The sequence below is a fragment of the Jaculus jaculus genome, chromosome 18 (assembly GCF_020740685.1).
Source record: "Jaculus jaculus isolate mJacJac1 chromosome 18, mJacJac1.mat.Y.cur, whole genome shotgun sequence".
In the NCBI taxonomy this organism is placed as follows: domain Eukaryota; kingdom Metazoa; phylum Chordata; class Mammalia; order Rodentia; family Dipodidae; genus Jaculus; species Jaculus jaculus.
In genome coordinates, this window is record NC_059119.1 from 59,442,740 (window position 1) to 59,507,966 (window position 65,227).

The 65,227-nt window shown below is 46.0% G+C and overlaps 1 protein-coding gene and 1 pseudogene across 1 annotated transcript; both read left to right on the forward strand.

The window, feature by feature from the left end:
* Positions 1 to 16,310: 16,310 nt before the first annotated feature.
* On the forward strand, positions 16,311 to 24,516 carry Lgalsl (galectin like). The gene is made up of 5 exons (XM_045137665.1): positions 16,311 to 16,380; positions 17,261 to 17,332; positions 17,459 to 17,547; positions 18,381 to 18,558; positions 21,384 to 24,516. The coding sequence occupies exons 1-5, from the start codon at positions 16,345 to 16,347 to the stop codon at positions 21,525 to 21,527; spliced, it is 519 nt and encodes a 172-aa protein (XP_044993600.1). The 5' UTR covers positions 16,311 to 16,344; the 3' UTR covers positions 21,528 to 24,516.
* Positions 24,517 to 48,174: 23,658 nt separating this feature from the next.
* Positions 48,175 to 49,007, forward strand: LOC123455817 (annotated as a pseudogene).
* The last annotated feature ends 16,220 nt before the right edge of the window (positions 49,008 to 65,227 follow it).

Genomic DNA, 65,227 nt, shown 5'->3' on the forward strand with positions numbered 1-65,227 from the left:
GCTACTTGTAACCAAATAGCTTTCACGGGCTGCAATTCAGTGACCTGGCTCCTGCATTTTTGCCAGCGTTTTAGAAAGGAAAAATGGATTTGCCCTAAGCTTGTTAGCTCAGGGGAGATTCACTACACATGGGAATAGAAAACCTATTTAGTTGGCCTAGTCATGCTAGATAAAAACTAGCTTATCTATAAATGATTAAGTATACCTTTTTTAAAATTTTGTTTGTTTTTATTTATTTATTTGAGAGCGACAGACGGAGAGAGAAAGGCAGAGAGAGAGAGAGACAGATTGGGTGTGACAGGGCCTCCAGCCACTGCAAACAAACTCCAGATGCGTGCGCCCCTTGTGCATCTGGCTAACGTGGGTCCTGGGGAATCGAGCCTCAAACCGGGGTCCTTAGGCTTCACAGGCAAGCACTTAACCGCTAAGCCATCTCTCTAGCCCAAGTATACCTTTTTAATCCAGCAATTTCAACTCTAAGTGGTCAATTCTTTTTTCACAATACTATGCTTCCTCTTTCTCCTTTTGTGAGTAAAGCTTTCTATCAAACAGTTCACTTCTAAAAACCTTTTTATTGGGCCAGATAGATGGCTTAGAGTTTAGACACTTGCCTGCGAAGCCAAAGAACCCAGGTTCGGCTCCCCAGAACCCGGGTAAGCCAGATGCACATGGTGGTACATGCAACTGGAGTTTGTTTGCAGTGGCTACAAGCCCTGGCATGCCCATTCTCTCTCTCTCTCTCTCCCTCCCTCCCTCCCTCTATTCTCCCCTCTTCTCTCCCTTTCTTTTTCTCTCAAATAAGTAAATAAATAAATGAATAAATAAAAATTTTTAACCTTTTTATTGACAACTTCCATAAACAATATACTATGTTCATAACCCCTTCCACCACCTTCCCTTTTTCTCCTCTCTAGTCCCCCCCCTCACTGAATTCCTTCTTTCCAACTAGTGACTCTTCTATCTTGATGTCATCATTTTTATTTCCTCCTGTTATACAGGTCTTGTGTAGTTAGTGTCAGCAACTGTGAGTTCTTGACTATCTGGGCCTCTTTGTGTCTGGCAGACAGCATTGTAAGCAGCCCTCCTCTTCCTTTGGCTTTTACATTCTTTCTGTCACCTCTCCTGCAAAGGCTCCTGAGCCTTGGAGGCTGTGATAGAGATGTCTTAGTGCTGGACACTCCATTGTAACTTCTCAGTGCTTTGGTGAGTTTTGAGTCTCCCCAGTGGTCACCATTACCTGAACAGAGAAGCCTCTCTAACCAAACGTGAGAGTAGCGTTAATATATGGGCATAAACATAAATATTTAGAGGATTGTTTCGGGGAGCTTAATATATCCCAGTTCATTTCTTGATAATGAATCTGACCAGCTCTTCGAAGCCATGTGTTCTGGAACCAGGGAGGCTTCAGAATGCAGTGTCCAAAGATAAAATATGAACTCCTGGGCTGGAGAGATGGCTTAGCAGTAAGGCATTTGCCTGCAAAACCAAAGGACCCAGGTTCGATTCCCCAGGACCCATGTAAACCAGATGCACAAGGGGCACATCGTCTGGAGTCCATTTGCAGTGGCTACAGGCCCTGGCGCACCCATTCTCTCTCTGCCTGTCTTCTCTCTCTCTCCTTGCAAATAAATAAATAAAAACTTTAGAAAAGTAAAAATAAATAAATATGAACTCCTGAAAGTCCAGACATAGCCACCAGTTTTGTACTCCCTAGAACACGGCTTCTTTTCACAGGGCCCACAAAGTAGGCCCAGATGGATCATGGTGGTAGAAAGATAACTCAAACTATCAAAGTCAGGGCTGGAGAGATGCCTTAGCCGTTAAGGCGTTTGCCTGCAAAGCCTAAGGACCTATGTTTGACTCTCCAGATCCCACATAAACCAGACTCACAAAGGAAAGGCAAGAACAAGGTCGCACATGCCCACTAGGTGGCGCAAGCAACTGGAGTTCAATTGCGGTGGCTGAGGTCCTGGTGCGCCAATTCTCTCTCTCCTTGTTTCTGTCTCTCTCTAGCTCTCTGTAAAATAAAATTTAAAAAAAATTTTTTTAAATCATCAAAGTCAACAGAGAGCACCAAGGACCACAAGCCTCCCCTCTCCATACCACTGCTGTGTCCCTACAGCTATACGGCACTTAATCCTGCCTCTGCCTTCAGATAGGGTCTGTTGGGGTTGGGAAAACATTCTTCAGAAGTTATGTACCTGCCCCAAATACAAACCACATACTGTAAGAAACAGCCATGTTTCTCTGAAACCACGCTGGTTTTCTTTTTCTTTTTTTTTCCCCCAAGGTAGGGTCTCACTCTAGCCCAGGCTGACCTAGAATTCACTATGTAGTCTCAGGGTGGCCTCGAACTCACGGCAATCCTCCTACCTCTGCCTTCTGAGTGCTGTGGCTAAAGGTGTGCGCCCCCATGCCTGGCCCATGCTGGCTTTCGATCACATGGCATTAGAAACACACTCCAGAGATGCCATGTCCCTTCAGGTTCTGCTTCTTGTTTTGTGTAATCAAAGAGCTTCAGTCTTTGTTCCAAGTAAGACCTGTGTTTGGTATCATGAGTTCTCCTGTAGTTGCTGCACATTATTTTTTTAAGACGTCTCCATATGTAGTTTACTTTGTGAATTATTTAGAGTATTATGTTGTGAGCTACAGGGTGAGTTTCTAAAAATGACAGTGTTTAGTGAAAGTGGGCACATGAACAAACTACACTAGAATATGCATAAGAGGCTGCAAAGGTGGCTCAGTGGGTAAAGTGTTTGACCACGTAAACACGTCAGCACCCATATCGAAAAGCTTGTATATAGTAGAACAAGCACGGGGGAGGTAGAGATAGGAGGATTCACAGGGCTTGCTGATTAGATAATCTAGCAGGATCTAGGCTCGGTGAGAGACCCGGCGGATGGCGACTGAGAAAGAACAGCATTGACCTCCATTCTCCACATGCTCACGAACCCACGAGCACATACATGCACACACAAACACGCATGTATACCTGCATGCACAAACACATGCACACACATGTAAAAAAAATCCAAACGAGAATGTGGAAAACTGTGTCATAAGGGAAGGAACTGATTAACCTAAGGGTTAATAAAGGGGCTATAATCAGTTCAGAGAGTAACAACCTTCATTCAGATCCCAGAGTAGAATCCTTTAATCCCCCTGGCTCAGAGGACATATTCGACCTGTTTACGTGTCATGTTGCCAAACCACTGACTATTTTTTGCCAAGAGTACTTACTACCAAGATTTGGTTCTAGCCTTTTGGACCATGTTTTATTTACAAAAAAAAAAATATTATTTAAAAAGCAAGAGATTAAAGCAGACTGTCTCCACTGGACTTGGAGAAGGAACTTCATTAAACTCCAGGAAAAAAAAATAATGTGAGACTAAAATCCACTGGAGTTTAAAAGACTTAAGGACAGTGACTTCTATTACATGAGCTCTGCCAGACAAAAACAGTCAAATGTGTATTCTACATGATCTGAGCAAAAGTTCCTCATCTAAGCCCGGTGTTTAGAATAAGAAGTCTAATTCCATAATAGAAGACATGATCTTTAAATGCTGTTAAAAGATTATGTTGATTTATAATTCAAAACCACAAATGAAAACATGATCTATTGCCACTGGATTTCCTCTTTTCTTCCTCTTCAGTCTAAGTCCACGCAACTCCACCCTGAGGACCAGGCCAGACACCATCATTCTCTTCATCTCCACAGCCCTCTCGTCCTTCCCAGGGTCTGTGTCTTCAGCTGCTCGTCCCCTTCCTTTTGAGATGGTCTCACTATGTAACCCAGGAAGGCCGCGAACTCACAGTTCTCCTATCTCAGCCTCCAAGTACTTGGTTACAAACTGGTACCACCAGGCCTGGCTCTTTGGCCTATTATAGAGTGCCCAGAGTTCTCCCTCACTGGCACCGGCTAGACCCTCTTCCTTCTTGACCCGCTGCTTCAGGGAGCTGCCTACTTCTGCCTCAGACACCCTTTCCTACTAAGACTTCCTTTGGGGCTGGAGAGATGGATCAGCAGTTAAAGCGCTTGCCTACAAAGCCTAAGGACCTCAGTTTGACTCCCCAGGACCCACATAAAGCCAGATGCACAAAGTGGCACATGCATCTGGAGTTTGCTTGCAGTAGCTGAAGGCCCTGGTATGCCCATCCTCTCTCTCTTGCTCTCCTCTCTCTTTGCAAATAAATTAATTATTTATTTTAAAATTTGTTTATTTTTATTTATTTATTTGAAAGTGAAAGACAGAGAAAGAGGAAGAGAGAGACAGAGAATGGGCACGCCAGGGCCTCCAGCCACTGCAAACGAACTCCAGACGTGTGCGCCCCCTTGTGCACCTGGCTAACGTGGGTCCTGGAGAATCGAGTCTTGAACCGGGGTCCTCAGGCTTCACAAGCAAGCGCTTAACCGCTAAACCATCTCTCCAGCCGAATTAATTATTTTAAAAATAAATAAATACTTCCTTTCTGTGATTGGCAGAACATAGACATGCCAGTTTTGTGCTGAATTTTAAATACTGTCTTCCACTTACTCAGTCACTCCAAACTCTAGATGGAAAACCCTTCCACGGCCAACATAACAACCCCAGCACATGACTTCCTGTCCTGGGATCCAAGCCCACTCATTGCCCCTAAAGCCTCTACCTCCTATTTTTAATTTTTTTTTTTTATGAAAGAGAAAGAGAGAACACAAGAGAGAGAATTGGCACACCAGGGCCTTAGCCACTGCAAACGAATTCCAGATGCACATGCCACCTCGTGTGTCTTAGTAAGACATTTATTACTAGTTTGCTTGCCTCCTTCCTTTCTTTTGTTTGTTTTTGGTTTTTGGTTTTTCAAGGTAGGGTCTCACGCTAGCTCAGACTGACCTGGAATTCACTATGGAGTCTCAGGGTGGCCTCGAACTCATGGCGATCTTCCTACCTCTGCCTCCCGAGTGCTGGGATTAAAGGCATGTGCCACCACTTCCAGCTGAAAGAGCTGTCTTTTGAGCAGACATGCATTGCTGTTTAAGGAAAGACTTGTTGCTCAGCTGTAGGGAGGATAGTTAGCAAACCCCTCCAGTTCTCTGTACCCCTAAAGTGGTCCCAGTTGCAGAAAGTGGCCTTGGAGTTGGAGAGATGGCTTAGTAGTTAAGGCACTTGCCTGCAAAGCCTAAGGACTCATGTTTGACTCTCCAGGTCCCACGTAAGCCAGATGCACAAGTTGACGCAAAGCATCACACACGAGCACAAGATGGTGCATGTGTCTGGAGTTTGATTGCAATGGCTGGATCCCCTGGCACCAATTCTTAATTCTCGATCTCTCTCATTAAAAAAAATAAAGCTTGGTGTGGCAGCACACGCCTTTAATCCCAGCACTCAGAGGAGGCCGAGATTGGAGGTCACCATGAGTTCGAGGCCAGCCTGAGACTGCATAGTGAATGTCAGGTCATCCTAGGTGAAACCCTACCTCGAAAAAAAAAAATAATAATAATAACAATGATAATGAAAATACGCATGCCTTTAATCCCAGCACCCAGGAGGCAGAGGTAGGAGGATCGCCATGAGTTCAAGGCCACCCTGAGACTACATAGAGAATTCCAGGTCAGCCTGAGCTAGAGTGAAACCCTACCTCAACAAAAAACAAAACAAAATAGAGGAAAGAAGGAAGGAAGGAAGGAAGGAAGGAAGGAAGGAAGGAAGGAAGGAAGGAAGGAAGGAAGGGAGGGGAAAGGAAAGGAAGGGAAGGGAAGGGAAGGGAAGGGAAGGGAAGGGAAGGGAAGGGAAGGGAAGGGAAGGGAAGGGAAGGGAAGGGAAGGGAAGGGAAGGGAAGGGAAGGGAAGGGAAGGGAAGGGAAGGGAAGGGAAGGGAAGGGAAGGGAAGGGAAGGGAAGGGAAGGGAAGGGAAGGGAAGGGAAGGGAAGGGAAGGGAAGGGAAGGGAAAGGAAAGGAAAGGAAAGGAAAGGAAAGGAAAGGAAAGGAAAGGAAAGGAAAGGAAAGGAAAGGAAAGGAAAGGAAAGGAAAGGAAAGGAAAGGAAAGGAAAGGAAAGGAAAGGAAAGGAAAGGAAAGGAGAAAGAAAAAAATACAAAAAAAAAAAAAAGGAAAAGACAGTGGCCTGGGGAGTGAGGTGCAGGGGTGGAGGGGTGTAAAGGCTGGCCATTTAGACTCTGCAGGAACCTGACAGGCAAAACTCGCCCCAAGCTCCTGACTTGGTTGGCAAAGCCTGTTCCACTTTCTCTGGCCTTCCCATCAAAGGTGTTAAGCCCTAACGAGCACCTCACACCCAAACTCTGTCTCAACTACTGCATGCAGAGAAGCCAGCCTATGGCAATATCTGTTGAGCACTTAGGACACTCACCAATCTGGGAGTGAACGCTGTACACGTGCCTGCTAAATGCAATTAGCTAAACCAGCTGACAAGGTAGCGCCCGCATCGCTCGTCGCCGTGGATGCTTCATATCAGATTCGCCCAAAGACCCTGAGCTCAGTCCAGGCAGCGTGGAGGAGGCGAGCGAGCGAGCTCCATACAGCCGCTCTGCCGCCACCACTGTGCCCCAGGACATTTCTTTTCTTCCACTCTCATCTCTCCTGTGCTTGACTTTACACACTCGGTGTTTCCTTCGTCTTACGGGTATTTTCCGTCATTTTAAATTTGGTGTCCACGAGTTCGGCTGATGTTTAGAATGAGCCTTCCCGGGATGGGATGTAGAACCCTATCGAGGAAGGCTGTTCTCTGACTGTGAACCAAGAGGGTGAATGAAGCATCAGGACCCCACAGTTTTCCCCACAGTGAGGCTGGATCTCCTCCGCACATCGGTGGCCATTTGCATGCGTCAATTCATTTGTTCACTCATTCATTCAAACAACACATCTCCACGCCCACTTCCCACAGCCATCCTGCTTTAACTTCAGGGAAACTTCACCATAAGAAAGCGGTGACACCTCATATGGTTTTTAGGGGGCTAAGGTCATGATACGAGGTACACTTCGATCTTTAATGCTTTCTCAGATTGCTTCCTCTGCTCTGCAGTATTCTCCCTGGTAGAACTCTGGATTCTTGCCACACGAGGTTCTTCCCAGTCCCCTCTGCCCGCCCTACGCCCCGGTCACACAATCACCTGGTACGGAGTGTACACGTGCCTGTTGGATACAATTAAAGAAACCGTCTGACCAGGTACTGCACTGTGCAAAGTAATAAAGAAGTGAAGAGGCACTTGAGGGAGGAGATCCGCCAAGGGCGAGGCCATCCTGAGACGACGGTGAATTAAGTCAGACTGGGCTAGAGCGAGACCCTACCTCGAAAAGCCTGAAGAAAAAAAAGTGAGGAAGGAGATAAAGAAACAATGAGCTGGGTGAGGGGCCTGGGGCTTTCACCAGGGAAGTCCTCTGAGGAAAGATGACATTGGAGCTAAGAATTCAAGGATGAGATTCCAGGAAAATGCCCAGGAAAAGCAAGTGCCAGCCCCTGGGGGGTGACTGCCCGGAGGAGCAGGGAGGCCACTTTGGCGAGAGAAGGGTCAGCAGGGCCGAGAGGCGAGGCCAAACCTGGGCAGGAACTTGGATTTTATTCTAAATTCCAAGAGTACCCCAAGTGATTTCAGGAAGCTGACAATATGCAATTTATGTTTTTATTTATATTTATTTATTTATTTGAGAGAGAGAGAATGGGCATACCAGAGCCTCCAGCCACTGCAAACAAACTCCAGTCGTATGTGCCCCCTTGTGCATCTGGCTTACGTGGGTCCTGGGGAATTGAACCGGGGGTCCTTTAGGTTTGTAGGCAAACATCTTAACTGCTAAGCCATCTCTCCAGCCCACAATTATTTATTTATTTATTTATTTATTTATTTATTTATTTATTTATTTTGGTTTTTCAAGGTAGGGTTTCACTCTAGTCCAGGCTGACCTGGAATCCACTATGTAGTCTCAGGGTGGCCTCAAACTCACAGCGATCCTCTTACCTCTGCCTCCCCACGTGCTGGGGTTAAAGGTGTGCGCCACGCCCAGCACAATTTATGTTTCTAAAAGGCCATGCTGACTAAATACATGCTATATAATGGTGAAGGGTGATGAATTACGATTTACTAACAGATGCATACACTTCCCAACTCCTGTGTGATGCTCTACCTTACCATTGCCTCATAATTACTACGGGCTTTGGGGTGAGCCTATGACTGCTTTATGAGCTTCTAGTAAAATACTAAGAATGAATGACACTGTAGATTAAAATCAGCACTGGACCCCCACCCTGAAATGTGCTGAGAAATTCTGCCCACCTAGGAATTAGGATCAGATTACATTTTGTACATGAGTGGAGGCTGCCAATAAAAAGCTTTTCAGAAAGAAACTCTGCCCATCCTATTTCCTCACCAAGCTCATTCCTCCTCGTTTCCATTTACAGCACATCATTTATAGCATCAGATAATCTATATAAATCATCTGGTGTCAGCCCTTAGTTCTAGCTTCCCTTGAATAATTATTAGCTACATGATGGCTTACAGGGGATGATACACATTTTCCTATCTGTGCCTCTATGACATCAAGCAAAAGAGAACAGACTATATAGTGGCCTCCTGAGGACCAGAACTTACCCACTCCTGCCTCCCAAGGAAGACTATATAAATGCTTGATTTTACTCTTCCAGGCTGGGTGGGAATATGCCCATCAACCCTAGCCCGCTAAAGACAAGTTGTGAAGGGAAACCCTGCCCAGGACAGAGTGCCCAGAGAGATCTCAGAGAAAGAGAAGACAGGAATCTGGAGGGACGGAAATGAAGCCGGCCAGCCAACATGTCCAAGGGAGAAGCTGAAATTTGGGGGAAACATGCCACTTTGTATAATTGTATAATTATGTGACTGGGGCATAGGGTGGGCAGAGGTGACTGGGAAGAGCCGTGTGTGGCAAGAAGCCAGATTTCTATCAAGGAGAATACTGCAGAGCAGAGGAAGCAATCTGAGGAAACATTAAAGATCTAAAGGTACCTTGTGTCATGACCTCAGGCCCCGAAAAACCACATGAAGTGTTACCATTTTCTTATGGTGAAGTTTTCCCTAATGTTAAATCGCCAGGATCATTTCAGAAGTGATGGCACATACCTTTAATCCTACCATTGGGGAGACTGAAGCAGGATTGAGGATTGGAGGCCAGCCTAGACTACTGCCTGAGAACCTGCTTCAAAACAATGTGTGTGTACACACGTACCTGTATGCACGCATGTACACATACACACACATATTTTCACAGACAGCAACTTTACTTTTTGTCCCCGAGTCACTTTCATTTATTGCTGATAACAAAAATGACAGTCAGCTTTTAAGAAAACCTGAAATTTTCCCCTTTCCTCACTCCATCCCATCTATACCTACACACACACACACACACACACACACACACACACACACACACACATCAGGCAATCTTGGAAAGTGATGCCCAACCCGAAGCCTGCTGAGTTTATAGAGTTCCAACTAATTCTCAGGTTTAGGAACAACACTGAGCCAACATTGTGAATAAATGGCATGTGATGAGCTCAATTAATGCAGACTGTCAATTAGAAATTCCATTTAATTGAATTTAAAATGCCTTCGGGTTGGGGATATAACTCGGCAGTATGAGTATGCGTTTATTAGGTACAAGGCTCTGGATTTCATCCCAGCGCCACAAAGAAAGAATAAAACTGCTTTCTTTAGGGATGAGGCGGTGACTCAGTGGCTAACAGCACTTGCTGCTTGAGTGGGAAGGCCTCTCAGTGCTGGAGACCACCAAGTTCAGCTCTCCAGGGGAAAGGCTGGACATGGCCTTGCGAGGAAACCAAATCACCAGAGCGCATTGACAGACAATTTCCATCAAGTCCAGGTTGGAGGAGAAACACTATCCCAGGAAATACACAGACGAGTGATGAGAGAAGGACACCCAGCCCATGTTCTCAGGCCCTGCTCCGAAGGGTTTTCACATCTGCACACACTCACATGTACACTACACATCACACACACACACACCACCACCACCACCACCACATATGTACTCTACACTTGCATGCACACACAGGCTCAAAAAAATGGTTTCTTTATTGCTTTGCTTCATGAATGAAATAAATTAATCCCACCTGGACAATTCAGGATTGAAACCATCGCGTACCAGATAACCCGATTCAAATAAGAAATGCGTTACCTGAGTGGGAATGGGTTGGAACTAGTCCCTAAAATCAGCATTGCCTTTTCACTTTTCTAGGCGGAGCTGTGTTCTGACTCCTTTTGAATCTTGCCACATGAAATGGCAAGATGCGGAGGGGCACTCTATAGAATGAATGCATGAGGAGGGAAGATGGCTTCCCTTTACCCTCAGGACTTCTTTGGTTGAGCTATGATATAAACTGACAGAAGGCTGACTAAGCAAAGAAAACAATATTTAATTATATACTCCTGAGAGACAGGGCTGGAGAGATGGCTTCATGGTTAAGGCACTTGTAGGCAAAGCCAAAGGACCCAGGTTCAATTCCCCAGGACCCACATAAAGCCAGATGTACAAGGTGGCGCATGTGCCTGGAATTCATCTGCAGTGGTTGGAGGACCTGGTGCACCCATTCTCTCTCTCTCCCTCTCTCTCTCTTTATATATACATACATATATATAACTGCACTCCCCAAAATAAATAAATACAATACTTTTTAAGAAACTATGAGAGTCAGATAAGCAGCAGATTAATGTGCAGTGTAGATAGCAGCCTGAGCCACAGAGAATAGGCGCTTAGGGAGCTGGGGTGGTTGAGACAAATTATGAAAGGTCAGGCCGCCAATGCATGGCAAATCAAAGTTGTACAGTTATGCAGATGTTTTTCCAGTGAAATAAGTTCTTTAGAACATTGCTCTTCCTGATATAATTTACTGAGGTCAATTTCCTAAATACATGGACATTTTCTTTTACAAGAGGATCACTTTTCACAGATGCTCTGATCTGTAGTTTCTCAGAATAACCAACTCAAAATAAAGTATATCTTGGGGGTTAGCATATTCTGTCCTCCCACAGCCGTATCATGGGATGGTGGGTCCAATGAGGAGAGCATAATTAGACCTTGGCACGAGCTCAGATGGCTATTTTTTTTTCGAGGTAGGGTCTCACTGACCTGGAATTCACTATGCAGTCTCAGGGTGGCCTCGAACTCACGGCGATCCTCCTACCTCTGCCTCCGGAGTGCTGGGATTCAAGGCGTGCGCCACCCCGCCCGCCAGGCTTCTTACGCTTCTTGTACTTCTTGTAGGTAAAAGACTGGCTGATCCACAGCTGGGCCTCTCAGAATTACCGGAAGGTAAAGCTGAAGATGGAGCCCAGAAGTGCGGCCCTGACTCACTAAATGCCCCAAGCCGCCTTCCAAGCCTCCGAGGATCTCATTCTCGCTGTTCAGGGTTCTGTGTCCCAGAGCCGGGCACACCCTTCTGCGGGGGCTTCACGTGTCTTCCACAGAGGATGGCTCTCTCAGGAGGAAGCATGCTCCAGGGGGTCTCGGGCAGCTGCGGGGACCACAGTGACATACCCCAGGGCGAAGCTCACCTTACAGGCGAATGAAATCAATCCTCCCTGTGTGCTCGGTAGTTAAGTCACACAGAGCAGGAGGATTCTACTTTCCCCATCAACAAACAGAAAATGATGGCATGTTGGGAACTGGCCTTGACTGCAAAGTTGTAAGGCTGTCCACCCTTATTATTTTAGCACAACGTAAATTTGTGTTTGTCTAAGAGAATCATTTGATAACCATCACCACAGTTCCTAAAACAATTAAGACCTGTAATCATATTTGGAAACATTAAAAAAAAATAGCCTGATAAATGTGTCCTCTTACCTAATGTAGGTAAACCAAAGAATGCTCAGGTTGGGTGTTTGGCTGTCTTATGTGAATGCTGACAACAGAAGTTGGGGCGAACTAAAAGCCTAAAGGGCCCTATAACCTTGTGCAGGGCCCTATTCTTCAAAGTGGGCTCTGGCCACCGCTGCCAGCCGAGGGGCAGAAGGCAGCAGTGCCACCAAGCAACAGACACGGTGTTTGCGATGTTTCCATTTTAATGAGTGTGCACGGATGGCAGGTACGTTAGGCTTGTATCAGAATGAACGCGGCCATAATGTAGAACAGAATGCAAAAGGCACACACATCTCACGCTTACAAGGACGCGGTGAGGTGGCAGCTGCACCCACCAGGGTGCTGACCGGCCAGCCTCCCTCTCAGGGGTCTGTGGAGCCATCTGTAGACCCCTCCTCCGGCCCCACCGTAACCCCCGCCACAGCAACGCTGATGAAATGGCCACTGCTGTCTGGACTTCCTTCTCCTGCCAGTATTAGAAATTCTGGGCCATCCATCTTCAAAGTCCTATTTGCACGTTTTTCAAGACCAATCATACTTGACTACCCTCTTTGAGGCTTTTCTTTTTTTTAATTTCTACTAGAAATGCAGTCTATCTTGAATTTCAGTTGTATTTACACGGTCTTGGTTAATGTTTTTAAATACAAATGCCTATAATCAAAAGAGTGTAAAACTTGCCTATCTTTTACTGCACAAGTCAAGAAAAAAGTAAGTTCTTTGTTCATTAATTTGATAATGGCTTTTCTCTTTGAGAGGTAATTCAGCCTTGCTTCACTTTCAGTTACAGCAAAAAAGAAAGAAAGAAAGAAAGTAACCTTTTGGACTTTTTCTCTGTTCCCCATATGCAAAATCAACCACTTAGATGGACTGAACAGAAATCAAGCACTTTTTTTTTTTTGGCAGGGAGGCCATTTTCCACGTTAAGGTATTCTGGGTAGGCTAAATGCCTTTCTTCTTCATGGCCTCAAAATTTAAGAAACTCATCTTGAGCTGGAGAGATGGCTTAGCAGTTAAGGGGCTTGCCTGCAAAGCCTAAGAACTCATGTTCGAATCTCCAGGTCCCACCTAAGCCAGATACACAGTGACACAAACATTCAAGGTCACAATGCGCACAAAGAGGCACACTCATCTGGAGTTTGTTTGCAGCAGCTGAAGGCCCTGGCATGCCCATTTTTTTCTCACTCTCAAATAAATTTTTTTAAACATTTCTTTTTAATTTATTTATTTGAGAGCGACAGACACAGAGAGAAAGACAGATAGAGGGAGAGAGAGAGAATGGGCGCGCCAGGGCTTCCAGCCTCTGCAAACGAACTCCAGACACATGCGCCCCCTTGTGCATCTGGCTAACGTGGGACCTGGGGAACCGAGCCTCGAACCGGGGTCCTTAGGCTTCACAGGCAAGCGCTTAACTGCTAAGCCATCTCTCCAGCCCTCAAATAAATTTTTTTAAAAAAGAAAGAAAATGAACTCATCTTAAGCAATCCAAATATCTTAAACTCCACTCACAGAATAAATCACAGGTTATTCTTTTCCGTACACAAACTTTTATCTCAAGACTCAAGGCAAGGTCATACACAGGATGGTAATTCAGTAGCACCTCCTCTCAACCCCCCTGAGATGTGGTTGCTATGCACTTAGCTTTTCAGGAACAAAGTGCTGAGAGCTAAGATGGAATGATGAATGAGGCCAACCTCCTAATTCTGGGACTGAGGAAGCAGACCCAGAAGGGATATGAACTGTCAAGGGTTCGTGACACTGTTAGGACTTGTCATGGACCCTCACACCCATACCAGTGCTCCAGTGGCAACGTGCCTGCCCAGCATATTCAAGGCCCTGGGTTTGCAGCCCCTTGATCACAAAAAAAAAAAAAAAAGCAACTGTCACTCCCTTGCTCAGCCACTCCCAATATCTTCCCAGGGGAAAAGCCCCCCTCTGCAAAGACCACCCATGCCTGAAGATTTACCTCCACAGTCACTACCATACCCTCTCACTTTGGGGACCTTCGCCTTGCCAGCTACCTCTTCCAGAGGTCCAAGCAACACCCTCCCTTTCTTCCTCAGACTTCAGAGAATCAAATGTCACAACCAGAAGTGGCTTCCCCCGAGGGCGCCACCTAAACAGAACCATCCCGCTCCCCCAACACTGCTTTGCTTTTCTCTGGCACCTTTGTTGGATAACATGTTGCGTAGTTTGCTCCTTGACTGCCTTTCCTCAGTAGTCTGTAACCTCAACAACCATGTCCCTGGTGGATCCCCAGTTCCTGGTAGATGGCGGCCCGCACTCAGGAGGTCTGTAGAATAAATTCACTCCATGTGTCAGGAAAATGCAGGGTCCCACTTACTTAATCTTTTTTTTTGGGGGGGGGTTTCGAGGCAGGGTCTTACTCTAGCCCAGGCTAACCTGGAATTCACTCTAGTCTCAGGGTGGTCTTGAATTCACGGCGATCCTCCTACCTCTGCCTCCCCAGTGCTGGGATTAAAGGTGTGCGCCACCACACCCGGCTCCACTTACTTAATCTTCACAAGAACCCAAGAGAAGCAGCATTATTGTTATCATCGTCACTTCTGGTGAACAGACTAAGGCACTTCTGAGAAGTTAAGTAACTTTTCCAAGATTATCCAATTATCAATCCGAGGAACCAGGACTTGAAACCAGGGCACCAGCTGTTTCATCATATTTTATCTTACCATTCTTAGCTGAAACAAATAATTACCATGGTGTTTTCCCACTGTACCAGGGTTTTAGCCACCCTGAGACTACATAGTGAATTCCAGGTCAGCCTGGGCTAGACTGAGACCCTACCTCAAAAAACAAAAAAACAAGGCTGGGCATGGTGGGGCACGCCTTGAATCCCAGCACTCCGGAGGCAGAGGTAGGAGGATCACTGTGAGTTCGAGGTTACCCTGAGACTCCATAGTGAATTTCCAGGTCAGCCTGAGCTAGAGTGAGACCGTACCTCGAAAAACCAAAATAAGAAAGAAAGAAAGAAACCGAGATGCTCAAAGTAGGATTTCAAAATGTTAACTTTCTTGTGTGATGTTTTTCTTTTGAGCTCAGACTGGTAAACAAGGGCAAAAATGTGAGCCACCAATTATGCAGTACTTCAGCCTCTAATTGAGGGAACCACTTCCACAAAGGCCTTGACTGTGAATTACAGACGTGCGCTGCACCCCTGAGATTATGTGAACAGCCCTGGTCCATAAAGGGAAAAAAGAAACACCCAAGGCGGCAACCCCGAGGGGGGGCCAGGCAGAAGGCCCCTCTGGGGTTACAGTAGCTCCCCCCGCGTTCCTGCTTCTTTACTGTGCAACACCCTGGTGATTCACACAGCGGACTGTGAAAGCCTTGGGATTATCACCCAACAGAGGGTAGGTTCATACAGCTTTGTCTGAGCTTACACAATCATTCCCGTGTGGGAATACCATAAAGGAATTTATCCCTTAGCATGAAAGTGGGGGGGGGGGAAGGGGTTATCCCCTGGGAAGCAGTTCCAGAAGACTGTCAGGAAATCTTCACTGAGAAGTAGTCCAGACTAGGCAAGCGAGTTTGGGAAGGGGGGGGGGGAGGTCAAGGACGAGGCCAGCAACTGTGTCCACTTTAATTGGTGATTTAAACAGCACCCTTGCCCAAGAGCACCTCCCTGGACCCCCAGATCGGCCAGGGGAAGCCTAGACTGCAGGATGCGTAGACCCGTGGGACAGCAAATTCCTACGTTCCTATCTTCCCGGCCTCTTCTTCTTTTTTCTTTTGGTTTTTCGAGGTAGGGCCTCACTCTGGCCCAGGCTGATCTGGAATTCACTCTGTCGTCTCAGGGTGGCCTCGAACGCACAGCGACCCTCCTACCTCCGCCTCCCGGGCGCTGGGATTCAAGGCGCGCGCCACCGCGCCCGATCTCCTCCGGTGAGCCTCGAACCCTTGCACTTACCGGTGTGCCCCAGCCCCCGCCCCCGTCTTCCCTGCACCTGCCGGACCCCATCACCACCACCACCACCACCACCACCACCACCACCACCATGCCAGGACGCGGGCCGGAGGACAGGCCCGGGAAGGGCAAAGGGGTGTCCCCGAGCACCTGTCACCTGGCAGGCCCGACCCCGCCCACCCACCTGAGCCCGACGGGGCCCGTCCCTCCCCCAGCCCACCCACCCCCCGAGGGCGGGGGCGGGGCCGGAGTGAGCCTGCGCCGACCGCCCCGCCCGGGGGGGAGCCTTTAAATGCCGCCGGGGCCCTCGCCGCGGCGCTCTGCGGCTCTCGGGGACCCGGCCCGCCTCGGCCTGTCCCCCTTCGCCTCCATCCCGCCTCCCTCCCTCCCTCCCTCCCTCCCTCCCTCCCTCCCTCCCTGGGCCGCGGGAGCGCGCGTGTGCGTGCGTGCGTGCGCGTGCCCTGCCGTTGCGTGCGCGTGCGCGCCGGCCCGCCTCGGACCCGCGCAGGGCGCGCCCCGGGGATCCCGCGTCCGCAGCCGCCGCCGCCGCCGGGGCGCCCGCTCGCCTCCGCCCGCCCCGTACGGAACATGGCGGGGTCGGTGGCCGACGGCGACGCGGTCGTGGTGAGTGAGGCGGGCGGGAGGCGGGGAGAGCGGGGCCCGGGGCGGCGGGGGGTGTGTGTGTGCGGGGGTGGGGGGGGGACCCAGCTGCAGGCCCAGCCCGGGCGCGCCACCACCACCCCAACCTCCCCGGGAGCGCGGCGGCACCCGGGCACCTGCGGAGCCCTTGCACGGGGTGCTGGGGGCGTGCACCGGGGCAGGGAGGCACCGGAGGAGCTCCAGGTGCTGGGGTGCACCAGGGGAAGACTCGAGGGCTCCCCCCTCCCCATCCTCCCCCTGTGCAAGCGCCGGCCAGGTGTGTGCACGTGTGAGTGCACGTGGGTGAGTGTGTCCCCGGACCCCCCCCCCCCCCCCCACGCGCGCGCGCACACACACACCCCGACGTCCTGGGGATTTCCCCCTTTGGAAAAAAGGGTGCTGTGCAAGGGGGGGGATGGGTGGGTGCACGGGAGGGCTCCCGAGAGAAGTGGACACTTAAAGCCACGTGTCCCCCCCCCCCTCCTCCCAGGACAGGCCCCGGGCTTTTGTGGTTGCGGAGGGGACCCTGCGGGCCACCCACACAGGCTCGGGCTTCCCCCCACCCCACCCCCAGTCCACTTTGAATCTGATCTGCTTCCGTGGAGACTGGAGAAATCTTGAGGTTTGAGCTAACCTAGCGCAAAGCCAACCCCCCCCCCCCCGCACCTCCGGGTTTGGTTACACGGTTATTTAAGGGGCTCTGAAGAGGCATGGTGTGCAGACACTGTGTGTGTCTGTCTGTCTGTCTGTCTGTGCAGGGGCTGCTGGATTCTGCCAGATTTGTGTGGGTTCTTCCCTTCACCCCCTAAGCAAAAAAAAAAAAAAAAAGCCGGTGGAAAGCCAATCAGTGTGCTTCTATTTTTAGAAACTGGACGATGGGCACTTGAACAACTCCCTGGGTTCTCCGGTTCAAGCCGATGTGTACTTCCCACGACTGGTAAGCGATGGCGTGCCGGGTTGCCTGCCTGGAGCTCGCGCTTGCAGGCCCTCCGCCTGCTGGGGCTCTTCTCGCTCTTCTCCCGCAGCCTGTAAACTTCATGTTTCCCCTCCCCTCCTTTCGCAGATAGTTCCCTTTTGTGGACACATTAAAGGTGGCATGAGACCGGGCAAGAAGGTACTGGTGATGGGCATCGTCGACCTCAACCCGGAGAGGTAAGAACAGAGCCAGAGCCGATGGAGCCGTGGCAGGGCTCTGCCCGCTCTCCTACTTGTCTGTGTTGCTGGCTCACAGTGCCAAGAAAGTACCATGTTCCCATGAAAAGAATGCGTACGAATCCCAGCCATCATTTCTCCAGATAGCTATTTATATCAGAGATGATAAAAATAGCCCCATATTTTCTCTTTGACCCTTAGGGAGGCCCAAGGAGTTTCTATCTATCCTTTTTTTTTTTTTTTTTTTTTTTTAATGGTTTGGAAACATGATTCTTGAAACAAAAACTTAGAAGTATGAACAAGAACTAAGCTTTATCAAATATTACTTCTCCTAATTTCTTGGGCTGTTTTTGAGAATCCTGAGGTAGAGTAACCCACAGGTGGGTGGATGTCTTGGGGCATTTGAATTCTTTTTTTTAAGGACATTCTATTTGTTTATTTGAGAGTGACAGAGAGAGAGGGAGAGGAAAGAGGCAGGTAGATAGAGAAAATGGTCGCGCCAGGGCCTTCAGCCACTGCAAACGAACTCCAGATGCATGTGCCCCCTTGTGCATCTGGCTTACGTGAGCCCTGGGGAATCGAGCCCGGGTCCTTTGGCTTTGCAGGCAAGTGACTTGACGGCTGAGCCATCTCTCCAGCCCCAAAATCTTTAGTTTCTATCACTCCCAATTGCACAGAAGTTTTTCACCAGGGTGACAAAAGTCTACTGGTTGGACTAAAGTCCGGCGTTAGAAGTAGCCTGTGGGAAAGGACGCAGCGCACAGGAGGAGGGGAGAGGCAGGTTGCCGCGGCACACAGCCAACCCCGGGTACGTGACATCGTTCTCTTTTCAGCTTTGCCATCAGCTTAACCTGCGGGGACTCGGAAGATCCCCCCGCCGATGTGGCCATTGAGCTCAAGGCAGTGTTCACAGAACGGCAGCTGCTCAGAAACTCCTGCATATCCGGGGAAAGAGGCGAAGAGCAGTCGGCCATCCCTTACTTTCCGTTCATCCCAGACCAGCCATTCAGGGTAGGTTCTTCCAGGCTTTGGCTGCAACCACTGGCAGGGCTGTGATGTTCTTATCCAGTGTGTGCCAAAAGCTCTTTAAGAGCCTCTGCATGCCCAGGAAATTTGTCACTCAGTCATGAAAAAATAAAAGGAGGTCAACTTGCTGATAGAAATTAATACTTGCCGGGCGTGGTGGCGCACGCCTTTAATCCCAGCACTCGGGGAGCAGAGGTAGGAGGATTGTTGTGAGTTCGAGGCCACCCTGAGACTACATAGTGAATTCCAGGTCAGCCTGGGCTAGAGTGAGACCCTACCTCGAAAAACCAAAAAAAGAAAAAGAAAAAATTAATACTTGATACAGCAGCTCTTGGTTCTGTTTAGCTCATATATTTAATGTATGCATGTGTACATTTCCAGATGACATCCTTAGTTGTATTTCTGCTTAGCTAATATGGCAAATACTAATTAATTCATGTATTGGGGGGCACTAGTCGGGGTGGAATCCAGGACCTTGTGCATGCTAGGCAAAGAGCTGAACATCTCCCCAACCCTGTTTTTACTTTGTATTTTGAGACAGAGTCTCACTGAGTTTCCCAGGCTGCCATTGAATTCACTCTAATCCAGATAGGTCCTTGGATTTATGATCCTCTTGCCTCAGCCTCCCAAGCAACTCAGATTAGCCCAGCTGCAAGCTTTACTTTAGTAAATACTTTCTATGTAATATCCAACGTAGTATCAGACATACAGTGATTACCGGCCCCCAAGAGTCTGATTATTAAATACTAATAAATATCCAGAATTTTCCTCATTTTTTTCTTCCCTCATCCTTTAGCTCAAAACCTTATTAGTTATGACTTTAAAAACAATTTTGCAAGTTATCACTTCCCTTTCTCTTGTCCTCTTTGCTAATGAGGCCATATCTATATGCTTGTTTCCCCCCCGGGTTAATTAAGCCTCCACCAGTTTCATGGTCATGGCTCTGCGGCTGACAGATTTCTTCCCTTGGGCCTGGATGAATGTGCATTTCCTTTCCACTATCTTGCAGGCAGGAAACACAACCCAAACTTGCCATCTCATCAAGCGGCACTGACAGTACCTTCCTCATTGCGGGATAATGCCACATAAGAGATGCAAGTCAGGGGCTGGAGGGGTGGCTTAGTGGTTAAGGCATTTGCCTGCAAAGCCAAAGGACCCAGGTTCGATTCCCCAGGGCCCACGTAAGGCAGATGCACAAGATGGTGCATGTGTCTGGAGTTCCTTTGCAATGGCTGCCTCTCTCTCTCTCCCCTTCTCTTTCTCAAATAAATAAGATATTTTAAAAATAAAAAAGAGAGAGAGAGATGCAAGTCAGTAAGGACTCCCTGCTACATTGGACCTGGTGGAGGAGGTTTCCGCAGCACATCCTGTTCTCACTCATCACAATAATTGCAACTTACGAAAGCTCCGATCAAACAGAACTGTCCTTCCTGTGTTGTTCCTCTCGTGGCCTTGACCTTACGATTCTTTCTTTTTTCTTTTTAAATATCTTATTTATTTGAGAGAGAAAGAGGCAGAGGGAGAGAATGGGCGTGCCAGGGCCTCTAGCCACTGCAAACGAACTCCAGATGTATGCGCCCCCTTGTGCATCTGGCTAACATGGGTCCTGAAGAATTGAACTAGGATCCTTTGGCTTTACAGGCAGACTCCTTAACTGCTAAGCCATCTCTCCAGCCTGATTATTTCTTTCTTTACTGGCTGAGGGCAAAATAGAACTCCATGACTTTTACATCAGTGGCAGAATTGAGATGGTTCCCCTTATCATCGTGGTCATGGGAAGGTACCTTCCCTCCTTTATCCCACCCAATCCCCTTCTTTAGACTAGGAATGTCCTGCCAGATGTGGTGGTAAGTGCCTTTAATTCCAGCACTTGGGAGGCTGAAGTAAGAGAATTACCATGAGTTCAAAGCTAGCCTGGGCTAGAGTGAGTTCCAGATTAGCCTGGGCTAGAATGAGACACTGCCTCCAAAAAATATATGGATAGCTAGAATCGCCATGTCCCGATGAGCTCCTCAAACCTTGCCTAATTCATGGTTGTGGGCAGCCAGAGCTTGTGACAAGGAGGAATCTAATGCTATCCAACTTCCAACCACAAAATGGAGTGAAATAGGTCTTCCTTGTTGGTATAATTTAAACAGTAATGGAGCCAATAATTAAACTCTATCACGAATTACTTAAAGAAACAACTTTACCATGTGGAATCAGTATTTGTCTGGCTTAACCAAGCTTTGTTAATTACACATTCTTGGTCCAGTGGTAATTACTATGTGACCCTCCCTCTCTCTCTCTACGATGTTTGTCTAGACGATCAGATGCTGCTCACAGATATAGTCCTGCTTTGGGATAGTTACTGTGAAGGTGGGATGGAATTTTCTAAGGCTGGTGGGGGGGGCGCGGGGGAGAATGACAACGATGGCATTAAGCGCCATGTGAAGAAATCCATGCTGCTTTACATCACTTTGGGAATGCGGGCAGAAGCCCAAGCAGTTTAAACTCCTTAGAAGTGGAGAAAAGTGGGAGCAGCGGTTCTCACGGTGTCTTTCCTGACCCAGCTGCTCACCCTTGACCTTGGAACTTGGTGAAAGCACAGATCCTTGGCCCTTACCCTGGATCTCCTGAACTGGGGCTTGGGGGATTGGACCCCAGCTGTCTGCTCTAACTCAGCCCTCTGCACAGCGCAGAGCCCTGTGATGCTCGAGACGCGCTGGGAACGCCCCCTTCCTTTCTCTGAAGCGGAGCCCTGTTTGCTTGTGGTCCGCAGCGTGGCTCATTCAGACCGCGCACTGAGGCTCTTAATTTGTCCCTCCCAGGTGGAAATTCTTTGTGAGCACCCGCGTTTCAGAGTGTTTGTGGATGGACACCAGCTTTTTGATTTCTACCATCGCATCCAAACGTTGTCTGCCATTGATACCATAAAGATCAACGGGGACCTCCAGATCACCAAGCTTGGCTGACGGGATGTGAAGCGCTCCTGTCTGGTACCACAGCCGCGGAGCTGTCAGTCTGGAGGAAGTAACCTAGCAACGTCTGGAGACTTGCAAACACAAGGCAAGCTTCACTGTCTCGCCTTTCTGTGCACTTTAAATCCAGGATGACAGCCTCGTCAGTGGTTTGCCCAGAGGAAGACAGCTTTTGGACAAAGACACCGAGCCATTACTCCAAACAATGTAACACTTGGATGTTGGACCTTCTTTTTCTTTTTTCAGACTCAAGTGAGATGGATTTGTGATGATTTGTGATTTGGTAGCAAATTATTCATCATTTCAATGCAAGATGATGTTTAGAAATAAAAGTGCTAAAAGACATTAAGAGCAACAACGGTACATCAGAATCAGTGCATTTCAGCACTGAAGTGGAATTGTGTAGCACAACCGACATTTTAGTCAGGGTATTTACATAGAATGTAGGTTGTTCAAAGTTTGGTTTCGTTTTGTTTTGTTTTCTTGCGGGTTTTTTTTTTTTCTTTTTGCACAGCGTATTGTTAACTTTTCAAAACTCGTATTTATTTATATTTGATGTATGTATTAATGTATCAGAGGATAAGCAGTATCTGCAAATTATGAGCTTAGGTCTGAGGGGGGATTATAGATTGTAATCATAAAACAGGTAAGTCTGTACCTTAAAGAATTAGGTCATAGTCTTCATATCCCTAATCTTAGACTTTCTTAATATAAATTGCTATAAGTGCTTTTGGGAAAAATTTGCAGTATTTCTATAAAACTGCTTTTCAGATTTTTGTCGATTATGTGAAATTCTGTTTATATTGCTTTTTCTCTTTACTGTGAGTTAACACAGTATTGGCTCTCTTAAGATTAACTACTCCTTAGGTTTACATAATAGCTCATTAAGTTGTTACTAAATTAATTGAAAGCATATAACAGGTGATTGCATAGACAATTTTTAAAGTAACAATCATGTAAACTTCGAAATAGTATAATATGTTATAGTAAAAAGGATTCTGGCTGGACATGGTGGTGCACGCCTTTAATCCCAGCATTTGGGAGGTCAAGGTAGGAGGATCGCTGTGAGTTTGAGGCCAGCCTGAGACTATATAGTGAATTCTAGGTCAGCCTGGGCTAGAGCAAGATTCTATCTCAAAGGGGGAAAGAAAAAAACCCAAAAAACAATGATTCTGGAATGCAATGTAAAGCAGAATCAAATTGCCCAAATCACTCACTTTGAAATAATTTATATCAACTTGAGCTGCGAGTTCATTGTTTAACTTTTCTTATGAAGCCCTCCCCAGGGTCCCTAAGCGATGTCTTTGGATCTTCAGTGAAGACTTCCTCTGTGATGGCTTGGGGGAGGTAGAATAAGATGGGATCCAGATTTTATGAAAAGATCCACGTAGTCTATCTCAAAGGTTACCTCTTGGGACTCCAAGTCTCTGAGACCAGCCAACAGTATAAATGCTTCCAATGAAATCATGCTGCCCACACTTGTGGAACTGATCAAGTATTAGTCTCCAGGCAAAGGCTATGCACTTGTAATAGTCACTGAAAGGCTAGGGAAACCCTAGGCATTGAATTTTTTTAAAAAAGGGGGAAAAAGGTGCTTTTGCCCCAAAGAAAAAGACCATTAGCATTGCTTTGTCCGGGTAGTGGGGGAAGAAAGAGGCGCTGGGGTGAGGGTATATTTATATATAATTTAGGTTTTGTTTGAGCAGTGAACTGCATCTTGTCAGGACAACTCCTTGTCCAGCTTTGCTTTTCAACTTTTTCTTTTACGTGACACGCAGAGGCACTGAAGTGGCCTCCTTGTTTCCATGTGGTGAAAATGGAGACAGTGTTTCAGTACCAAAGTCTAAGCTAAATAAATGAAAATAGTGAAATTTTTTTACAGATGATATATTTGGATTCTTCTCAACTTAGAAACTGTCCCGCACAGTTCGATGGTGTCATATGCAAAGACACTTTCCCCGCCACAGCTGGCTGCACATTGACCAGCTTTACTGACCAGCCGGCTTGTTTGACCGCCACTGGGCTGTTCCGCGGCTCCGGGTGTTCTCAAGCCTGTGATGATGTTCTCACGGCTTATAAGCCACTTCTGAGGAATGTTCATCAAGACACTTAGGAGGCATCCTGCAATATGTCTGTAAGGGCTTTGATTCAACTCAGGGGGTAAGACCCGAGGGGAGGGCTCTTGTGAGTGGCCAAGCGTACATAAGTTAGTGGAATCTAGAAGAACCGGGAACACAAGTGTTGGAAGTGACCTGTCAGGTAACTCATCAGCACTCTAGCCCTTAGGTGGCTTAGTGTGACAATGCAGTGTTAACCCTTTGTTTCCTCAAAATTCGGTGGGCTCCTGCGGTCCACCCCCTGCGATTCCGGATAGCTGCGTGAACGGCGGCGCACGCGGGGATTGCAGGACAGGACGCGCAGTTCGGAGCTTCACAGGAAAGAAAGTATTTGCGTATGTAAGGAGTTATTTTTGACCAGAGTCCCAGTTTTACCATATCCAAAACCAAAGGTGAACAATCAGACTCTGGGGAAGTGAACAGCAGGCTCTTGACAATCTCTGCAGCAAATTGCAGTGAACGCGTGTAACCACAAAGCTCATAGAAACCACTTCTACTTTTTGAGCTATCCCAGAATTGTCTTAAAGTGTTTTTTTTTTTAATCTTTTTTAAATTTTGAAGCCCCATTGCAAACCTTACCAACTTCAGTTCAAAAATAGATCACTCTTAACAGTGGATGGTGTATTAAATGGCCAATCCATTTGTTTTTGAAAGCAAGTGTCTAAAAGAGGGAGAGGCCTTGTTGCCTTGAGAGAAGCTACCTTGGCATTTCCGGCATTAATAGAGAAGTAATGTTCCTATAAGATATTTTCAAAAAAACAAAAAAACCACTTTCTTATTTACTGTGTGGTGTAAAATATTAAATGTGTTGTTACTCATGTCACTGCTGAGAAGCATTTGCACTATAATAAAGGAATTTTCTACAAGATGGCTTCCTGGTTATTACACGTCAGGCGTGCTGTGATCGTCATAGACCATGCGGTGTAGCAGTTGGTCCCTCATGTGTTTCCCACATTGATAAAGGCTTCCCTTTATCAAAGATGGCTCAGAGACTTCCAGAGACCTAATAAGCTTACGTTGTGGATGCATGGGTTCTTTTTGAATACTAAGTAAAACATAATAAAGTAATTTTGCATGCAGCAGGTTTCCCCTTTGGTGTACGGTTCTCTGAATTTTTTTAATATATATTTTTTTATTTATTTGAGAGCGACAGACACAGAGAGAAAGACAGATAAAGGGAGAGAGAGAGAGAATGGGCGCGCCAGGGCTTCCAGCCTCTGCAAACGAACTCCAGACGCATGCGCCCCCTTGTGCATCTGGCTAACGTGGGACCTGGGGAACCGAGCCTCGAACCAGGGTCCTTAGGCTTCACAGGCAAGCGCTTAACCGCTAAGCCATCTCTCCAGCCCCGGTTCTCTGAATTTCAGCTCATTGTGTAGATTGAGAAAGTCTTCATCAAGGTGTGGAATCCACACCCACCCACTCCCGTTCTCCGTGCTTTCTCTTTCCGGTCAAATTTGTTCACAATTGCTAACTTTGATTAGGCAGCCACAAATCTTCCTCCCTAGCGCTTTGCATTTTCCAGAATGTTATAAAAGACAGAATCACACAACATTCACCCCATAATACTTTAGGATTGGCTTCCTTGCACTTGCATAATTTGAGCTGTCTTCACGCCGCTCAATAGTTTTCTCTATATTGCTGAGCAGTATTCCGCTGTGTGGCTGTGCCACCATTTCTTTTTCTTAATGTATTATTTATTTATTTAAGAGAGAAAGAGGCAGACAGAAAGAAAGAATGGACGTGCCAGGGCCTCCAGCCACTGCAAACAAACTCCAGACACATGAGCCCCTTGGGCAGCTGGCTTACGTGGGTCCTGGGGAATCGAACCGGGATCCTTAGGCTTTACAGGCAAACGCCTTCATCACCAGGAAGCCATTTCCCCAGCCCTTTTGTTTGTTTGTTTGCCACCATTTCTTTATCCAGTCTCCCATTGTAAGATACAGTGGGCTAGCTGGGTTTCTCCCCAGCCCCCTTTGTGTGTGTGTGTGTGTGTGTGTGTGTGTGTGTGTGTGTGTGTGTGTGTCTTCCTGCCTTAGGCATCCCAAGTGCTGGAATACATTATTAACACAGTTTACGGTAGCATACACACAATGACAAGGCTATTCCTCTCGCATTCTCTTTCCTGTGGTTTGAATGATTAGAGAACAAACATTTATTCTACGGCTACTCGGCCTACACAAAACCTCCACAGTATTGAGCTCACCGACATTTTAACATAGATGATTAAAGAGGGCAAAAAAAAAAAATAAGCAAAATATAAGGACTACGTAGACAAGAGTTCAGTGTAAGGGAGGAGAAGGACAGACTAAAGTCGGTGGGAGGGGAGTGTGATCAAATTACATTACGGTCATGTATGCAAAATGTCAATTAAGTGAATAAGATGTTAAAAACTGGATGACTTGCTGGGGCGTGGTGGTGCACACCCTTAATCTCAGTACTTGGGAGGCAGAGGTAGGAGGATCGCTGTGAGTTTGAAGCCAGCCTGAGGTGACATAGTAAATTCCAGGTCAGCTTGGGCTACAATGAGACCCGATCTTAAAAAACAAAACAAAACAAAAAAAATACTGGATGACTTGCCTCACTTCAGTTACCAGCAGAGTGGCAGATTTACTCACATGCTGGATCTAGGGTCTTATATTTACCTAATTCATTTGTATTAATCCCTTCCTTTACTTGTTTGTTTGTTTGTTTGTTTTTGGTTTTTCGAGGTAGGGTCTCACTCTAGCTCAGGCTGACCTGGAATTCACTATGGAGTCTCAGGGTGGCCTCGAACTCACGGCGATTCTCCTACCCCTGCCTCCCGAATGCTGGGATTAAAGGCGTGCGCCACCACGCCCGGCTACCTTCCTTTACTTTAAAAATTTTTTTTTTAATTTTTATTTATTTATTTGAGAGCGACAGACACAGAGAGAAAGACAGATAGAGGGAGAGAGAGAGAATGGGCGCGCCAGGGCTTCCAGCCTCTGCAAGCGAACTCCAGACGCGTGCGCCCCCTTGTGCATCTGGCTAACGTGGGACCTGGGGAACCGAGCCTCGAACCGGGGTCCTTAGGCTTCACAGGCAAGCGCTTAACTGCTAAGCCATCTCTCCAGCCCTTTCCTTTCCTTTTTAAGAGGCCAGAACTGCCAGGCTTGTTGCTGCTTGCATATCACGGCCTTTGTAGCTCACCAGGGAGAGGTCTGCTAAGACGGGACAATTTGCTGACACTGTCAGAGCTTCCCCTGGCTCCCAGCCAGGCCAGGAAGGTTCCTTGGGGGTTAGGGCATTAAACTAGCTTTGTGACAGCATGTAAAATTAGATGGTCTGGGAGAGATCAGTAATTAGAACCTCAGAGGGCCACAACCATGTAGGGCCTTTGTTCAACAGGTATTTGCAAATTTACTGCTCGGTGCTGTCTCAGCCGTCGCTCTGCACACTTGGATCCGTCGGTGAGTCATGATCCAGTTCTCTGGGGGGTTTTAAACTTCACTAGGCTTAAGAAGCACCAGGATGCCTGCTTGAGAGACAGAAGTCCAGTCTCACCTCTGGGAGATTGTTTTAGTAGATTTCGAGAAAGTACCCAGGAACTTGTGTTTTTAAGAAAAATCCTACCAGGTGTGGTGGCGCACGCCTTTAAATCCCAGCACTCACGAGGTAGAGGTAGAAGGATCATTGTGAGTTCAAGGCCACCCTGAGACTACATAGCGAATCCCAGGTCAGCCTGGGCTAGAGTGAGACCCTACCTTGAAAAAAAATCAAAATAAATAAATAAGAATAAAAAGAAGAAGAAGAAAGTTCCTAGAGATAGGTAGTCCTGCATCACAGGTTAAGCAGCCACTTCCCTCAAGAAATCCCAGTCGCTGGATCAAAAACTGTTCGCCTGAAGATTCGGATCTGTGGTATTGTTATGTGAAAACTATTTTTCAACATGGGCATCCTGCTCTGCCAAACCCTGTGATTATCATACAACATTACTACTATTGGCACTGTTCTTGCTTAAACCCTTTCTACAGAAAAAAAAAAATCTGTAAAAATCTCATTTGGGTTGAGTTTAGGGCATCCACCTTAGTGAACACTTGGAAAACAGATTGCAAAGGACGCTCACCTTCCTTCTTGCTAAGCACTTATAAAGCCTCACGTCGGCTGGAGGATCTCCAGGGTCGACCCAATATCCCAAGAGGCAAACAGCACGGTAAGTTACAACTTGTAAAGAAACCAAGGGAAAGCGGGAGTGACCCCAGTGAACTCCCTGGAAGTTTGAAAATGGATCGCCAGACTTTGCGGGAGAAAAGGCAAATGCGTCTGAGCGTGCTCGGTGCTGGCCCCGGTGGCCTCCAGACACTTGCCTCCTTGTAATTTCTCAATGATTCTTTTTTTTTTTAAATTTTTATTTATTTATTTGAGAGCGACAGACACAGAGAGAAAGACAGATAGAGGGAGAGAGAGAATGGGCGCGCCAGGACCTCCAGCCTCTGCAAACGAACTCCAGACGCGTGCGCCCCCTTGTGCATCTGGCTAACGTGGGACCTGGGGAACCGAGCCTCGAACCGGGGTCCTTAGGCTTCACAGGCAAGCGCTTAACAGCTAAACCATCTCTCCAGCCCTGATTTTTTTTTTTAAGTTCCTGAAAAAGGCAGAGAACTGCCTTGCGAAACACATACTTCATAATTAATTAAAACGGGTGTGCCTGAGGGGCTGTCTCACCTCCTACAGAGGAGCACGGGAGGAGAAAAACCACTGACCTGTTCTTTTACCTTGATACACCCTCCCATTGCCCAGGAGGAGGCGGCGGCTAGGTGAGCTAGCAGCAGAAAAGAGGCCCCATTGTTTGATAGGGCAACAGACACACACACACACACACACACACACACACACACACATGAGGTCTCCCCATGTTGTTCAGGCTGGTCCTGAATTCCTGGGCTCAAGTGATCTCTCCCCTCAACCCTCCAAGTCACTTGGGACTACAAGCAGGTAGGCACAACACCCAGGTGTCACTGATTCTAAAACAACCAATGCAAAGGCTTGCCTCAACAGTTGTCTGAGAAGAGGAGGCGAAGGGTCATCTATGGTGAGGACAAGTGACTGGAAGTGGGGCCCCTGTGTCCCTAAATCAGTGACCTGCTCATGGCTGGTGCAAAACACCCGGCCAGATTCAACTCAGGGAGAGGAAGGAATTTGGGTTTCCGGTTCCAGAGGGCAGAGTCCACCGTGGCGGGCCAGGCAGGTGCGGCAGGAGCAAGAAGCTACAGCCACCCTGTGACAGCGTCGCCCAGGTGTAGCACCCTCAGGCCTTCTTCCCCCAGGGACACACTGCCTCTGGGAAGGCTCTGCCTCCCGAGCTTTCCAGAACCTTCCCGAACGAACAGCAAGACCAAGTGTTCACTTGCGCATGGGGACATTTCACATTGAAACCACTATCGCCCTGTGGGTGTGAGAAGTGCGCTCAGGTGAAGTCTTTAAACCGACAGCCTCCTCTTAGCTTCTTCGATCACGAGGACTGCAGTGGGCACTTGTGATGACACGCTTGAGGAGCCAAAGGCGACAACAGGTGATGCAGGACTAAAACATTCTTTGCAGCTGATGAAGCCAGAGTTTAAAATAATAATAATGACACCCTTTCTCTGACAACTCATTTAAAGTTTCATAAACGACCAGTATAAAAATTGCAAAACCTAGCCAGGCATGGTGGCGCAGGTCTTTAATCCCAGCACTTGGGAGGCAGAGGTAGGAGGTCCCCAGTGAGTTCAAGGCCACCCTGGGACTCCATAATGAAATCCAGGTCAGCCTGAGCTAGAGTGAGACCTTACCTCGAGGAAAAAAAAAAAAAAAAATTGCAAAACCTCATAATTGTTCTAATTCATCAGAATATGTTTCTCACATAATTTCATTAGAGTCTTATTTTATTTAACAATATAACCAAGGGCAAGTTTAGTAGCACACGCCTACAGTCCCAGCACCTGGGAAGTGGAGGTGAGATTAATAGGAATTCACAGGAGTCATGTCTCAAGAAAACTTATAAACACACAAAGAAAACACACACATCTAACCATAGTTAGCAGCTTATTGGGCAACATTTAGTATGGTGTTTGAAATATATATTTAGGGAATTTAAATTCTGAATAATTATAACTATGACAATATTAAAAAACAGAGATTTAAGGGATTAGAGGGAAGCAAATAGTAAGGTATGGGGGAACGTGCTCCAAGTACATTGTATGTATTCATGAAATGGCCTAATGTAACCCTATAAAATAAATAAATGTGTAAGGTTTGAAGAAAAAAAAAGATTTCAAAAAGAAGCAGACATGACAATAAAAATAACTTTTAGCATAATATTATATAACATTTAATGCTATAATAAAAATTAAGAAAATCACAAAAATAGTAAGAGACTATTGAAAACAAATGTTTTTGTTGCTTTTGTTTGTTTGTTTTTCGAGGTAGGGTCTCAATCTGGTCCAGGCTGACCTGGAATTAACTATGTAGTCTCATGGTGGCCTCGAATTCACAGTGATCCTTCTACCTCTGCCTCCTGAGTGCTGGGATTAAAGACGTGCGCCACCACGCCTCGCTGAAAACAATTTTTTTTTTTTTTTAAATTTTGAGAGTGACAGAGTGAGAAAGAGGCAGAGAGAGAGAGAAAGAGAGAGAGAATGGGCGTGCCAGGGCTTCAGCCCTGCAAACGAACTCCAGATGCGTGTGCCCCCTTGTGCATCTGGCTAACGTGGGTCCTGGGGAATCGAGCCTTGAACCGTGGTCCTTTGGCTTCACAGGCAAGCACTTAACTGCTAAGCCATCTCTCCAGCCCGAAAACAATTTTTTTTAATGAGTATTTTCATGGACTAGTATGATCTGTTAAGATTCCAACTCACCCCTCATTTATTTTAGATGTTTTAAGTCCTCAAATTAAAGAAGAAATCCCATGGAGCATCAGAATATAGTCTTTTGGGCTGCAGAGATGGCTTAGTGGTTAAGGTGCTTGCCTATAAAGCCAAAGGATTCCCCAAGACCCACATCTGCCAGATGTACAAGGTGCCACATGTGTCTGGGGTCCTTAGGCTTCACAGACCAGCGCTTAACCACTAAGCCATCTCTCCAGCCCTCTCTTATTTTAATATCATCATCTTTTCCTCCTCTTGTGATGGTCTTGTGTAGGTAGTGTCAGGCACTGTGAGGTCATGGATATCCAGGCCATTTTGTGTCTGGAGGAACACATTGTAAGGAGTCCTACCCGTCCTTTGGCTCTTACATTCTTTCTGCTAGGTGGTTTTTATCTACCCCCAATTCCCTCATACCCAGGGCTTTTTGGTCTGTATTTGCTCTGCTTGGGTCTTTTTAAAGGATTCATCCAGTAAGGCCCCTTTTCTCCACATGGGGGAGTCTGCCCCTAAGAAAATTAAGATTTCCCACTGTGCCTCTGGTTAATTTCTTTAGTTAGTCCCCAACACACACACACACACACACACACACACACACACACACACACACACACACACACACCTCATTTCCAAAAAAACTTTAAGGCAGGAAAAAGTGGTGGCCTCAAGACAGACGCCAAGGAAAATGCCACAGACCTTCTAGCGCATTCTTTCTCAAGACCTAGGTTAATGTCTCTTCTCGCTTACCAACAACTGCGGTCTGAGGAAGTTACCCTCCCTGCCTGTTCTGCTTGTTAGCTTGCTTAATGTCCATCTTTCCCAAAGATAATAACTTCCATCAGGGCAGGCATCATACCGGTTGCGTCCATTACTGCTTCCTGAGCACCTAGGCATATAATAATGAATAAAAGTCTGTTGCATAAGTGAATAGTAGCCAATCTCAAAATTTACAGGCTTTAAACAATAAGTATTTATTATTTCTTTTCTTTTCTTTTTTTTCCTTTGATTTTTCGAGGTAAGGTCTCACGTTAGCCCAGGCTGACCTGGAATTCACTCTGTAGTCTCAGGCTGGCCTCGAATTCACAGCAATCCTTCTACCTCTGCCTCCCGTATGCTGGGATTCAAGGCGTGCACCACCATGCCCGGCAGCATTTATTATTTCTTACAATCTTTTTGTTTTAGCTTCTTATTGGTGGCGCACACCTTGAATCCCAGCATTCGGGGTCACCCTGAGACTACATAGTGCATTCCAAGTCAGCCTGGGCTAGAGCGAGACCCTACCTCGAAACAAAACAAAAGAAACCTTTTTATTGACAACCTCCATTATCCACCCTCCTTTATCCCACCTCCCCTGTGTCCCCGCCACTGAGACTGTCTTTGCAACCAGTCCCTCCTCTATCTTCAGGTCACCTGTTTTTTTGTTGTTGTTGTCGGCCACTTCGGCCGCTTTGCATCTCCTCTCTTTCCTCTGGCATTCATTAACCTTCTTCCACCACCTCTTCTGCAAGAACCCTGAGCCTTGGAGGGTGTGACTGATGCACTGAGCACTCCACGGTCGCTTCTTCTCCGCACTTGGCTGAGTTTTGTTTCTCTAGTAGTCACAGACATTGAAAAGAGTTCTCTAACCAGCAGTGAGTTGACATTGATAAATGCGCATACACATAAATACGTGGAGAGCAATCTGATGGACAGGACACAGTATGTCCCATTAGCCGGACAATAGTAGTAGCTTACCCCAAGGACTTACTATCTCCTCAGCCATGAGGCCTTCAGTACCAGGCATGAATTCCCTCCCGTGGAATGGACCTCAAATCCAATAAGAGAGCAGATGGTTCCCTCATAACAGACATGACACCAGTTGGCACATTTTGCCCAGTGGGCCAGCTGTGTAAGTTTCAAGGTCCACTGCTAGTTAAGCCCATTGATGGCTTTACACCCCAGCAGGCTGCATAGCTCTTTCCACCCTATAACAGCTAATCAACAGGGAGAAGGCTTACCACTCAGCTCCGGCTTGATTTCTCTGTCCTGTAGCCAAAGCATGTGATGGTTTCAAGCAACAAGATCTTACCATCCAGTTCGAGTAAACAACCAAGAGCTTTAGCAATAGCCTGTATTGTCTGGGGGATCTCAGGGCACCCCCCATGATGAACAACTTACTGAAAGGCAAACTACTCTTGGCATTGAATTTTTCCTGTAACAATCCATAGCTTCTGATTGTAGCAGTCAGGGAACTTCTGTCCAAAATTTCTCTATGGGTTTTGTTGTTGTTGTTAATGTTTGTTTTGTTTTTCAAGGTAGGGTCTCGCTCTAGTTCAGGCTGACCTGGAATTTACTATGTAGTCTTAGGGTGGCCTCAAACTCACTGCAATCCTCCTACCTCTGCCTCCCAAGTGCTGGGATTAAAGGTTTGCGCCACCACACCCAGCTAATCTTTTAAAAAAAAAAAAAAAATATATATATATATATATATATATATATATATATTTATTTATTTATTTATTTATTTATTTAACAGACCAAGAGGGAGAGAGAGAATGGGCGCACCAGGGTCTCCAGCTATAGCAAAGGAACTCCAGATAAGTGCACCCCCTGGACATCTGGCTAACGTGGGTCCTAGGGAGTAGAACCTGGGTCCTTTGGCTTTGTAGGCAAATGCCTTTACTGCTAAGCCATCCCTTCAGCGCCCCCCTTTCTGGGGGGGGGGTTCGAGGTAGGGGTTCCCTGTAGCCCAGGCTGACCTGGAATTCACTATTAAGTCTTGGGCTGGCCTTGAACTGACGGTGATCTTCTTACCCGTGCCTCCCGAGTGCTGGGTTTAAAAGTGTGCGCCACCACGCCCGGCTTTTGACTTCACTCTTATCTCACAACATAGCAGTCTAGATCCAGTTAACAGTGACTCAAAGAGAGTGGGCTAAATTCTGGAGCCAGCCAAAGAGCCTCGTGGTTAATAATACAAGCTGGTATTGGGGACGCTGAAACGAGAGCATGTTTGAGGTCAGTCTGGGCTACATAGTGAGGATCTATCTCAAAACTAAAGAAAGGGGACTGGAGAGATGGCTTAGTGGTTAAGGCACTTGTCTGCAAACCCTAAGGACCCAGGTTCAACTGCCCAGGTCCCACATAAGCCAGACGCACAAGGTCACACATGCATGTAAAGGGAACACACGTATCTGAAGTTTGATTGCAGGGGCTAGAAGCCCTGGTATGCCAATTCTCTCTCTCCCTCTCTCTGTCATTTAAAAAAAAAAAGGTGGTGGAGGGACTGCTGGAGAGATGTCTCAGCAGTTAAAGGGGCTCTCTAGCAAAGCCTGACAGCATGGGTTCACTTTCCCCAGTACCCACCACATCAAGCCAGATGTACAAAGTGGAGTATGCATCTGGAGTTCATTTGCAGCAATAAGACACCCTTGCTCATTCTTGTTCTAAGTGCATATTTTTTTTTTAAAAAAAAGATGATTTCACAAATAGGAAAGCAGAAATTCTGCCCTCAAACTTCATAATTCTCATTAAGGAGTCTGAAAGATATGGTCGAGTTAGTGATCCCTGCAAAACGTGACTCCAAGCTCTGTAAGCTGGACTTGTATTGAAACAGCCGCAAGGCCATCAGGACCCGAAAACGGGGTCCAGACATCTGAGCTGACCTGGAGGAGAGCCATTCAAGGGATTAGAAACGGGTTCAGGGTTTTGTTTTGCTCTGTTTCCTTTTCAAGCCACTTTCCCAACATCATGGTTAGTCATTATTCATTTATAAGGTCTCTATTAAAAGAACCCCTTCCAGGAAAAAAGCAATTAATCTGTAAAAAGTGTCTTTAAAGGTTTCGAGCTATGAATGCCCTCCACCCCATGATGTAAAACTGCTTCCTTTGGCCATCCAGCTATGACCCACGTCCTTCTCTGAAACTAGGCCTCTACCCTACGTAGTGTTTCTCAAATTCTCTTATTCTGTGCATAACGACTCCGTATTGCTGTCTTGTCCAAGTGTTTTTGTTTGCTTCTTTGTTTTTGTTTGTCGAGGTAGGGTCTCACTCTAGCTCAGGCTGACCTGGAATTTGCTCTGTAGTCTCAGGGTGGCCTTGAACTCACGGCGATCCTCCTACCTCTGCCTCCCGAGTGCTGGGATGAAAGGCGTGTGCCACCACCACGCCCGGCTCTCGTCCAAGCATTTTGATGAAGTGATCAGAGCTACATCTGCTCACGGAGCCTTTCCACTGGATTATGCGCCTCTGTCGGCACAGCAGGAGAAAACAATGCCGAGGCCTCTCGCTTCGCAGGCTGGGGGCCCAAGACGCTGTCGCTGGAGCCCTGATTGGCCGCCTCCGCTGGGAAAAGTCACTTTCCTCGATAATAGAGACTGTCTCGGGATCTTACAGAAGCCGGGGCACGGCACCCTCCCTGGCCTACTCAGCCTTCGGACAGAGCAGATGCGATGAGACTTGGAGACTTGGAAGAGGGACTTTCTCCCCCAGGGACTTGTTCAGCTGCTAACAGGTCTGCTGAGAAACCCGCTGTTGGCACAGAAAGACGGGAACAGCAGTTCTGTGAAAGCTGCACGACCAAGGAGGCCAGCGAAGGCCTGATGCAGCAGTTACCATGGTATGCCACCGCCATTATAGGATAAGAATAATTCGGGCTGGAGAGATGGCGTAGCGGTTAAGCGCTCGCCTGTGAAGCCTAAGGACCCCGGTTCTAGGCTCGGTTCCCCAGGTCCCACGTTAGCCAGATGCACAAGGGGGCGCACGCGTCTGGAGTTCGTTTGCAGAGGCTGGAAGCCCTGGCGCGCCCATTCTCTCTCTCTCCCTCTATCTGTCTTTCTCTCTGTGTCTGTCGCTCTCAAATAAATAAAAAATTAAAAAAAAAAAAAAAAAAAAAAGAATAATTCGCTGCCTGGCCAGGAAACGCACATGGCAGTGGAATCAACGTGCCTGTCTGTGTCCCGGCGCTGCTGCTCCCTGGATAAGTAATCCTGGGCCAAATATGTCAGACTCCACTTTTCCTGTGTGTAGAAAAGGGCTAATGAAACTAGACCTGTTGGGTTTAGAGGAATGATGAAATGAGATTAAGCGTGGGTCCTGACCTGAAAAGTACTAGGCACATAGTAATTCCTCGCTATTACTAGTTCTTGGAATCGTCCTCTCTCTTACTATCTCAAGGAAGCTTGAAGAATGAGAAGTTAAGGGCAGGGAATGAAACAGGGTGATCTGTGTAGGAAAGAACACAGGGACTCGAGAAAAAGCTCCAAGGAAGAGTGATTACAATATTCAGAAATCAGAACAAAGACGGCATTTTGTGTCCTATGGCTTCTTCTGTCTTTCTCCTTGTATTAGTTTTCTGTTGCCTGTGTAACAAATTATCCTGGAGGGTGGAAAAACTCAGAGCAATGCACATTTACTCTCCTAGCTTGCCTGGGTCAGTCAGGACTTTGAGTGTGGCTGAAGTGAGTGAGAGTCTCACACAGGCTTACAAGGGGCGTGTCAGCCCAAGTAACCTTCATCGGATGAGGAGGAATCCACTTCCAAATACCTGCAGTGGTCACTAGCAGGACTGAGCTATTTGCAGGATATTGATTAAGGGTCTCAGGATTAAGGGTCTCAGGTTTTCACTGGCTGTTGTCTAGAGACCAATCCTAGGTCCCTGTTGGGTAGGCCTTTCCATAGGGCGGCTGGCTTTGTCAGAATGGTCAAGCCAGAGGGGTGGAGAGGGTAGAGATCACAAGCTTTTATAAAACAGTCTCAGAAGTGATATGCTATCATGTTTCCTATATTTTATTTATTAGAAGTGAATCACTAGGTCCAGCCCACGTTCAAAAGAAAAAGATTACATAAAGCTCTGGGCCCCAGGAGGTAGCTACTGCTGGGAACAATCTTAAAAGGCTGACCTTCTCTCTGGTAAGGACAATGCTTCTTTCTCTTAGGGGCACATAGGATTCTAATGGGCCTTCCCTCACAATGCCTACTATGTTCCCCGTCCTCCGCATTCTCACCCTGGGTTGGTAAGAGACCCAGAGCTGGTGGGTGAGCATAAGACATCCTCTTGGTACCATAACGGACCCCAAAAGTAGCCATGTCCTCCAAGCTTGGCCAATCAGAGCCTTTCCTTAGGATTTACATACACTGAAATGAGGATAGAACAGATTTTCTCTTTCATCTGAAATCACTAACATGGAATGCTTTTCTGTGGCTGTATCTTCTTCTAGCCATGTTAAAACAAAAACAAAAACAAAATCCAACTATACCAGGAACAACTCAGGCCATCTGAAGTGGAGACAAAAAGAAAATGAGATAAAGGGACAACACAAATAGAAACTAGCAGCATTTTTTTCTAATCCTGGAGGCTGGTTTCACCCCCAAAAGTTCATATAACCTCCTTTTCACTTGTGACTGTTTAAATTGTGTTCTGTCACTTGTAACAAAACAAACAAACAAAAAAATTAGCCATGTTTTTTGCATCTATAAAATCTTGTTTTCCCCATATTTCATGTTCTATGATACTGACTTAAAAAGACCTGATTCTTGGCTGGAGAGATGGCTTAGCAGTTAAGCACTTGCCTCTGAAGCCTAAGGATCCCAGTTCAAGGCTCCATTCCCCTGGACCCACGTTAGCCAGATGTACAAGGGGGTGCATGCATCTACATCTAGAGTTCGTTTGCAGTGACTGGAGGCCCTGGTGCACCCATTCTCTCTCTCTCTCTCTCTCTCTCTCTCTCTCTCTGCTTCTTTCTCTCTCTGTTGCTCTCAAATACATAAATAAAAATAAAAAATACCTGATTCTTTTTTTAATTTTATATATTTCTTTATTTATGAGAGAGAGAGAGAGAGAGAGAGAGAGAGCAAGAATGAGAGAATGAGAATGGAAGCACCATGCCTCCAGCCACTGCAAACAAACTCCAGGCACATGTGTTACTTTGTGTATCTGGCTTACATAGGTTCTGAGGAACTGAACTGGATCCATAGGCTTTACAGGCAAGTGCCTTAACTGCTAAGCCATCTCTCCAGCCCTGATTCTTTACTAAGAAGAAGGCTTTCCAAAAGTGAGGAAAGAATAGGAGGAGGAGCCTGAAGGAAGAAGAATGCAGATAAGGGAGACAGGATTACTCTTGCATCCACTAGAAGCCAAGAACAAACTGTGTCTCCTTCATAGTTTAGACAAGGCTCCCAAGGCAGATAGAGAGAAAGAGAGAATGGGCACGCCAGGGCCTCCAGCCACTACAAACAAACTCCAGACACATGTGTCCCCTTGTGCATCTGGCTTATGTGGGTCCTGTGGAACAGAACCAGGGTCTCTAGGCTTTGCAGGCAAATGCCTTAACCTCTAGGCCATTTCCTCAGCCTAAGGCTCCCACTTTGAAGTCAGGACTGGAAGAGTACCACTAAACATTTCTCATGCCTGTAGTGACCCAATGGAAAGCACAACTACATGCTTCATTCCCAGCTGTTAGAGCCGAACAAACACAGTAGTCAAGGACACAGGTTTCGGAAGGCAGCAGACCTGGATTCAATGATTATTGTTATATTAATACTTAACGCTTGTTGAGTGCGTTTATTCTGACCCTGGCAATATCTCAAGATCCTACCTCCTCACGGACTAGGTACATTACCTTACATAAGTGACTTAACCTCTATAAGCCTTTGCTTTCTCCCTTACCAAATGAGGGAAATGACGGCCCCTTCTGTTGTAAAGTTTGACTAAGTCGGCACAGCTGAAGCACTGAGCATAGAATGTGGCACATGCTATCCTTAAAAATCTTCTTTTATACCCAGCTCAAATATCAACAATTCCCCAAACCTTCCCCAGCCACCTTTGACCCTCTCTATAACCACGGCATTCATTCCCATGTCTGCTTTCAAACCCATATCTCTGCATTCCCTTTACCCGCTTATATAGCCATCACTTCTGACTCACCATACTTTGTCTAAAGGAATTGAGAAAAAAAACCTGAAGAAGAGCCACAGACAGTCCCATCAAAACACACCACACCTTGCAGTTTCACCACCTTATCAAGCTCTAAGGAATTTTATTTTATTTTATTTTATTTTTTTTTTGGTCAGGTGAAACTCTGATGGATGATTGTAAAGCTGCTCTTCAGATGAAACCAGCAATTGCTCAAGCTAAAAGTCACAATTCCTCGCAACCGGTCTCAAGCCGTCAGCAAGCAGCCATGGAGCCTGTATTGATGGGTGCGGTGCTGCTGGTTTGGAAGCTGACCAGAGACAGTAAACATGACGGTTGCCTCGGTGCATAAACACAAACTCAGCTCCTCACCACCTCATCCCTGACACACTGGAGTTACAGCATCAGGGGACACCACAAGTGGTTACTTGTCAGATCCTGTCAGGTAGAGCGGCAAGAGCCCGCACCCAAGCCCATCCCCACCAAATGTAGGTGCTAGTAACAAAAGAACCACAGTAAGTGAAGTTTTTATAAGAAGCTTAAGAAAGGGCCAGAGGTATAGCTCATCAGTAACAACTACACACACACACACACACACACACACACACACACACACACACAGAAAGTTAAACAATAGAGTACACATATTCAGAAAAAAGATACCTTTCTCACATTAGTAACAAGGATCTGTGTTGAAAAAAGAAAGAGAGAAAGAAAGAAGGAAAGAAAGAGAGAAAGGAAGAAAGAAAGAAAGGGAGGAAGAAAGAAAGAGTGAGCAACCCAGGTGTGGTGGTGCACACCTTTAGTCCCAACACTTGGGAGGAGGAGGTAGGAGGATAGCTGTGAGTTTGAGGCCAGCCTGAGGCTACGTAGTGAATACCCAGGTCAGCCTGGACTAGAGTGAAACTCTACCTCCAAAAATACAAAACAAAGACAGACAGACAGGAAGGAAGGAAGGAAGGAAGGAAGGAAGGAAGGAAGGAAGGAAGGAAGGAAGGAAGGAAGGAAGGAAGGAAGGAGGGAGGGAAGATTTCACTACTTCCAAGACCACATTCCTGTCACTAGCTAAAGACAGTAAATAAGAATAGAAGAAAAGATCTGTTGGTTGGCTGAACAGATGGCTTAACGGTTAAGGCACTTGCCTGCAAAGCCTAAGGACCCAGGTTCAATTCCCTAGGACCTACATAACCCATATGCACAAGGTGGTGCATGCATCTGGAGTTTGCTTGTAGAAGCTGGAGGCCCTGGCATGCCCATTCCCTCTCTCTCTCTCTCTCTCTATTTGCCTCTTTCTCTCTCTTCCTCTCTCTATCTCTAAAAAATAAAATAAGTTTTTTTAAAAAAATCTGTTGGAGGGCTGGAGAGATGGCTTAGCGGTTAAGCGCTTGCCTGTGAAGCCTAAGGACCCCGGTTCAAGGCTCGGTTCCCCAGGTCCCACGTTAGCCAGATGCACAAGGGGGCGCACGCGTCTGGAGTTCGTTTGCAGTGGCTGGAAGCCCTGGCGCGCGCCCATTCTCTCTCTCTCCCTCTATCTGTCTTTCTCCCTGTGTCTGTTGCTCTCAAATAAATAAATAAAAAATGAACAAAAAAATATTTAAAAAAAAAATCTGTTGGAAAGGCCCATCCAGTTAATGATAAAAAGGACATATGGACAGTCTGCTTAGCCACAGGGGGCTGACCACATGGCACCTCATTTCTTATTAGTATAAATATCAGTCATGAACACAATGAAAAATGCTTTTGGAATCTATAGGGAATATGGAGAAGAAAACAAGATACATACCTGGCTAGGGGAACATGATGTTTTCAAAGTAACTTAAAAATGATTTCAATTCATATCTCTAAAAGTTAATTTATATAAAACTTAAATTTATAAATTTTAAATTGGTATCCCTCTGTGGGGATTGGAATTCAACTTCAGAGCATGGTTTGTACTTAAAGGATCACAATGAGTGGTCTCCCAAATGGCTAGATTTTTAAAAACACAACATGTCTCTTCCCCTGGCCCTTCTCTGTGCACTTCTTGTTTCTTTTTTTTGTTGTGATTGGTTGATTGGTTTGCCAGCTGGCTGGCCCAGGTTGGCCTTGAACTTGAGACCGTGCTGCCTCAGCCTCCTGAGTGCTGGGATTATAGGTGGTGAGCCACCATGTGTGGTGGTTACCACCAGCTTTTAAGCAGGGGGATTCTATGACGAGATATGAATTTTAGACTATGGGGAACAAGTGCTGAGGGCAAAATTAGAGAAGACCAAGGCCGGTAGCCATCTAAACAATTCCAATGGAGGAGAAAGGACTGAGCAAGGATTTCTTCACTGGCCGAACATCGGTGATTCTGATGGGGTAGAAAATAACTACCACGTCTCACGTGCTCACGTGCGTCTTTGCGGATGACACCAGCAGAACTGACTGGCCATTCGGGGGAGGACCACGATGGAAGAAGTGTGAGAGACATGACTTAACTGATGCTCGCTCAGATTTCCCATCTATCTGCTTGCGTGACAGGTGACGGGACAGGACACCCACGAGGGCCAGTCAGCAGTCTGCTTTTGGTCAGCTCCAGGTGTGTCACGTGAAACTGTCTACCCTACACGCATATCTGCCAGTGGTGCAGTCACTGGAAGAATTTTGAGAGAGTAAAGAAATGCGCAGTTCAAGTCCACGGTTACCCTTAACAAGTCCACCAGAAGTGAGGGACTGAGTTGATGTCCCCCAGTGAGAATGGGGCCCATGACTCCTAAACAGAGTTGAATGCAAACCCTTTGGTAGGAGGAAATTTAGGACTTAAGGCTAGATGATCTGTTAGAGATGCGTCTTCAATCCCTAGCTGACTTCATGGCCCAAAGGGCAAGGGAAGGGCTCTTCCTCTCCAATCAGCCCAGCCTTTTCTCTTTCTCCTCAAGACAATTTTGGCCTCACTCAGAGCCTCCCATGAACACATTAGTCTGCCAGCTTCTAGGTTGGGGAAATGTTACCTCTTAGAGCTGTCTACTCTGGATGTGGAGTTTGTTACCTTCACGCGCAGAAAAAGGGTTTTGTGTACCATTAGAATTTTTAAAAATATTTATTTTTATTTATTTAACAGAGAGAAAGAGGGAGGGAGGGAGAGGGAAAGAACAGGCACGCCAGGGCCTCCAGCCACTGTAAACGAACTCCAGATGCATGCACCCCCTTGCGCATCTGGCTTATGTAGGTCCTGGGGAATCAAATCTGGATTCTTTGGCTTTTCAGGCAAGCACCTTATCTGCTCAGCCATCCCTCCAGCCCTTTTTAAAAAAAATATATTTCATTTTTATTTATTTGACAGAGAGAAAGAGGGAGAGAGAGTGGAAAAAAAAAAAAAAAGAGAGAGGAATATTTTGAAGTCAAGGTCTTCCTATGTAGCTCTAGCAGGCATTCACGGGCCCACACCATGGAAATCGGGTTGGCCTGGACTTCACAGTGAAACCCCAGACTCTTTCTGAGTGCTGAGATTGCACCGTGCCAGCTTGGGAGTTTTGGTGCATTGTTTCTTCACTCTTCCTTTTATTTGAAAAAAATCGAGGTATCTTGGTGTGTAACAACATTCATCTATAGTTCACTTATTTACTCAGGTTTTTAAAATATTTTATTTACTTATTTGAGAAAGAGAGAGAGAAAAAAACAAATGGATGTACCAGAGCCTTTACCTGCTGCAAACGCACCCCTGATTCATGTGCCACCTTGTGCATCTGGCTTACACGGGTCTTGAGGAATTGAACCTGGACCTTTGGTTTTGCAAGCAAGTGCCTTAACCACAAAGCCATTTCTCCAGCCCTATCCAATATTTTATTATTTTTAACTAGTCCTGTATTTCTTTTGGGTGGATGATGATGATGATTATTAACATATTTTGTGTGGATACATCATGTGTTGGTATCCTCTTTTCCCTAGTCCCTGCTCCTGTCCCGCTGGGGACCCTCCTCAGTGGGGTTGCAGGTATTCTCCATGGGGTTATGGTTATATGACTGCATCATTATTTTTATTTATTTATTTATTAGAGTCAGAGAGAGAGAATGCGTGTGCCAGGGCCTCCAGCCACTGCAAACGAACTCCAGACGCGTGCGCCCCTTGTGCAGCTGGCTAACGTGGATCCTGGGGAATTGAACCTCGGTCCTTTGGCTTTGCAAGCAAGCGCCTTAACCGCTAAGCCATCCCTCCAGCCCTACATCATTATTTTTTAGTAACAGAAGAGAGAACCGATGGCTTCCTGAAGTGCAAAGCTGGAGGCTCCCCCTGCTGGTTTAACGTTATCCCTGCAAGTCTCTGCCTGTCCCAAGGCTTCACTTGGCTTTCACTGGGGAAATAGAAATCGCTCGCTGTGGTGTGCAGAGCCAATATCAACGTGTTTGTCAGAGTGGCCTTGCTTAGAAGCTATTCCACCACTTTGTGCCTTTCTCTTTCACTGGCTCTTACACACATAGTCAAGCTCCCAACTTGTCCATTGGTAGAATATTGATGGGTCCTCCCACTGAGCCAGAAACAAGCACTGGGGACCCCACGGTGGATGAGACACATTTATTGAAGCTATCACAGGAGGAGCTGCCCTCTTTTAGGTAGTAAAGTCCTCACCAGACCATGCTGGGGACATGTGCAGAAGGAAAGCCCACCAAGGGCTCCAAATCCTCCAGTCAGAAAATCAGAGTATTTTAGATGCTAACTCCAGGGTGACACTGGCCCTTCCTTTGTAGAAACAGGCTCACCCCTACAGGTAGGAGGAAAACCCAGGGTGCCCATCGTTGCTCTGCCCAGGTGAGCCAGGCTCCGAGGGCTTTCTCCTGCTGCGCAGAGGACACCCTCAACATGTTCATAACGTGTGAACCCCAGCCTGGGGGTGACAGCATCATGGAACTTGAGTGAGTTGAAAGGCATCTGTGGAGCAGTGTGCTTTTCCACGTGTCTGAGACACCCTCGTGTTTGAGACCCACTAGTTCAGAAAGAACAGTGGGGCCGCCCTAGAAGCCCAGGTCAACAGTGGGGCTTCACAAAATCATCTCTTTCACCTCAGTCACCTTCTGGGGTGGTTTGATTCAGGTGTCCCCCCGTCAACTTGGGTGTTCTCAACACTAGATTCCCCAGCTGGTGGAGATGTGGGAATTAACGCCTCCTGAAGGCAGTGTATTTGGGGGGCGGACTTGTGGGTGTTATAGCCAGTGTCCCCTTGCCAGTGTTGGGCACACTCTCCCGTTCCTGTTGTCCACCATATGTTGGCCAGGGGGTGATGTCCATCCTCTGCTCATGCCATCATCTTCCTTGCCATCATGGAGCTTCCCCTCAAGCCTGTAAGCCAAAATAAGCCCTTTTTTTTCCCAAAAGTTGCTCTTGGTCAGGTGATTTCTGCCAGCAAGGCGAACCTGACTACACCACCTTCCAACCACATCTCTAAAGTATCTATGGCCTTCTCCTTGCCGTAACAAAGGACAGCACTGATGTTTACCCAAGGCAATTTGCTCAGCAAATGTTCTCCCCAGTCTTCTCAAACTATTCCAGAGGGGAAAAGGAAGAGACCCTCCTGTGACCTCAGAGCCGCCCACCCTGGTCTTCCTGCATGGCTCCTCTGGCTGCGGGTTTGCCTGCCAAGCCTGCCACTGGGTTGTTACGGTGCCCTGGACCCACAGCTCCGGTTCTGTAGGCCCTTGCCTGTCTTTCTCTCTCCTTGGGCAGTGTTACAGTCACCTTTATTACTTTTTTAAAAAATAACATTATGGGCTAGAGAAATGGCTTAGCAGTTAAGCACTTGCCTGTGAAGCCCCCGGTTCGAGGCTCGATTCCCCAGGACCCACATTAGTCAGATGTACAAGGGGCCACACGCATCTGGAGTTCATTTGCAGTGGCTGGAGGCCCTGGTGCACCCATTCTCTCTCTCTCTCTCTCTCTCTGCCTCTTTCTCTCTCTGTCTGTATCTCTCAAATAAATAAATAAGATAAACAAAAAAAACACTTTATTATCAGACGGGCATGGTGGCACACGCCTTTAGTCCCAGCACTCAGGAGGCAGAGGTAGGAGGATCTCCGTGAGTTCAAGGCCACCCTGAGACTACAGAGTGAATTCCAGACCAACTTGAGCTAGAGTGAGACCCTACCTCAAAAAAAATTATCTATTCATTTATTTATTTGAGAGAAAGAGAAAGAGGGAGGGAGGGAGAGAATGGGTATGCCAGGGCCTCCAGCCACTGCAAGTAAACTCCAGACACGGGTACCAGTTTGTACATCTGGCTTACATGGGTCCTGGGGAATCGAACCTGGGTCCTTAGGCTTGGCAGGCAAATGCCTTAACCACTAAGCCATCTTTCCAGCCCTCGTTCAACTTTCTTTTCTTGGCTCACAGTCACCCTAGCTGTTACTCACTCAGAGGTGGAACATGAAAAGATAACAACGGGGTTTGTTTTCTAGACTAATCTCTAGTCTCTAAAGATACTTGTCACTCATGGAGAGCTAGGAAGTCACTAGAAAGACAGGAAGTGTCCAAGCATGGAAAACATGTCCCCCTTAGTCACATGGCACAGTTGTATTTTCCCAGCCCCTCTATTATGATAAAAAAAAAATAACGTAGCTTTGTGACATGCGTTAGTAATGTAAGATTCCTAACCCATGCCTGAGAATAGCAGAAGGAGACCAAGAAGAGAACACAGGGTAGAATTCGAGAATCAAGTGCTTAAAAGATCTTTATATTGCTGGAGACTCCACATACTTGGGCTGCAAGGCCACTGAGAAATCCTGCTGGAACTGAGCTGATAACCTCCTCCATGTAGACCAGCTGACAGAAAGCTGGAAGAAGCCATTCTGCATGCAGTTCAATGGGGGAGAGAGAAATCACCAGTGAAGATACCCAATAGTGGACACTGCAAGCCTCATATTTTGCCAGCCAGGCCAAACTAGCCAATGGTGCAATAGTGGCACGTCTGTCATGGTGGAAACCAACTGTCCTCCAATTGGACTGGAGCCCACTCCATGGGAGGGAATACATCCCTGACACTGAAAACCTACAACAGGGGTAGTCATGAGCCCTAGGGGGGTAATATCTGCTGCTGTCTGGCTAAATGTATACACTATGCTCATCAAACTGCCCAGTAAGCACGTCTCTTAATGTTCATACCTATATGTTAATGCTACTCTCACTTTTGGTAGAGAACCTTCTCTTTTCAGATGGCAGTGACCTTGGGATGACTCAGAAGGCATCATGGTATGGGAAGAAGTGACAGGAGTGCTTGGCACTGCAATATCTCTATCACATTTTCCAAGGGTCCACTGCAGAAGAGGTGGCAGAAAGAATATAAGAGCCACAAAATGGCCTGGATATCCATGACATCAAAACAAAAGAGAGACTGATTGAGAGGAGGAGGGGATATGATGGAGAGTGGAGTTTCAAAGGGAAAAGTGAAGGGAGAGAGGGCATTACCATGGGATATTATTTATAATCATGGGAGTTGTTAATAAAACAAATAAATAAATAGATGAAAGATCTTCACTCTAGGCTAGAGGGATGTCTTAGCAGTTAAGGTGCATGCCTGCAAAGCCAAAGGACCCAGGTTCAGTTCCCCAGGACCCACGTTAGCCAAATGCACAAGAGGGCACACACATCTGGAGTTCATTTGCAATGGCTGGAGGCCCTGGCACACCTATTCTATCCCTCTTTCTCTGTTAAATAAATTAAAAAAAGATAAAATATTTTTTTAAAAAAGATCTTCACTCTGCAAGTTGATATGACTTCAGCAAGGCATAGAATTGGAGTTGGGGGACAAAATGAAAGGCAGAAGATGTCAGGGCCAAAGAAGCAATATGTGAGATTGTGAGATATGCTTGGAATTATTGGAAGTGAAATACAAATAGTTCTATCAACAAGGACAGGTCCTAAGCATGTGGCAAGCACAAGCAGTCCCAAAGGACACTGGAGTAGATACCATCAGTCAGTGGTTGGTACGTGGGGCAGGGAGTGCTGTGTGATGCCAAAGAACCAAGTTCACCAGCAGGGAGCTGGAAAGACGGATTAACAGTTAAGGCAGCTGCCTGTGAAGACTAAGGACCCAGGTTTGATTCTCCAGGCCCCATGTAAGCCAGATACACAAGGTGGTACATGCATCTGGAGTTCATTTGCATTTGGCTAGAGGCCCTGGTCACTCATCATCTCTCTCTCTCTCTCCCTTTCTATCTGTCTCAAATAAAAATAAAAACAGGGCTTGGGAGATGACTTGGTGGTTAAGGTTCTTGCCTGTGAAGCCTAAGGATCCTGGTTCAATTCCCCAGGACCCACCTAAGCCAGATGTACAAGGTGGTGTATGGCGTCTAGAGTTTGTTTGCAGTGGCTGGAGGCCCTGGTACACCCATTTTATCTGCCTCTTTCTGCTTCTCTCTCTTCCTCCAATAAATAAAATAAAATATTTAAAATAAATTTAAAAATAGTGTGCAGACTCCACAGACACAAAAACTTAAATATGTTAGGATTCCAAAATGTTAGACTCCTAGAAAACAACATACCATTAATATCTGGTGATTCTGGCCTCAAATTATTTCCTCAAATAATGAATTAGTCTGATGAGACAACTTTTTCTTCCATAAAGAGACAAACCTCTCCATTCATCACAGTTGTCTCTACACTCCTCCTAGTCTGTTCTCTTAGACTCATTCCCAGCTACTTCCTCCACCCAGTGGCTCCTTAGACCCATTCCCAGCTACTTCCTCCACCCAGTGGTTCCTTAGACCCATTCCCAGCTACTTCCTCCACCCAGTGGTTCCTTAGACCCATTCCCAGCTACTTCCTCCACCCAGTGGCTCCTTAGACCCATTCCCAGCTACTTCCTCCACCCAGTGGCTCCTTAGACCCATTCCCAGCTACTTCCTCCACCCAGTGGTTCCTTAGACCCATTCCCAGCTACTTCATTCACTCAGTTGCTCCTGAAGGTCTTCGAGCTCTTCTGCCTGCATGGGGAGGCTGGGACATGCTCATGAATAAGTGCTGTCATATCACTGAGAAATCTTCCAGGGACTGAGCCACCCAGCCAAGTGGCTGATTTATCTCAGCAATCTTCAGTAATTACACACATGGAATCAGGTCACCCCCATTTCATTATGGCTCTACCTCAGCCAACAGAACATCTTTAACCAAATTCAACTTGCCCAAACTGGCTTCCTCATTTTTAATTTGAAGATAAGAGAACCTTTCATATGGGTATAATGTGAAGATTAAAAGGTATTTCTATATAAAGAGGGCTTTGAAGAGTGCTTAGTAAGCTTTGATAAGTATCCATTGCCTTCAATAAATAGTAATGTTATTATTACGAGATGTTTTTTGAACTACATTGTAAAATCATTTGAGACTAATAAATTGCAAGAATGATACAAAGAAATCCCATAAGTCTCCCTAAATTTCCTAAAATGTTAATGTTTTCATCATATCTGCTTTCTTAAAACTTCAGTCTCTTTTTAAGTATTTTAGGTGCATTTTTTGTGTGAAATGTTCAAGGATAAATTATAGACATGCTGGCTTTACTTCTAAATCTTACAGCATATATTTTCTTAAAAGAAGGACATTATTTTATGCATAGTGCAATGGACCAAATCAAGAAACTCACCTTGAAACAATAGTGTTATCTAATCTGCAGACCCTATTCAAATTTTACTATTTACTCACCAAAATGCTATTCTGTGGTCCAGAATCCAACTGAGACTCACATGGTATGGGCATGTACTATGGAAATATTTCTTATGGACCTTACAAATAACTTTTCTTAGAATATTTTCCTGAGAAAAAGCTTCACTGGGGCAGTCTCCGCATATCATGGGGAGATAGACGCTGCTGCCTGTGAATCGTGGGCCCTGACAGCTGAGGACAAGCAGTGGGAGGAGAGAGTCAGGACCCAGAGCCACAGTTGGCTAATTGGCCTTGGTCCTCACAGCTCCAAAAAGAAAGATAAACTCTATGAGTTGAAGTCCAAAGCTCGGCAGATTATGAACCAGTTTGGCTCCTCAGCTCTAATCAACCTCTCCAATTTCTCATCCATAAAACCAGAACCAGCCAGCACCCCTCCACAAGGCTCCATGGCCAATAGCACTACTGGGGTAAAGATTCCAGGCACTCCTGGGACAGGAGGTTGTCTTAGCCCTGAAAACAATCAGGTATTAACCAAGAAGAAATTATAGGACTTAGTAAGAGAAGTGGATCCTAATGAGCAGTTGGATGAAGATGTAGAGGAGATGCTGCTACAGATTGCTGATGACTTTGTTGAGAGTGTGGTGACAGCTGCCTGCCAACTTGCACAACATCGCAAGTCCAGCACCTTAGAGGTGAGAGATGTCCAGTTACATCTAGAGTGCCAGTGGAACATGTGGATCCCAGGATTTGGCTCTGAAGAAATCCGACCCTATAAAAAAGCTTGCACGACAGAAGATCATAAACAGAGAATGGCATTGATCCGGAAAACAACGAAGAAATAACACAGGGAAAGATCAGGGAATGGACAACAATGCATTTGGAGATACTTGAGCTGAGACCTCAGCCATGTCATCCTTGGAATTTTTTTTTAAAATGCTTTACAGAGAAGCATATATTTTTTATTAACAGTGCAGCAATATCTATAATGACTGAGAAGATCTGCCCCTCCTATCCTCACCTCTGGTCCCATTTCCCCGCCATCTCAATGAGGAGCAGTACATCTTCTAGAGAAGACTGTATTTGTGATTTATTATATAAGTGATTGAATGTAGGACAAAGCATTATGCTCGTGTTGGGTGAGACAGTATTAGCAGGATTTATAGGGGGTTTGTTTCCTCCTTCCTTCTCTTTTCCCTGTACTTTGTAATGTCAGTGTTTACATGAATATGAATTTGATTTGCTTTTCCAGAATAAAGAAATTATTAATCGGAAAAAAAAAAGAATATTTTCCTGAGATGCTTTTTAAGTTCTTGACTTGCACCTTGCCCTGGAGTTAGTAGTGCAACAATGTAATCCACTCACTTAAAGCAATACAACCAGGTTCCCTCTGCTTTGGTGGCCCTTTGACCTGAACAGCACAGGTGGCCAATATTAACAAGCAATGATCAGAGGTGCTGACTGATCTTAAGCTAGGCTCTTTGTCCAGTTTCCCCAGTGGTCCGATGAGACTTGACCCAGAACAAGTGGGCATGTGTGTGCAGGGCTGACTGTAGTATTGACAATGCGTTCCATAAACAACTTGTCCACCAAACAGCCACAGATCAATATGTGGGCTCAGTACAGTCACATTTGTGGAGTGTATGTGTATATTTTGGGTCATCAGAGTCCAACAGATCATAAGTCAAAAAGAGTTCCTTGTGGGTTGGAGAGATGGCTTAAAGGTTAAGGCACTGGTCTGTGAGGCCTAAGGATCCAGGTTCAGTTCTCCAGGTGCCGCGTAAGCCAGATGCACAAGGTGGCGCACGCGTCTGGAGTTCGTTTGCAGTGGCTGGAGCCCCTGATGTGCCCATTCTCTCATTTTTTCTCTCTCTCTTTTCCTCCCTTTCTGTGTCTAATACACATAAGTAAATACATAAATACATTAATTAATTCATTAAGTTAAAGAGTTTCTTGTTCAACTTGTTCATCTATAACTGCTCAACCAAACCACCAAGGAGTGCCTGTGAGTGGGAACTACAGCCGTAGAATGTCACCGTGGTGGTGACAGCAGACACAGCAGATTCACCCGTGGTTGAAATGACTCCCTGGGTCAAGTCTCCTTCCTTCTCTCAGGCACTGCTATTACAAGCAGCTAGCCGCTCTTGGGCAAATGACTCCAAAGGTTCATATAATTTCAGGGCTGTGCCCCCCAATTGGGCATTTGGTGTCCTGTGTGAGGACACTCTACCTGACACATTTAGTTGTGATGTTTAATTCCCTTTCATTTATTTTATTTTATTATTGTTTACATATTTAAGAGAGAGAGAGAATGGGCACACCAGGGCCTCCAGCCACTGCAAACAAACTCCAGACGCGTGTGCCCCCTTGTGCGTCTGGCTAACGTGGGTCCTGGGGAATCGAACCTGGGTCCTTAGGCTTTGCAGGCAAGTACCTTAACCGCTAACCCATCTCTCCCGTCTCCCTTTCTTTTGAATTCTTCATTTGCCTTTCTCAGGCATTTTTTTTTTTTTTTTCCCAAGCATGTTGCTTTGTAGCTTGTTCCCCTACTTGGACCTTCTGATGCGTCCTCCTGGTCAGATTCTCAAGCTGTATCCTTCAGGAATATACCCGAGTGATGTTGCACCCTTCTCTGGGGTTACTGTCAGGAAGCACATGAGACCTGTTTGTCCCACTAATGATGACTAATGGTTGCACTGCCTTCAATCCCTTGGTGAAGCTAACCTCTGCCAGATTTTTTTTTTCCACTAAATCATTACTGATTTTTACCTTTTTAATAAGCACCTGTGAAACTTTATAAGTATCCTATTTGTCATTTGACTTTTGTCCTCTGTTTTTGGCTTTTATTGATGAGTCTTGCCTGAAGCAATAATGAGCATGACTGTGGCCAAACGGTAATTTCCCAATGCCATCATTCTTTCCACATCACCTTATTAGTCCTTGTCACGTATGGTGAGCCTCTCCCTCAACATGGGACCAAAAGACGCCCCCTTAAATTCAAGGTCAAGGAGGCACGCTAAATAACGAGAGAGAATATCAACGCCCGGGAACCTACGGAACGAGGGCTGTTCTTCCTGTAGCGCCCGGTGGGGCCGCTCCTAACACGAATGGATTTGGCCGTGATCACTATTGGAACCCTTGCCGCCCAGCAGCTGGTGCCCAGGTGAACCCACAGAGGAACTGGCGAGATGAGCAAGAGCGCTGCTTCCACAGCCAGCCTGACAACCTGCGCCAGGGTGATGGAGACAGACGCTGAGGACGCTCAAGACGCACCACAGCAGAGATCCAGGAGCTGCTGGGAGCTCAGCACTGAAGTAGACTTAGAACACGCGCACCGTGGCCCAGGGGACTCTGAGGAAGAGGGGGCAGAGAGAACGTAAGAGCCACAGGCTGGGAGGCAATGTCCAGAGGCATTGCCCCCTGCCCATGACTGACCGCCGCTCTCACAGCTCACAGCCCACAACTCCATGGGGAACAGCAGCAACCCCACTAAGGGGGGGCCTCAGTGGAGCACCAACATTTGATGTATCTATACAAAGTTTCAACTTAAAAAAAAAAAGATTTATCCAGGTATGGTGGCACACGCCTTTTAATTCCAGCACTCAGGAGGCAACAGTAGGTGGATTGCTATGAGTTCAAGGCCACCCTGAGACTAAATAGTGAATCTCGGGTCAGCCTGGGCTAGAAAGCAAGACCTTACCTAGAAAAACCAAAAAGAAAGAGAGAGAGAGAGATTTGAAAAACCATAACTGGGGCTGAAGAGATGGCTTAGTGGTTAGGTGCTTGTCTGTGAAGCCTAAGGACACTGGTTCGAGGCTCGATTCCCCAGGACCCACGTTAGCCAGATGCACAAGGGGCGCACGCGTCTGGAGTTCATCTGCAGTGGCTGGAGGCCCTGGTACACCCATTCTCTCTCTCTCTCTCTCTGCCTGCCTCTCTGCCTGCCACTCTCAAATAAATAAAAATATTTTTTAAAAAAAGAAAAAGAAAAACTGTAACTTTTCCTTTCCTTTTCACTTTCTTTCTTTTCTTTGGATTCTGACAGAGCCAAGCTCCTGCTCCAACAACCCTCTCTCTCTCTTTGAAAAAGACTCTCTTGGAAGAATTTTCTATATTTTCTTTAATGAAGTCTACTTTTGCCTTCCTCAGCCCTCTGTCCACATTCTTTAATTCTTCTTTGGCCAAAGACACTAACTCCAGAGGGCCTCGTGTTCTCAAAGCCTAGTAGCAACTGGTTTGCTTGAGGAATGATAAACCGTCTGACTTGGCTAAGGCCCAGCCCTGGCCTTTCTGGCACGGGTGAGTGTACACAACCAGCTGTGGAAGAGGAGGGAGAGAAAAGCCACAGTGAGAGGCCGGGAAGAGACCAAGTGACCCAAAACACAGACAGCAGAGGCCACAGGAAGGTGAATGACAGGGGGGACATGTTGGACATGTCACTGTGAGTTGTGGCATGATCTGCACTTTCAAGAGCCAGTTTCTCTGCTCAGAATTTGGGTTTTTAGAATATGGTAAAAGCAACAAAAATACCTCCTAGAATTTTAGGCCTATCGTCTGTCAGAGAGCTTTTATTTATTTTTAATTGCCGGAGGAAGATAACAGAGCTCGTGTTTGCTGTCTCAAACCTGAGGTCACACCGTGTGCCTTTAAAGAAGACTGAGAGAAAGGTGGGACAGGAAAAAAGACAATTTGGAACTTGATGGGTGTATATCTTCATGAGACAGAGGATAGGTAACGTGTGACCGTCAACTTTAACGGCATTTGTTCACTTGCCTTCCATGACTCTCTAAGACTTTGCCACAGCCTTTATGTCACACACGAGATTACATTTCACATGGGTAAGGCACTATAGAAAAAAGTCACTTGATCACAATGACATCCTTTTCACTTTATAAATTAGTGACAACAGAGAACTTGGTGACCCTGGTGGATATTAGCTTACAGACGTATTCTAACTTGAGACTTTCCATCTCAACGGGCATGGAACAAGGACTTCTCGTTCAGTTCCTTAGAGTCTTGCTTCCCTTTCCTTATCAACAAAGAGCGGCACACAAACAACATCGTATTGAGCAAACAAAACATTCCAGATTCAAGTATTTGTTTTTTCACAGACTCAATTTAATTTCCCTTCCTCCCTCCCCCACCCAAAGGTTCACTCTAGTCCAGGCTGGCCTCGAACTCATAGCAATCGTCCTACTTCCACATCCCAAGTGCTGGGATAAAAGGTGTGCACCAATGCACCCAGCCTATGTTGCATTTTAATGAATTAAAATACATAATTAATTAACCAGTATATGTTGGATTGTATTTGTGCATCGGTTTTAGATATTTCAAATAACACTGTGACATTTCTCATGGTTTACCTTGAAGGACTTGTGAACGTTACTTCTTTGAGTTGGGTCTGCATGATCCAAAGGCATACACATTTTAGATGGCTTGTTTCAACTTTAAAAAAAAATTATTTATTTATTTGCAAGAAAGAGGCAGAGAGAGAGAGAGAGAAAGAGAGAATGGGCATACCAGGGCCTCCAGCCACTGTAAATGAACTCCAGATGCTTACGCCCCCTTGTGCATCTGCCTTAACGTGGGTCCTGGAGAATCAAACCAGTCCTTTGGCTTTGCACGCAAACCCTCTAACCACAAAGCCATCTCTCCAGCCCTCGACTTTTTAAAATTAGATGAAATAAAATTGTTTTATGAATGTCAAAATATTCCCCGCCCCGGGGCCACAGTCCCTGCGCCAGGGCTAGTGTCCAAGCTGGATGGCGCAGACGCATGGCATCCTTCCCCTCCAGATTCCGAAATGGCCTTCTGGCGTCCGGCACTGGGTCATCTCTTTCACTGGACGGTGACACAGGCCGAGAGCTGCCGGCAGTTTCTTCCTGCCGGGCGGCCTGTGCGTGGTGCGGGGTGAGCCTGGCAGGGCGTCGGAGGAGCTGTCGCGAGCACAGCAGCTCTGCTGGCCGCCAGCCTGCTCCGGGCTTGTGCCATTGACATCTACGTGACATCAGCTCGAGAAGGATGTGGCACTGGTGTCTGGGGATGCTGGGGGTGGGCACACTCTCCCCCAAAGGCCACCAGTAGCAGGACTTGGAGGGCTGGCTTGGACCCAAGGACTAAGGCATTAAAACCTGACCCTTTGCCAGCAAAACACACACACACACACACACACACACACACATATGTTTCTTATGGCAAAGGGTCAGCAAAAGACACACACACACACACACATATGTTTCTTATGGCAAAGGGTCAGCAAAAGACACACACACACACACACATATGTTTCTTATGGCAAAGGGTCAGCAAAAGATACACACACACACACACACACACACACACACACACACATGTTTCTTAATTTCAATTTCAATAAAATTTCAATAAAGGCTGGAGAGATGACTTAGCGCTTAAGTCACTTTCCTGCAAAGCCAAAGGACCCAGGTTCGAATCCCCAGGACCCACATAAGCCAGCTGCACAGAGTAACGCATGCATCTGGAGTTCGTTTGCAGCTGCTGGAGGCCCTGGTGCGTCCATTCTCTTTCTGTCTGTCTCTTTCTCTCTCTCAAATAAAAGAAGTTTCAGTAGGCATTAACGTGGTTAATGACATAAACATGATGAAGGGCGTGTCACTTCAGGAAAGGAGGCTTCACTGTACTCCTGGTACTCAGCCAGAAGGAGCCATAAAGACAGGGTTATCTTACCTAGAGCAGGGGAACTTTGGTTCTCCACTATGTGAGTAAACTGAACGCCAGTGAATTCTTCTCCACATGAAGCTGTCTCCTGGTGATAATGTTTCTTTTGAGAAAAGCTTGTCTATAGGCAGAAAGGGCTGTGTAGGAAATACCAGTAGATCTGGACCCTCTGATATTCCTCCTTGTTATAAAGGCATTGATTCACATTCTAGTCAGTCTTCTGAGCATGTGGAGCATGAGGCAGGCTACTGGAGCCTGTCCAGCTGTTCATGACAAAAACAGTAAGAATGGAGAACCTGGGCTGGAGAGATGGCTTAGCAGTTAAGGCACTTGCCTGCAAAGCCAAAGGACTTCAGTTCGATTCCCCAGGACCCACATAAGCCAGATGCACAAGGTGGAACATATATATGGAGTTCACTTGCAGTGGCTGGAAGCTCTGGTGTGCCTATTCTCTCTCTCTCTCTGTCTTTCTCTGTCAAATAAATAAATAAAAGTATATTTTTAAAAATTTCCTCTGGATCTGTAGGCTTGAAATAAATCCCTTCCTCCCATAAACTATGTCTGGTTTGGATGTTCATCCCAGCAATGTGAAGCTTTATGGGTTAGGTTTGGTTTGTTTTTGTTTTTGTCCAGGTAGGATCTTGCTCTAGTTCAGGTTGACCTGGATTTAGTCTCAGGCAGACCTAGATCCTCCTACCTCAGCCTCCAAATGCTGTGATTAAAAGCATGCGCCACTACACCCAGCAAAGAGAGAGAGGATGGGCACACTAGGGCCTCCAGCCACTGCCAACAAGCTCCTGACACATGTGCCACTGTTTATCTGGCTTTATGTGGGTACTGAGGAATCAAACTCAGGCCATTAGGCTTTGCAGGCGAGCACCTTAACCAGCTCTCCAGCCCTAATTTTGTTTTCTTTATAACTTTTTATTGACAGCTTCCATAAGTATAGACAATAAACCATGACACTCTTTCCCTCCACTCCCATCCCAAATCCACTCCCTTCTCAAATTCACCCTCTACTGAATCCTGCCCCCTTCCAATTAGCCTCTCTTTTATTTTGATGTCATCTTTTCCTCCTATTATGAAGGTAGTCAGGAACTGCCAGGTCATGGATATCCAGGCCATTTTGTGTCTGGAGGAGCACGTTGTAAGGAGTTCTACCCTTCCTTTGGCTCTTACATTCTTTCCCCCACCCCTTCTGCAATGAACCCTGAGCCTTGGAAGGTGTGATAGAGATGTCTCAGTGCTAAGCATTCCACTGGGGACTTTAATATATGAACATTTTCCTAATTGGTCATATTTCCATCAGGGTATTCTCTTTTACCCCCCCTCTCCCATCCCCCATTGCATTGAGGGTCCTCCTTAGTGGGAACACTGGCCATCACAGTTGGATCACGAAGGCACAGGTCAGTTCATGTCAGGGGACAGTGAACCCCAGTATGCTTTCCCATCTCTGGCTCTTACATTCTTCCTGTCCTGTCTTCTTCAGCGTTCCCGGAGCCTTGCAGGGCATGTTCGAAGTCTCCTTTAGTGCTGAGCTCTGGGCAGCTTCTTGTTTTTGCTTTGATGACTTCCTCGGGACTGACCGCTATTTCCATACAGAAAGTTCTCCGGGTAGCAAGGGAGAGTATCACTTGTGTTCAGTCCGCCACTTCCAGCGCAATGTTTCCTGGGCTCTTGGGGGTGTGATGGAGATGACGCATGCAGTTAGTGCTAGGCCTCAGCTTTTGCTCTTGTCATTTTGATGGGTCTGGCCTAAGGTGAGGGCAGCGTTAATCTATGGGCACTCAGTGCATGGGATGCTGTGGTAACTGGTGCTCTGTGTTGAGCACCCCCTCCCCAGCACCCTTTGCAGCTCTGAATGGATGCTGATTGATACATGTACCTTCTCTGTCTCTCTAAAATTAAGAAAAAAAAAAAAAGATGCATGCGCTTTCTATATACTTCACGGCTTGTTTTCATTGGGGAGCTAAGACACACTGATGACATGAACAGAGCTGTGGCCTCAGAAGAGCCTAGAAAGGACTAGAGGCAGCAAGAGGTCCCCTGAAGCCCTAAGGCATTATTTATTTATTTATTTGCAAGCAGAGAGAGATAGAAAGAAGAGAGAATGGGCATGCCTGACAAGCTTCAAATAGGTGGTGGTGAGGAGGAAAGATATCCGGTTTGGGATGTGCAGACAATCCCTTGTTCTTGGTAAAAGGCGCCCTGCAGAAACACAGAAGACTGCTCATCAGCAAGGCGCTGGGGACCAGTGACCGCCGTCCCGAAATATGTGGAGGTATAGGTTTTCTTTCTTTCCTTTTTTTTTTTGGTTTTTCGAGATAGGGTCTCACTCTAGCCCGGCTGACCTAGAATTCACTATGGAGTCTCAGGATGGACTAGAACTCACGGCGATCCTCCTACTTCTGCCTCCCTAGTGCTGGGATTAAAGGCGTGTGCCACAATGCCTGGCTGTTTGTTTGTTTTTTTCAAGGTAGGGTCTCACTGTAGCCCAGGCTGACCTGGAATTCACTACGTAATCTTAGGGTGGCCTCAAACTCTCGGTGATCCTCCTACCTCCGCCTCCGCAGTGCTGGAATTAAAGGCGTGCGCCACCACGCCCAGCTAAGGTTTTCTTTTGTACCTGAGTATCTCTAAGGTTCAACTTAGCCTTCCCCAGCTCTAGTAACCAATTTGCAAACCCCAGAGGAGGAAGAGCGCTGTGATACCTGGAACACCGACTCAAGCAGAGCCCTACTGAGGAAGCAGGCCACACTTGAGAGGTCTGACATTATTCCTCCACCCATACTAAACATTCATGGAGGGCAGGGGACCCCTAACATATCTGAAAAAGTCACCACCTTCCCTTAAAGGCTCCCTTTCCAACCTCCTAACACCCCTTTCCCTCCCAGCAACTGCTTTTTGCTATTTAGTATTTTGTATCCATACTCTATGTTGAAAAGAAGCCTGAGCCGGAGGTGGACTCGGTGGGCAGAGTGCTTGCCTAGGACACAGCCCCGGCTTCAAGCTCTTCTTCAGCACATGGGAGGTGGAGGCAGGAAGATCAGCGACCTCAGGGTCATCATCCGGGCTACAGAGCAAATATGAGGCCAGTCTGGCTACAGAAGACCGTGTGCATAAATAAATAAATTATTGATTTTTTTTAAAACAAGAAAAATAAGTTACATTTGTTTCATGTTCGAATCTACATGGACAACTTTATGCTGTGTGTATATTTAGCGGCTTGCTCTCTTTTTGTTTCCATGTGTTGCCAAATGTTTCTGCTACTTCAAGCAATCTTCCTGTCTCAGGCCACACAAGTAACTGGGCCTAGAAGCCTAGTGAACTTGCTTCCTTTCTCAGCCTTGTTTATCGATTTAGATCTGGTTCGCTCTGATTGAGTTGTTAAACACCACATTTCATTTCCCATCACCCTGCAAGGGAACAGTTAGATCATATTCACTATTCTGCTGCCACAAACATCTGCAATGGACAGCCTTATACTGGCTCCCATACACAAATGTTGCTACTGCTCATGACACTATTGGCCAAGATACTGTCTAAACTTCGCAATGCATAATGAACTCTGAAATATTTGTACAAGTGGCTCCAGGTAGGCATGGTGACTCACACCTGTAATCCCAGCACTTGGATGCTGAAGCAGTAAACCTGCCAGTCTGAAGACAGCCTAAACTACAGAGTGATACCTGCCTCAAAAAATAAAAACCAGGGAGCCTTTAATCCAAGCTCTAGGGAGGCAGAGGTAGGAGGATTGCCATGAGTTCGAGGCCAACCTGAGACTACATAGTGAATTGCAGGTCAGCCTGACCTAGAGGAAGACCCTACCTCAAAAATAAATAAATAAATATAAATATAAAAACCAGGGCTGGAGGGATGGCTTAGCAGTTAAGGCATTTGCCTGCAAAGACAAAAGACCAAGGTTTGATTCCCCAGGACCCTTGTTAGCCGGATGAACAAGGGGACACATACGTCTGGAGTTTGTTTGCAGTGGCTGGAGGCCCTGGTGCGCCCATTCTCCCTCTCTCCCTCCCTGTCTCTCTCTCTCCCTCTTTCTCTGCCAAATAAATAAATAAATAATAATTAAAAATAAAACCAGTATGGCTCTATGTTTCTTTTAATTCTATGTACATATGTGGTCTTGAAAGTCTCTTTCAGTTATTTTAACTTGTGCTTTTACTAACATGAAAGAAACAGAAAAAAAAAAATCAGAACTCATGCTCATTGCATCAGGACAAAAAAAAAAAAAAAAAAGAACTAAAGCCAAGCGTGGTGGCACACACCTTTTAATGTCAGTACTCTGGAAGCCCAAGTAGGAGGATCATTGTGAGTTCGAGGCCACCCTGAGACTACATAGTGAATTCCACGTCAGCCTGGCTACAGGGAGAACCTATCTTGGAAAAATTTTTTTTTCAAGGCAGACAGGTGGTAACACAAACAATACTACTGGGACTTTCAAGATACATGTGAACATTTATTCGATAACAATGCGAGCATCGCATATGCCTAAGACGAGGGAAGACTAAAAGCACCATGGTCGGGCTGGAGAGATGGCTTAGCGGTTAAGCGCTTGCCTGTGAACCTAAGGACCCCGGTTCGAGGTTCAATTCCCCAGGTCCCACATTAGCCAGATGTACAAGGGGGCGCACGCATCTGGAGTTCGTTTGCAGTGGCTGGAGGCCCTGGCGCACCCATTTTCTCTCTGCCTCTTTCTCCCTCTGTCTGTTGCTCTCAAGTAAATAAAAATAAAAATAAAAATAAAATAAAATAATAAAAGCACCATGGTAAGGCCAGAAAAGTTCTTAGGGACTAGAACCGCCAACCCCCATTCCCCAGCTCCTGGATTTTACAGGTTCTCATTGGCATGTTCATCTTGATTGCACTGGATCATAAGGCCAAAGGTGTGGTATGTGAATGTATCACTCTGCTTCCAAAAGGATTTTTCTTACATAATCCTTATCCTTAAAGAGTTAAAGTGCCCTAGGGACTATCAGAAATGGATTTGGATTGTCTTCCTTCCTTTCTTTCTTTCTTTTAATTTATTCATTTGAGAGAGAGATACAGAAACAGACAGGTAGAGAGAGAGAATGGGCATGCCAGGGCCTCCAGTCATTACAAACAAATTCCAAATGTGTGTGCCCCCTTGTGCATCTGGCTTACATGGGTCCTGGGGAATCAAACCTCGGTCCTTTGGCTTTGCAGGCAAGCGCCTTAGCTGCTGAACCATCTCACCGGCCCCAGAAATGGATTTTCAAAGCCATGCTTTTAGCATTTTCATATCAGAAAGGAATATGAGTAATTGCTGGGATAACAATGAAAAAATTTTCTCGCAGTGCATAAAAGTGAAACAGTCACTACGTTTAAAAAGGAATCTGTTAACATTACAGATAACAGTAGTTCCCAAAGAATTTATGATTGCATTTTACAAAAACGATGCTTTTCAGTGAGCTCCACTTTGCTGTCAGTAGAACCTCATAGATGTTGCATTATGACAAGAAGGAAAATGATTTCAAACCTTTGAAATGTAGTCTGTTTTTATTACTATTGTAGATCCCCTAAATTCTATACCATCAATCTGATCCATCCAATTATTTGTCCAGCAAATACTAGGTGAGCAGTTACCAGCAACACAGCAACGAAGAGAATCACTCTTGCCTTTAAAGGAAAACTTTCAAGTTGTCAGCATGGTGGGATTAGAAACTGCAGTAGATGTGAGAGCATATTGGAGGTACGCATGCGTTACTGCAGGGCTTAGAAGAGGAAAATGGGCTTAGGGTATGAGTCAGTGAAGGCTTCTAGGAAGAGTGATGCTTGAGCTTTGATTTCTTTCTAAAGTTAAAAAGTAAAAATAAATTTAAAATATATTTATAAAAGGAGCCAAGTATGGTATGGTAGTCCACACCATTAATCCTAGCACTAGAGAGGCCGAGGTAGAAGGATCGCCATGAGTTCAAGGCCACTCTGAGGCTACAGAGTAAGTTCAAGGTCAGCCTGGGCTAGAGTGAGATTCTACCTTAAAAAAAAAAAAAAAGTACCATCAGTATTGCACTAAAATAATAAAGTTAAAAATATAAATAGGAGGCAGCTAGCTCAGAAGAAGTATCTATCAGAGTTCTTAGTTACAAGCAACAGAAGTCCACATGGGTTGGTTGATTAAGCAGCATTAGAATTTGTTAAAATGTCAAGTAGCTCCTTGAATTTCCTGAGTAACTCAGAAAAAAAAAAAAAAAATCAGGCTGAGTCCGCTTAACCAGAACCACCTCCCACTTGCTGCTGCAGCTGGTCTGGCCGGTTCCACCGGCCCGAGCATTAAGCAGTAACCCGGCCCTGCTGCGTCATTAGCTCTGTCTTGTGGCGACATCTAACATCACCATTAGAAGAAAGTTCTCTCTCTGGGTTCTTTCTCTGTCTCAATGTCTCCCAAACCAAAACCTGGGGCATGGATCACATGCCTATAGCTGGCTGAAAAGAAAGCTAAGAAAGTAGGTATCTTCAAGGTTTTTTTTTAAAAAAATAGTTTATTATTTATTTGTTTGAGAGAGAGAATGGGTGTGCCAGGGCCTCCAGCCACTGCAAACAAACTAACTCTAGATGTGTGTGCCCCTTATGCATCTTGCTAGCATGGGTCCTGGGAAATCGAACCTGGGTCCTTTGGCTTTGCAGGCCAACACCTTAACCGCTAAGCCATCCCTCCAGCCCAAGTTGTATATTTTTACACAGCGTCTCTCTTGTAAGAGGAAGCCGTATAAGCAATGAAGTCGAAAGTTTCATAATTCTTAATGCTCTGCCTGTGAAGTAATACGGTGCTGCTCACACAGTCAAAGCAAGCCACAGGCTAGCGTTCACTTACAGATATAGGACATAGACACCTCTTACAGTACAGAGTGGCAGAAGACATTAAAAGTATTTTTTAATATTTTATTTTTATTTGTTTATTTGAGAGAGAGAAAAATAGGTAGGTAGAGAGAGAATGGGCATGCCAGAGCCTCCAGCCACTGCAAATGAGCTGCAGATGTGTGTGCCCCCTTGTACATCTGGCTTATGTGGGTCCTGGGGAATCAAACCTGGGTCCTTTGGTTTTGCAGACAAGTACCTTAACCACTAAGCCATCTCTCCAGCCTTAAATGTATTTTTAATTCCCCAAACTGACATTTTTTTTAGTGTTTGTAATTGGGCAAATGTTTTGCTTCCCTAGACTCCTAAGTTCTCAGACGTTTGCAAATGTTGGAAAGGTTCAGATACCAAGTTATCAAAGAAAAATATGTGCCAACCATAAGAAATGGGAAGAAGACGGTATTCCAAGCAGAGGGAACAGAATTGGAAATTCAGAGAGGGTCTCAGCTGGTGCTGCCTCCTAGGTGGTGCACTACTCATGACAAGTCCTGTTCAGTACATTAGAACCGTTCCTTGCTGAACACAGTTGTAAACTCACTGTATTTGTGCCCATTAGAAGGTCTGAACTAATTACAATTGATTCTGAAGTTGCAGTTTGTTTTCTCATTTCCACACCTTTAAAAACACTTTTCAAGATCGCTGTTTGCAAGAGCTGCTCCAGGGTGAAAAATATATATTTCGACAATAATTGTCCAGGGAATGCAATAATTTGCAAATAAAGATATCCTCCCCTCACCTTTATATTCAGGTATACAATAGGGGACAATTCTCCATGCACCTGCAGCACGCAAAAATGCACCTAGGGGCTGGAGAGATGGCTCAGCAGTTAAGGTGCTTGCCTGCAAAGCCAAAGGACCCAGGTTCAATTCCCCAGGACCCATGATAGCCAGATGCACAAGGGGCACTTTGCTGAGTTGTAAAATGAAATTTTAAGTAACTCTTTATAAAGAGAAGAGACCATAGAGACCTGGTGCAAGTTTCTTAAGCTATGTTTACAGAGCCTCTTCCCTAAATGAGTATTCAGAGATCTAAGTTTGAGCATCTATGGGGATGGACATTTTCTGTAAAGGTCTTTACCAATATGGAAATATACACACCAAGTAGTTACTTGTCCTGTGATGGTTTAGAACCCATGATCTAGTTCTTTCTCATTTGACTGAGCAGATTGAGGTCAAGAGTAAGTGATTTTTTTTTTAAGATGTATTTTTATTTGAGATAGAGAGAGAGAGAGAGAGAGAGGGAGAGAGAATGGGCGTGCCAGGGCCTCTAGCCACTGCAAACGAACTCTAGATGTATGTACCACCTTGTGCATCTGGCTTACGTGGGACCTGGAGAATCGAACCTGGATACTGAGGCTTTGCAGGCAAGCTCCTTAACCGCTAAGCCATCTTTCCAGCCCAAGACTAAGTGATTTATTCAAATCAAGTAATAACAGACTGTCTACATAAACCCAAGCGTATGCACATTGTCTTTCCAGAACACCACAGGGCTAGAGCTTGCTTGTTTGTTGATTTCTTTTCTCTTCTTTCTCTTTCTTTCTTTCTTTCTTTCTTTCTTTCTTTCTTTCTTTCTTTCTTTCTTTCTTTCTTTCTTTCTTTCTTTCTTTCTTTCTTTCTTTCTTTTTAAGGTAGGGGGTCTCCCTCTAGTCCAGGCAGAACTGGATCTTACATTGTAGTCCCAGGCTGGCCTTGAACTCAAGGTGATTCTCCTACCTCTGCCTCCTGAATGCTGGGATTAAAGGCGTGCACCATCACGCCCGACTGTTTGTTGACTTCTTATACAATATAATGTGAATGAAGTTTCTGTCACTTTTCAGTCCTATCGTTGTTTTTTTTTTCCTTTTAGTTATTATCCACTGTTGGTGGGGGAGATGGCAAAATGCATGCACTCCTGCATTACTGGTAGCATATTAAGTTGGTATTGTTTTTATTTTTTGAAAAATAATGTGAGATGGTAAAATGCCAATAAGACATTCATAGCCTTTTGACTCAGTAATTTATATATTAAGAAAAGTCTTAAAATTAGACAAAGACACATATACAAAATATTCACCAAAATATTATTTATAGGGGCTGGAGAGATGGTTTAGCGGTTAAGGCACTTGCCTGCGAAGCCTACAGACCCAGGTTCAATTCTCCAGTCCCACATAAGCCAGATGCACAAGGGGGTGCACGCGTCTGGAGTTCGTTTGAAATGGCTGGAGGCCCTGGCATGCCCTTTCTCTCTTGCTCTCTCTCTCTATCTGCATCTTTCTCTCTCAATCTCAAATAACTGAAAAATATTAGTCATAATAGAAAAAATAGCTACATATAAGGTAATTATAGTATGCCAACTCCATTGTCTATTTTGCAGACAATTAAAATTAACATGTTGAATAGAAAGAAATGCTTATAGTATAACACTGAGTGAAAAAAAGTGGGCCGAAGTGATGGCTTAGCAGTTAAGGCACTTGCCTGCAAAGCCTAAGGACGCATGTTCAATCTCTCTCCAGATACCATGTAAGCCAGATGCACAAAGGGGAGACCAGTGCAAGGTCGCACATGCCCACTAGGAGGCAAAAGCATCTGGAGTTTGATTATTAAAAAAAAAAAAAAAAAAAAAAAGGAAAAAGGAACACAGAATCTATATTATGACTACAACTTGGTAAAAATACATAGGAGGAAAAAAAACTAGAAACACAATAAATGTCAACTGGTCATTTATTTTTTCTTCTCTGGATTCCAAATCTCAGGCAAGATACTTATGGTCATATATTTTTTTTAATTTTTATTAACATTTTCCATGATTATAAAATATATCCCATGGTAATTCCCTCCCTCCCCACCCCCACACTTTCCCATTTATGGTCATATTTTTTAAAGTTAAGCAAAAACAATGCTGTCATTGGTTCCAAGTGCAATTTTAAAAAATATTCTTATTTATTTGTGAGGAGAGAGAGAATGAATATGGGTTGTGGTGGTGTCCCCCATAAACTCAGGTGTTCTGAATGCTAGGTTCCCAGCTGATGGAGATTGGGAATTAACGCCTCCTGGAGGCAGTGTATTGTTAGGGGCGGGCTTATGGGTGTTGTTATAGCCAGTGTCCCCTTGCCAGTGCTTGGCACACTCTCCTGTTGCTATTGTCCACCTTATGTTGGCCAGGGGTTGATGTCCACCCTATGCTCATGCCATTGTTTCCCCTGCCCTCATGGAGCTTCCCCTTGAGCAGGTAGGCCAAAATAAACCTCTTTTCCCCACAAGCCCTTCTTGGGTGATTTCTACCAACAATACAAACCTGACTGCAACGTGGGTGTACCAGGACATCTTGAACTGCAAATGGATTCGACACTGGCTTTACATGGGTACTAGGGAATTGGAATTGAATCCTGGCCAGCAGGTTTTGCAAGCAATTGCCTTTGACCACTGAACCATCCTCCAAAGCCCCCCCAATGCAATTTTTTTTTAAATTTTTTGTTTATTTTTATTTAGTTATTTGAGAGCGTCAGAGAGAGAGAAAGAGGCAGATAGAGAATGAGGGAGAGAATGGGCGCGCCAGGGCCTCCAGCCCCTGCGAACGAACTCCAGACGCGTGCGCCCCCTTGTGCATCTGGCTAACGTGGGTCCTGGGGAATCGAGCCTCAAACCGGGGTCCTTAGGCT

Bases quoted from the DNA above. Each gene is read 5' to 3' on its own strand.
- Lgalsl (XM_045137665.1), top strand. From the start codon at position 16,345: ATGGCGGGGTCGGTGGCCGACGGCGACGCGGTCGTG. The intron at 16,381-17,260 runs GTGAGTGAGGCG...TTCTATTTTTAG, and splicing joins CCGACGGCGACGCGGTCGTG to AAACTGGACGATGGGCACTT. The intron at 17,333-17,458 runs GTAAGCGATGGC...CTCCTTTCGCAG, and splicing joins ATGTGTACTTCCCACGACTG to ATAGTTCCCTTTTGTGGACA.